Raw genomic sequence first — 69,167 nt, 5'->3', positions numbered from 1 at the left:
GGTGAGATCTCCCTGCACATGTACCACTTTGAGGGCTCCCTGTGCGCTTTCGCTGTCCCACACACCCTCTGACCCTATAAGACCATCACTTGTGCATCCCGTGTCCCCCAAACCCTCAGAGCAAAGGGCTTTAACACCCAGCTTTCCCCTGGGTTCCACCCTCCACCGGAGTTGGGTCTAAATTCCTTCTACTCTTACCAGCATTTGGTGGTCTAAAGAAAATTCAAAATCGTCCTTTCCTAGAATGTTCAGTGGTTTTGGCTGGAGGGTGGGTCTCCTGAGTCACCAGGAGCAACTCTCACTGGAATGAAACCTGGGTGACCTCCCTCTCACCTTGAACATCAACTGAAAGGCCATCACATTCAGATTCACATCTGGATGAGCCTCTGAATGTCTGGGGCGCTCTGTATATCCACCTGCAGGGTCGGGTTGGGGGAGGTGAGACAGGATGATTTCTCAGCCCTCACAGCACTCCCCACAGCCTGTGGAGCCCAAGTTCCCCTTCCAGGTCTGGCCACAGCTCTGTCACCCACAGCTTCCTGTTGGGGCATCATTGGCCCCACCCCACAGCTGGGCATTTCACTCCTTGACACAGGGACCTGGACCCTCTCTGCCCTGTGAGAAGCAGACATGCTGCCCCTACTGCTGCTGCCCCTGCTGTGGAGGGGTGAGAGGGCCTGGAAAGGTGGATGGGCATGTTGGGGAGAGCTTGGGGCCGATGCTGAGTGTCTGTGTCCCCCCAGGGTCCCTGCAGCAGCAGCAGCAGCAGCAGCAGCAGCAGGGCCACGGTATCCAGCAGCAGGAATCTGTGAGTGTGCAAGAGGGTGGATGCATCAACCTGCCCTGCTCCTTCCCCTCTGCTTGGACTCCGTTGTATCCCTTGGTGTATATCTATGTCTACCGGGACCAGCGTGGGCACCATACACAAAACCCTGAACTTGTGGCCACGAATGCACCAAAGCCACCAGTGAAGAGAGAGACCCAGGACCGATTCTCCCTCGTGGGTCCCAGGACCAACAACTGTTACCTGAGCATCAGAGACGCCAAGAAGAGTGATTCAGGAATCTACATTTTCCAAATGCAGAAACAAAATCCTCACCATAATGATTACAAAGAGAAGAAGCTGACTTTGCAGGTGACAGGTATGGCAGGGGCCCAGGAGAGGATCTGAGACATGGGACCCATCTTAGAACAGCATCAGGACCCTGGGACATTACTTAATCCAAGCCTTGGGCCCAGGGTGTTAGAAGAGACACAGGACCTGGGGTGAGCTCAGGCCCTGTGGCATGGGTCCCATTCTGGATCCTCATTGCAGCCCAAGGTCCCAGGCACCTCCTTCTCTCTTCCTCAGGCCTGACACAGAAACCTGACATCCGCATTCGGAGGCCTCTGGAGTCTGGCCGCCCCACACAGCTGACCTGCAGCCTGCCAGGGTCCTGTGAAAGGGGCAGTCCTCTCATCTTCTCATGGGTGGGGAGTGCTCTTGACTCTTTGAATACCCGTAACCTTCGCTCCTCGGTGCTCACCTTTACCCCAAAACCCTGGGACCACAGCAAGAAAGTCACCTGTCGAGTAACACTTGTAGGAGTGACCACAGAGAAAACCATTCAGCTCAATGTCTCCTGTGAGTGTTGGAGGGACGGCTGGTGTCCTGGGGGCAGGGGGACTGTCGAGATTGATCATTTGCGTGTTTGTATATTTGGTGTTGTGTGTACAGTGGACTGAGCTAAGAGGAGGAAACTCATTTACGCATCTGAGTGTAGAAGGGGAGTGGGCCAGAACACAGCTATGCCTCCATCCTAGTTCTCACTGTCACTCCTTGGGTTGGGGTGACTCCCATCCACTCCTCCTCTCTGAAGCAGGGACATATCTCTCTGTTCCAGATGCCCCACAGAACCTCACCATAGACGTGTCCTTCAGAAATGTCACAGGTAGGAAAGAACCTCCACCTCTGGGGCTGGGAACTGCCCCTGGAACTGTCATGGAGCTGAGGGGGAATCACAGTGTGAATGGGATCAGATATGGGAGAGGCAAGGAGGAAAACCACCACCCTCCCTCTCTTGCCTCTTGTGGGTGGATGCTGCCCATGTCCACTATCTCTCTCTGTGTGTCTGTGTGTGTCTCTCTGTCTGTCTCTTTCTCTCTCTCTATCTGCATTTATCTCTACTAGCCCTCAAGATTCTGCAAAACACCTCATTCCTTCCCATCCTGAAGGGTGAGTCTCTACGGCTGCTCTGTGTGGCTGACAGCAACCCTCCTGCACAGCTGAGCTGGTTCCAAGGGTCCCCAGCCCTGAACACAGCCCCCATCTCCAGCACCGCAATCCTGGAGGTACCTCGTGTGGGGACTGGGGAAGAAGGACCGTTCACCTGCCAAGCTCGGCACCCTCTGGGCTCCCGAAGTATCTCTCTCAGTCTCTCCGTGGTCTGTGAGTGTGGGGAAGCCTGGGGGCAGGTCACGGATTTGGAGGGCAGAGGCACCAGTGACCCTTTCCCTCACTCCCCACAGACACCCCATGGCTGCTGGGACCTTCCTGCTCCTTGGAGAACCAGAGTCTGAACTGCAGCTGCTCCTCTCGAGCCCAGCCGGCCCCCCTGCTGCGCTGGCGGCTGGGGGAAGAGCTGTTGGAGAGGAACTCCAGCACCTCCTCCTACAGGATCACCTCCAGCTCCTCAGGGCCCTGGGCCAACAGCTCCCTGAGCCTCCGGGTGAGGCTCAGCACTGGCCTCAGACTCAGCTGCGAGGCGGAGAATGTCTACGGAGCCCAGAGTGCCAGTGTCCTCCTGATGCCAGGTCAGGGGCCTGCTAGGGGCGGAGGCTGAGGGACAAAGGAAGGGATCAAAGAGAGGATGGAGCTGGGAAAGAGGCTGTGGCTGCCAAGGGCATTATTTGCTAGGACAGGACCCTCCATTACCTGTCCAAATGGAGCCTATAGCTGGTTCTGCAAAGACGTGGGAAGAAAATAAGACAGTGAGTGCCGTGAGAGGGTGGGCTTATGCCCCTCTTCTCTGCAGGACAGGCAGAATGCATGTGCAGAGTGGTTCCTGCGGCTCTTGGTGGTGCTGGTGCCATGGCGCTCCTGTCGCTATGCTTGTGTCTCATCTCCTTTTGCATGTAAGTCTGTGTCCTGGGGAGGTACAGGGAGCTGTGTCATGGAGAGTACAGAGAGAGGGCCCGGAGTCCCAGAAATGTGCAGCTAAGTACATCCAGAGGGGTCTTTTCTGGGGTTGGATGGGGCCGCAGCTTTATTGAGATAAAATTCTTGATTAATCTATTTATTTTTTAAAAGATTTTAATTATTTTTAGACAGAGGGAAGGGAGTGAGAGAGAGAGAGAAACATCCATGTGTGGTTGCCTCTCATGCGCCCCCTACTGGGGACCTGGCCAGGAACCCAGGCATGTGCTCTGGGAATCCCATGTTTCACAGGCTAGCACTCAATCCACTGAGGCACACAAGCCAGGGCAAATTTTTATATATTTATAAGAATATAAATATATTTGTATACAACTCAATGGCTTTTACTTCAGTCACGGAATTGTGTACCCATCACTGTAATCAATTTTAACTCTTTTCCATTAGCACAAAATGAAAAAGAAAATCCCTTATTTGTCATTTTGCCACTTATCCTCACCTGAGCCCCAGGCAGACACTAATCCATTTCCTGTTTCTCTTGAATTGCCCATTCTGGACATTTCATATAAGTGGAATCATACAATACATGATCTTTTCTGACTCTTTTTTCACATAGAATGGTATCTTCAAGGTTCATATGTCATTTTTTTATTCCTCCTTGTTCCAAATAATAGCCCAAGGTAGGGACTATGCACTTTTTATTTTCTCTTCCTTCGCTGATGGACAGTTGGTTGTTTTTACTTTGGGGCTCTCAGGAATAACGCTGTTATGATTACTTGTATAGAAATTTCTCCCTCTGTAGGGACCTATCATGATGTATGTTTAGTCTCGGCCAAACACCTGGTCATCCAGGGGATAGAGTACTCACTTGCATGTCAGAAGTATCTTAAAGTCTGCTTCTGGAGTCTGAATGCCTCAGTTGTCTTACAGGGAGTGGGAGCAGCCTTCCCACTTGTGCCTGAGACGTTCTGGCTGCTGACTTCTTTCTTTAGAGTGAAAGCCCACAGGAAACAAACAGCCAGGGGACAAAAGGTCACAAATGATGAAGACCATGTCATGGGTACAGTCACCTGGGTGAGTGTTATGAGTATCTTCTCATGCAGTATAGGGGGAGGCTCTGGACATGTCCATTCAATGAGTGTGGGCTGAGTCACTCAGCATTTCCCCAAACACGCTCCTCTGTGGTCAGCTGGACAGAAAGCTGGGAGTTGACTTCCCCTTCATCACCCAGAGTCCAGGGCTAGCTTCTTGTCCCAGCTCTGCTGTCCACTGAGCCCACCTCACCTCTCTGCTTGGTACAACCTGCCAGAACTGTCTCTCTGAAACTATTACTTTCTACCCATTCTGAGCATGTTACTTAACCTCTCCTCATCTCAGTTTCCCCATCTATAAATGGAAAGAGTAAGACTATCATTTATACTTGGTTTCTGTGAGGATGAAATATGATTAGTAAGCCCTTGATATGTTCTAATCAACTGTAGTATTGCAAAATTTTTAATGAATGACAAATAGTTGAGTTCATGTGGAGTGTGTAAATTAAAAAAAAAACTGTTCCATTAGCTCAACTTCCCCTTGAGACCATGTCTGATTTATTCTTCTCCAATTCTCTTCTTTCCCCTTCACTCAGGGTTCCCAGCAAAATCCCTGGCCAGATGGGCCCCCAGACCAAGCATTGCCCATGGGGGATGCTTCTCCATCAGGAGAGGAGGGGGATACCCAGTACGCCAACCTCAGGTTTCACAGGAGGAAGCCATGCGAAGCTCAGGACAAGGAGGCGACCAGCACATGCGTGTACTCAGAGATCAAGAAGACCAGCGAATGATGTCTTGCTTATAGCTTAGTCCTGGCCAGAGACACCACAGCCTCTCTGGGGGAATGGAGCTGGGGTACTAATTGGTGAAGCGTGATGACACCTTGTGAAATATTAACATTAACCACTGTAAGAGCATCTGCAGGCAGAGCAGAAAGAAGAAAGGTGACGGAATTGGAGAGAGACTTGGGCTCAAGTGCAGAGCTCCACACTTCCATGGCATTGTCCTCAAGTGATTCCCTTACTTGTTCTGTTCCTGTTTTCCATTCTGTACAGCAGAGATCACGCATCCTACTCAAAGGTGGCTGTGAGCATTAAAGAGATCACAACCCACAGAGGTCCTGGGCTTTCCTGTCTCTCTTTTTTGAACAGAAAGGTCCTAGTGGTAAATTCTTCTGAAAGCAGGGGTGACCAGCTGTAGAAAACAGGGCGGCAACTTGTTGGTGTCATTTTCCACCCAGAGCTCTTCAAAGCCTCCTCAGGGAAAGACACTGGACTCGGATGGTGTTCCGTTGTGATGTGGTATCTTGTAGTTTCTTTGGGGTCATCTCACCTCCCTCTCACCTGTCCATTCCCCAGCACCTCCTGACCGCCAGTCCCTTCCCCATCCCAGTTACGGCCCCACAAGCATCTTTCCAACAGCCTGTTGACTGTAAACAGGAGCTGACCAGGTATTTCATCACCAAAAAGGATTTTTTCAGAGACAAAGAAAGGGCTGCGATGCAGCTGGTGCGGCCACAGTGAGCCACGAGCACACCCTGGGCAGGGAAGCAGCGGGCATGAAGCCCTTTTCACATCGCGGAAGCAGAAGTTCAGGGGAGGGGCTGTTGGGACCATAGAGCTCTGCTGTGACCATAGAGTGTTTCCAGTAGGGCTGCCAGCACCACGTACAGTGTGACATTGTTGCCCACAGACCTCTTGATTCCTGGTGGGGTTTGTCCTCCGTGGTATGTGAAGGTTATGTGAATGTGGTCTCTCCCTCTCTCAAAATATCTTCTTTTACTGTACTCACCCTGGTTCCTCTGCTGTTGTAAGATGTCACGATACCTATGTGATGACATGCAGGGAGGTGAATGACACAGGCATTGTGATGGGACAAGAGGTCCCTATGAGGGTGACTTGAACAGAAGCACCCAGATACTAGGACAGACCATCTGATAACCTAATTGGATACAAAGTGACTCACACGTGGGTAGTGTATAGAGCATGGAGATGCTGGACAAAGGGATGGTTCATGTTTGCAGGACAGGTGGAGGCCATAAAGGATCCATCATCCTATGCAGAAAATCACAAAATTTAAAACATGAATGGTTTATTTCTGGAATCTTCCATTTAGTATTTTTGGGCCATGTTTGAACACGGATACAGAAACCATGGAAAGCACAACTGTGGATAATGGGAGACGGCTGTAATACACCTGTTTTTTCAAAGTTCCCTAGTGGTTGCTGCTGAAGTGTGTCTTATAATAAGAACCACAAGGGCTGGTCCAGCCACAACACTGGCTGCAGTGGAGGAAATGCCTGTGGGGTGTCCCCAGGTAGAATGGGCCCAGGTGAGTGCCCCAGTGACACAAAACAAGCACATAAATGTAGGTGACTTACTTCCTGAATTTTGGAAAGTAGACCCGAAGAAAGAAGGGGACAATTACAGTTTGGAACTAGGAGGGCTTCTGTTCCTCACATCAGCTAGACGAACCCCAATTTCTGTGCAGTAAGAAGTTGAATTGTGACTCTTGTTTTGGTAATAACTGGTTAAATCATTCTGCTCAGGACTTGTGCTGAAAGTAACAAAATTCATTGGGAAAAAAATTAAATAGAAGAAATAAAATTTCTCAGTGTAAAAGTATAGAATGGTTAAAAGAAAATGAAAATTGGAACTTATTAGACTAGCATTTGGGGGAATGCTTGAATCCAGAAAATGAGACAGAATATCTCAGCCAAGATACCGAAGCTCTCAATGGCATTTACCCACAATGATCATGGTTCTGTGGCCTTCATGGCCTGGAAATGAAAGTCAGGATTCAGGCCCTGCCCAAGGTGGGGAGTTTCAAAGGAGACCATTCCCACATTGAGTAAGTATCAGGATAAGGGTGAGTCAAAGAAAACCAAAGATGAGGAGAAAGTCTGAACAGCATCCACAGGGAAAAAAACAAACAGATTACATTCAAAAGAGGAGCATTTTTAAATTGAAATATCAGGAGCAACCATGGAAATCATAAGAAAGCAAATACTATTTTTAAATATCACTGTATAGACTATGCTCAGTAGAGATGATTCAAAAATGAGGAAGTAAGGCAGACCCTGTGGATCAAATACATGGGGAAAATCATGGCCAGTAGGGTTAAAATATAGTTTTGAAATTCCTGACAATAATAACAGCTAAGTCCAATGTGGTCTGGTGGGTAAATAGACTTCACATTTTCTCATATTTACATATTATCTAGGAGGTGAGAGAGCTTTTCATTTACTAAAACTTTGGTAAATTAATTATTCATGCGGTAAGTTTTATGGAAATGACTATACAAATAGAGTCATAATGTATAATGAAATAGAATGCTTAAAAACTTAATAAATCAAAGGAGAAAAGATTAAAAAGATAAAGTAATGTGGCATTGTTGGCACATATGTAAAATAAATATAATATAGGAAACTTATGTTGAATACAATCAGATAAAAGCTTCAGTTAAAACCAGAGGGTCAGCTTGGATTAATAGTATGCACTTTATAATATACGCTTTTACATTACGAGGATAGAAAATGTCAAAATTCAAAGAAAACAAGATCATATACTGTACTAACATAATGAAAAGAAAGCTGGAGGAGTCTTATTTAGGTCATACAGAAACCACGTCACTACATCATCACATTTATGCGAAGTTCTATAGCAACTATCTTGTTGAAGAACGATCTTGTTTAGTAGGTATGCAGGTGTTACGATTACAGGGAAAGGCAGAAAAATAGAGGACCCCAAGTGTCAATATGGTGGTAACCAGTGGGGGGGCTTGGAGAGAAAGGGAACCAAAGAGAAATTCTGAGGCTCCTGGAGAGACTTCCTGTTTTTTCCTTGACTTAAGATATGATCCCATAGAGTAACTTATATGTTTACACACTATAAACTATGTTAATAAGGTATCATATTATATATGTATAATATTTATAAACATAATGTTATATTATTAAAACACAATATAATAAAATACTGTAGGTTATTATTAATTATAATAATCACTTATATATGATTATATTTATAAGACATTTATACAATGTAAACTATAATTAATATATAAGGTTTACAAAATGTAAACTCTAAATATATTTTTCCCAAGCAATACATATAAAATATTTCAAGCCGGGAAATATCTTAGGTTGCAATGGTCGCCTTTTCCAAAAAAGTTTGAAGGAAGAATAAAATTAAAGAGCATGATGGCAAATCAGAGGGATGAGAGGAAAAGCACAGACATGAACCCAGCCCACGGCCACGCCTTCTCCTGACTTCGCCTTCTCAAGAAGGACCCCGCCTTTCTGAAGCGCCTCCAGCCTAGGTGCCCTGCTTACCTGAGGCTCAGGCCCCTGTACCTGTGCTCTGGTGTTGCAGGCAGAGCTCACCCAGGTGTGCTCCAGGACCACGGACAGCACCAGCACTTCTGGGAGGAGCTCCCGGGTCTGGCTTGGAGGACGCTGCGCCCCCTGGAGGCAGAGGCTTGACCTGCCTCATGTGGAGGTAAGACTGGGGAATGAGGCTGATTGCATTGTGTCCAACAGGACAGAGGTTCACCCAAACTCCTCCTCAGTCTCCCCTTGGACACCCTCACATCCTAGGGAAGAGGAGCCTTTGCTTCAGAGACACAGTGCATTTCTCAGAGGCCACTGGGTTCTTTGCCCCTCAGGGCTGATTCCAGAAAACCTACGTCAGACCCTTGTTCTTCCTTCTTTTCCTCACAACAGTGGGTTGATATTTTCTTTAACCCCTTCCTTGTACTGTCACGGAGCTCTGCACAAGAGGAAACATGATCTGTCAGTCTTTTCTGTGCCTGGCAGTATCCAGTCTCAATTCAGCTCAAATGAAGAAATGAAGAATCAAAAGTCTGGTTGAGATGTTGTATTTGGAGCTGTTAGGTCACTGAAATAATTTCTAAGTTTCAATTCATTCTACATGAAGGGAATATATTCAGATTGTGAAAAGACTTCTGTGGCCTGAGTGGACCACAGCCGGGAGAATGTTGTCATGAAGGGCAGAGCAAGCCAGGCAAGGTCAGGAGAAAATGGAGGTGGGGTAAGGAGAGTGAGGTTCACTATTTCCATAAAGATGGGAGGCCTTTCCTGTCTGGAGGAACTGTAGAGAAGGTACAAGGTGAGAGTGCAGGGTCCTGGGAACCCTGACAATGAGCTCACAGCTGCACACAAGTCTAGTGGCTTTCTAACCACACACTGTGAGAAGAAGTCCACCAGCAGCACCCTCACCTCTGGGGCTGGAGTCAGGGCTGCCCCTCTAAGTTCGAGCCTCTGAGCATGAGGGCCCCTTGTCATGAGTATGAGTTCAGACACCCCTTCTTGAGGCTTCTTGTGTGACCTGTCATGGGGTGAGGACCAAGACAGAGAGAGGATTTGGTTTCAGGTAGGTCCTAGCCCCCAGACCCTCCTGCTCTTAGAGATGTTCTGAGAATTCTGAGAGAGCAGAGAGAGACCACTCTTGGTCCGTTCTCAGTGGTATGGGGATGAACACTTGGGAGAGGTGACATAAGTGGTGAGTGGGATGCAAAGGGGCCATCGTGACAGGCTGTCACCAAAACTAGGTGAGAAGAGCTCCGCCTTCCCTACCCTTCTTGTCACTGGGAAGAAGGAAAGCTTCTTTCACAGGACAGGTTTGGTATATGACCCTCCAGAAAGAGCTGTAGATAGAAATCTACTGCTTCCCAGAGAGCAGGGACTGACCCTGTGACCTCAGGGGTCCTGGACATGACCCTCCAAGGTCACATGGTGCCACTGCCCCTACACGTGGGGTAAGAGGGCTATGGGACACCATCCTTCCTCTTTATTGGGGAACAACTTAGAGAAGCACTCAGGGGAGAAGCTGCAAGTGTGAGGATTGGGGACAAGGTGAGGACAAAGTGCCTGTGTATCCTCGTGCTCCAAGCTTCTCTCACCCTGAAACCTATGAGTTTACTGTAGAATGGTCTACACCTTCTGGTTTAAAGAAGAAGCCAACATATACCATGATCCTCCTGTGCTGAAACAGACCAGGTCAAGAGCTGCAGGAGGTGACCAATGACTTTGGGCAGACTCCACCTCCTTGGGAACCTCCATCTGTGACTGTTCCCTGAGAGACAGAGGTGTCAGGATGGGGAGGGAAGGACATGACTCCTTCAGGAGAAGACTGCTTAGGAGATCCTGTCACAAAGAGGAAACACCCTCTGTGGATGGGACACGTAGCGTCGGACCCTCAGCCAGAGGGCAGAGTTAACATGAAGGACCCTCCTGGTGTCATACGTTTCTGAGCTGTGTCTCTGTCTCCTCCCTCCTGACTCAGATACCAGACATCCACGTCTTGGGGACCTTGGGGTCTGGGCACAGGGGTCTGGTGAGAGACCATGACATTCAACCTTTACTGCCAACATTTGACCCTGAGTCCAACACACATGTCGTGATTCAGAAAGTCCCATGCATCCTTGCACCTTCTGCACCCAGGTCCCCCAGGTGGACTCAGCTCTTGTTTATGCTGCTGCTTCTGGGAAAGAGCCATCTTCGGTTTTTGTATCATGATTTCCATGCTATTGACAATGGCATCTTGCATAACATTGTTTTTTATTTATTACTGTGAGAGAGGAATGCACTTGAGTTTTGAAATTTGATTTTGTCTTTAGTAACCTTGCTAACCCTCTTATTAATCCCTGAAATGTATCTGTATATACTTGTAGATTTTTCTATAGATGCAATCTTTTATGAAAAAGGACAGCTTGTTTTCTTTTCAATTTTTATAGCTTTTGCTGACTGTTGTAGCTTTTATAGGCTAGGACCCAGTGCTCCTGAATTAGCTTTAATGTTTGCTGAAGACACTGCCTATCTCACAGGGAAAATCATTTTTATTCCCAGTTGTCTGTGAGTTCTATCATGAAGGTACTTGAAATGGCAAATGATCATTGTTTTATCTCTTGAGACTTAGTCAGTGACGGGGGATCAGGATCACAGAGTTTACACCGATGCTGGAGCACATAGGGAGCCGAGTGGAACTCTGCCTGGAAGGCTTGGGCCTTCTCATCTAACCCAAGCACCCAGCCTCAATTTTTTTAGTACATATATGTGTGTTACAGAGATATAATTGACATATGACGTTACTTCAGTCTGAAGTCCTACTTAATGATCCGATACATGTATCTATTGTGATGTGCTCAGCACAATGTGTCTTGTTAAATATCCATCACCACATAGAGTTACATACTTTTTTGTTTTGATGGAACTTTAAATTTAAAAAAAAATATTAGCAATAGGTTCTCTTAGCAATTCTTTTTTTTCAAAGATTTTATTTATTTATTTTTAGAAGAGTGGGAGGGGGAATGATAGAGAAGTAGAGAAACATCACTGTGTGAGAGAAACATTGTTGGGTTGCCTCTCAGCTCACAACCGAGGCACGTGCTCTGACTGGGAATTGAACTGGCGATCCTTTGGTTCACAGGCTGATACTCAATTCACTGAACTAGCCTGGACCTTTAGTAGTTCTTAAATATACAACATGGTATTATTAACTACATTATTATATTTAATGGTATTAATACCCACTGTTACTAACTGCAGTCACCATGCTGTATGTTACTTCCTCATGACTTAATTGTCTAATAACTTCAGGTTTGCACCTTTGACTACACTCGACCCTTTGGCCCACCCCCCACCCTCTGCCTCTGGCCACCAGCAATCTCTTGTCTCTACCGATCAGCTTGATTTTTTAAAAAGTTTTCACATTTAAATGAAATTGTATGGGCTTTTCTCTGCCCAATTTACTTCATTTAGTCTAATGCCCTCATGGTCCATCTATGTGTCACAAGTGGCTGGATTTCCTTCTATTTTATGGCACAAACACGTTCCACTGTGTATATAGCACATTGTCTTCATCCTTTCATTTATCAACAGACACTGAGGTTGCTTCCAGATCTTGGCTCTTGTTGCCATGAACACAGGGGTGCATACTTTTTCTCGAGTTACTGTTTTAACTTCCTCCAAATAAATACCCAGAAATGGAATTGCTGAATGTTATGGCAGCTCTATATTTAATTTTGAAGAACTGACATAGTGATTTCCATAGCAGCTGCCCCAACTTACACTTCCATGAACAGTGCAAGGGTATCCCTTTCTGTACTAACTTGCCATCACTCAGTCCTTGAGACTTGCTAGACTGCTCAGAGACATGAATTATGGGGGATACAACCATGGAAATCCTACCTCCTTTAGTCCTTTACTTGCACAAGACAGTGTTCTTTGCAATACGTGAGGAGTCTGGGGTGGGGGTGTGTAGACCTGGTTCACCTGTTCCCCGAAGCAGGGAGAGCCCCAGGTTTTGTGGAGCCTGATATTATACTAATGATGAGATCACTCCTTCAAAAAAATATTAAAGGAACATGCAGCACCTATGAATTTTTCCAAAAAGAGAAAACACATCACATCAAGCAAGAAAAGCAAAAATTGCCCTGGCTGGTATGGGTCACTGGACTGAGCGCTGGCCCGCACATTAAAGGGTCACGGGTCCAATTGACAGGCAGGGCACTTGCCTGGGATGGGGGCCAGGTCCCCAGTAGGGGGCGCCCACACAGTGATATTTCTCTCCCTCTCTTTCTTCCTCACTTTCCCTTTCTCTAAAAATAAATAAATAAAATATTTTAAAAAAAGAAAAACTAAAATGCTGAAAACCAAAATATAAGACAATTCAGACAGTTACAGACTATTTTCCTTAGTGTACAGCGTTCCTGTCTGACATGCCTGCATGGCACACATTCCCCACATTTTCGACTGGTCCTGTTTGATCACCTCTTTATGGGAGAATAATTCTGTCTTACAGAAATAAACATAAATATTATATTAGTAATCATTATTAATTATTATTATTATATCATATTCATATAGTATAGCCAATAGAAAGAGAATTAGTACTTCCTCTGGCACAGAGAATTGACCTTTCACTTTCCAGTATAGTTTAGAAACTTTCATTGATCACACGACTTCTTACAAAGAAACTCTGAATTGGTTTACTTCATGGTCGTGTTTGGGAAAATGTTCATCAAGTTTCTTTCATTCATAAAAGAGCAGCAGGATTGCAGGTTATTTCCACACATCCCTGGAGCCTTTGTGGGGCTGTGAAAGGGGACGGAGCTTCCTGAGTTTAGTGTGGCAGGTTTGCTGCTGTGCTGAGGACCAGCATTTGGGTCCCCTGGAATGGAGTGAGATCTCCCATCACACACCCCATTTTGAGGGTGTCTGTACATTGTTGTTGTCCTCCAGGTCCCCAGACCTCAGAAGGCCATCACTTGTGCATCCCACGTCCCCAAAGAGGCCTCAGAGCAAAGGGCTTTAATGCTCAGCTTTCCCCTGGGTTCCACCCTCCACTGGACTTCAGTCTAAATTCCTTCTGCTCTTACCAGCACTTGTGTGGTCTAAAGAAAATTTAAAATTATCCTTTTTCAGAATGCTTAGTGGTTTCAGCTGGAGGATGGGTACCCCAAGTCACCAGGAGCAACTCTCACCTTGATGGCCCCTGGGTGACCTCCCTCAAGTTAGGTGATCAGCTTCACATCTGGACAAGCCTCTCAAACTCTGGGGACCTTGGTTTACCCACTTGGAGGATCTGGCAGAGGGCTGAGGCTGTGACAGGGCGATTTCTCAGGCCCCTCCCCACCCCCACGGCATGTGGAGCCCAAGCTCCCTTTCAGGCCTGGCCACAGCTCTGTCACCCAAGTCTTCCTGTTGGGGCATCCTCTGCCCCACCCCACAGCTCAGCATTTCCCTCCCTGGCACAGGGACTGGGACCTGCTCTGCCCTGTGAGAAGCAGACATGGTGCTCCTGCTGCTGCTGCCCCTGCTGTGGGGGGGTGAGTGTGCCTGGGAAGGGTAGTTGGCCCAGTGGGAGAGCGGCTGGGGCTGCCGCTGAGCCTCTGTATCCCCCCAGGGTCCCTGCAGGAGCAGCCAGGCTATGAGCTCCAAGTGCAGGAATCGGTGACAGTGCAGGAGGGTCTGTGCGTGCATGTGCCCTGTTCCTTCTCTTACCCGTGGAGTTCGTGGTCTTCTGGCAAACTCCACATCTACTGGTACCGGCATCGAGACATCACCAACAGGGATGTTCCTGTGGCCACAAACAACCCAAATAAAAAACCAAATGGAGAGACCCAGCGCCGATTCCTCCTCACAGACCCCAGGACCAACAACTGTTCCCTGAGCATCAGAGACGCCAGGAACACTGACGCAGGAAACTACTTCTTCCGAGTGGAGAGAGGATATAATGTGAAATATACTTATCAAGATAAGAGGTTGACTTTGGAGGTGACAGGTATGGTAGGGGCCCAGGAGAGGACACTGAGACGTGGGACCCCATCTTAGAACAGGAACAGTACACTGGGACACTCCCTGATCCAGGCCATGGGCCCAGGGTGGTCAGAGGAGGCACAGAAACCAGGGTGAGCTCAGGTCCTGAGTCAGGTGTCCTTCTCAGGTTCATCTTCTAGGTTCCCAACGCCTGGGACCCAAGCACCTCCTTCTCTCCTCCTCAGACCTGACACAGAAACCTGACATCCTCATTCAGGAGCCTCTGGAGTCTGGCCGCTCCACACAGCTGACCTGCAGCCTGCCAGGGTCCTGTGAAGAGGGAAGTCCTCTCACCTTCTCCTGGGCAGGAACTGCTGTTGACTCTCTGAACCCCCACAACCTCCGCTCCTCTGTGCTCACCTTCACCCCGAGGCCCCAGGACCATGGCACCAACCTCACCTGTCAGGTGAAACGCCAGGGATCAAGGGTGACTACAGAGAGAACCATCTTGCTTAATGTTTTCTGTGAGTGTGGGAGGAATGTCTGGTTTCCTGAGGGCAGTGGGACTGGTGTGTGCACGTTTGTGTGTGTGCAGGAGGCTGGGCTACCTGAGAACACTTGTGTGTGGATCGGAGTGCAGGTGGGGAGTGAGCCAGAAGGAGGGCAATGCCACCTTCCCAGTTCTCACCACCCTGCTTCCTGCTGCTCCTCCCTTGTGGAGCGGGGCCATATCATTTTGTTGCAGATGCCCCACAGAACCTCACCATCGATGGGTCCTACAGAAGTGTCACAGGTAGGAAAGAACCTCCTTCTCTGGGGCTGGGACCTGCTCCTGGGGCCACCATGGAGCTGAGGGGGAGTCACAGTGTGAATGGGACCAGATATGGGAGAGGCAAAGAGGAAAATCACCACCCTCCCTCCCTCACCTCTGTGGGTGAGTGCCTGCCCTGTATTCTCATTCTCTCTCTCTCTCTCTCTCTCTCTCTCTCTCTCTCTCTCTCTCTCTCTCTCTGTCTCTGTCTCTCTCTGCGTGTGTGTGTGTGTGTGTCTCCACTTGTGTCCCCAAAGCCCTCAAGATTCTGCAAAACACCTCTTTGCTTCCCATCCTGGAGGGTGAGGCTCTGCGGCTGCTCTGTGTGGCTGACAGCAACCCCCCTGCACAGCTGAGCTGGTTCCGGGGGTCCTCAGCCATGAATGCCACCCCCATCTCCAGCACCGCGATCCTGGAGCTGCCTCGTGTGGGGACTGGGGAAGAAACAGAGTTCATCTGCCAGGCTCAGCACCCCCTGGGCTCCCAAAATATCTCTCTCAGCCTCTCAGTGGTCTGTGAGTGTGGGGATGTCTGTAGGCAGGACACCTGGGTTTTGGGAGGATGGAGGGACCACTAACACTTCTCCTCGCTCCCCACAGACCCCCCACAGCTGCTGGGACCCTCCTGCTCCTGGGAGGATGAGGGTCTGCACTGCAGCTGCTCCTCTCGAGCCCAGCCGGCCCCCTCGCTGCGCTGGCGGCTGGGGGAGGAGCTACTGGAGGGGAACCCCAGCAACGTCACTGCTTTGTCCAGCTCTGAGGGGCCCTGGGCCAACAGCTCCCTGAGCTTCCGCAGGGGGCTCAGCGCAGGCCTCAGACTAAGCTGCGAAGCGGAGAATGTCCACGGGGCGCAGAGCGCAGGTGTCCTGCTGCTGCCAGGTCAGGGGCCTGCTGGGAGTGGAGGCTGAGGGAGAAAGGAAGGGGTCAAAGGAAGGATGAAACTGGGGAGAGCGGCTGTGGTCTGGAGTGGCGTGTTTTGCTAGGACATACCCTCAAGTCTAGTGACTGAACTGAACCTCCAGCTGGTCCTTCAAGGAGGTGGGAAGACAAGACACTGGGTCCTGCGAGTGGGTGGGCTCACGCCCCTCTTCTCTGCAGGGCAGTCAGCATCCGCTTCCAGAGTGAGTCCTGCGGCTCTTGGAGGTGCTGGTGCCATGGTCCTACTGTCCCTGTGCTTGTGTCTCATCTCCTTTTGTGTGTAAGTCCGTGTCCCGGGGAGGTACAGGGAGCAGAGTCGTGGGGAGTACAGAGAGAGGGCCCTGAATCCCAGAAAGGCAGAGCTGAGTCCCTACAGGGGGGCCTTTTTGGAGGCGAGATGGGGTAGCAGCTTTATTGAGATAAAATTCCCATATATTTAAAGGGTGCAACTCAACACCATTTAGTTCAGTCACAGAGTTGTGCACCCATCACCACAATGAATTTCAAAACCTTCCCTTTAGCTCCAAATGAAAAAACAACCCACATCCCTTATTTGTTATTTTGCCACCATCCTCCCCTCAGCCCCAGGCAGCCAGCAATCTAATTCTTCTTTCTCTAGATTTGCCCATTCTCAACATTTCCTATAATTAAAGTCATACAATACATGGTCCTTTGTGACTGATTTTTTCACGTACTATGATATTTTTAAGGCTCACATGTTAATCCTTTATCCTTTTTTATTTCCAAACAATATTCCATCGTATGGATGGGACACATTTTTATTTGTCTCTTCATTCGCTGAAGCACAGTTGGGTAGTTTCTACTTTGGGGCTCTCAGGAATAACACTGTTATGGGTGCTCGTGTAACTGTTTCTCTCCGTGTAGGGGCCTATAGTGATGTAAGTTTAGTCTCGGCTAAACACCTGGTCATCTGGGGGACGGAGCATTCACATATCAGGAGGGTCTCTGAGTCTGTTTCCGGGGTCTGGGTGCCTCAGTTGTCTTCTCAGGAAGTGGAGGCAGCCTGCCCACCTGTGCCTGAGTCATTGTGGCTCCTGACTTCTTCCCTTAGAGTGAAAGCCCACAGGAAGCAAACAGCCAGGAGACGGCAGGTCACGAATGATGAAGACCCTGTCATGGGCACAGTCCCCTGGGTGAGTGATGTAGGTGTCTTCTCATGAGGTATAGGGGGAGGGGCTGGGCATGTCCATTCAATGAGCCCAGGCTGAGCTGCTCAGCATTTCCCCAAACCCGCTCCTCTATGGTCAGCTGGACAGACAGCTGGGAGTTGACTTCCCCTTCATCTACTAGAGCCCATGGTTAGTCTTGTGCCCCAGCCCTGCTGACCACTGAGCCCACTTTGCCTCCCTGCTGGGTACAGGTTGCCAGAACCTCCCTCCCCCGCAAACTATTATTTTCCACCCATTCATGGCTTGTTACTTCACTTCTCTTGACCTCAGTTTCCCTATCTGTAAATGGAAATAATAAGAGTATCATTCACATTTGGTTTCTGTGAGGATGAAATGTGATCATTAAGCCCTTGATATGGTCTAATCATTTGTAGTACTACAATATTTTATTTATTTCATTTATTTACTTTTATAGAGAGGGGAAGGAAGGTAGAAAGAGAGGGAGAGAAACATCAATGTGAGAAAGATTCAGTTGCCTCTCATATGCCCCCAACTGGGGGACTCGGCCCGCAGCCCAGGCATGTGCCTGGACTGGGAATCAAACCGGCAACCTCTCAGTTCACAAGCTGGTGCTCAGTCCACTGAGCCACACCAACCAGGGCAGTATTACAATATTTTAAATGAATGAGCAAATAATCGAGTTCATAAGAACTGAGTATGGAATAAGAGGATTAATGAAAAACTGTTCCATCAGCCCATCTTTCCATTAGGACCATGTCTGTCTTATTTTTTCTCCAACTTCCTTGTGTCCCCTTCACTCAGGGTTCTTCACAGCAAAAGTCCCAGCCAGACAGGTCCCCAGACCAAGCATCACACACCAGGGATATTCCTCCATCAGGGGAACAGCAGGAGCTCCACTACGCCAACCTCAGGTTTCACGGGTTGAAGCCACGGGAGCCCCAGGACCAAGAGGCCACCAGCACCTCCGAGTACTCAGAGATCAAGATGACAAGCGAATGAGGACTCGCTCAGAGCTTGGTCCTGGCTGGAGGCATCACAGCCTCTCTGGGGGGAAAAGGTCAGGGGACTAGTTGGTGAAGCGTGAGGAGACCTTGTGCAACATTAACATTAACTACTGTAAGAGCATCTGCAGGCAGAGCAGAAAGAAGAAAGGTGATGGGATTGGAGAGACTTGGGCTCAAGGGAAGACCTCAGCATTTCCTACGGCATTGTCTTCAAGCGATTCACTTCCTTTTTCTGTTCCTGTTTTCCATTCTGTACAGCAGAGATCACGCATCCTACTCAAAGGTGGCCGTGAGCATTAAAGAAATTAACACATGGAAATCAACCAACATAGGCCTTTAATGCTCAGCTCTCCTGTTGGGTTCCACCCACCACTGGAGTTGGGTCTGAACTTCTTAAGACCACTTGGGTGGCCTAAAGAAAATTTAAAATTATCCTTTTCCAGAGTGTTCACTGGTTTCCATTGGAGCATGGGTCTCCCCAAGTCACCAGGACCAGTTCTGACTGTGGTGGTGCCCTGGGTGACCTTCCTCTTGACTTAAACATCATCCGCAAGGTGATCACTTTAGATTCAAATCTGGATGAACCTCTCAACCTCTGGGAGCCTTGGTATATCCACCTGCCATGTTGGGGTGAGGTGAGACAGGATGATTTCTCAGTCCTCACAGCACCCCCACAGCCTGTGAAGCTCAAGTTCCCCTTCCAGGCCTGGCCACAGCTCTGTCACCCAGGGTTTCCTGTGGGGGGTGGGGGGTGAGTGAGCCAAAGGGATGGTGGACGTCGTGTGGGGGAGGGGTGTGGGCTGCAGCTGAGCCTCTGTGTCCCCCCAGGGTCCCTGCAGGAGCAGCCAGGAATCGGTGAGGGTGCAGGAGGGTCTCTGCATCCACGTGCCCTACTCCTTCTTCTACCCGTGGAGTTCGTGGTCTTCCTCTGGTGAACTCCACGCCTTACTGGCTCTGGTGTGGGGTTAGTCCATGCCTGAAACTCCTACACCTGGGCCACGTGGACCATGTCCGTGCCGTTTTCCTCTTGGTGTTCAGTCATTGTCCTTTCACCTGGCATGCTTGTAAATTTTTTATTGAATAGTGGGCATTTTGTGTGAAAAATTGTGGAGATTTTGAGGCTGTGGTTGAAAAATTTTCCCTCTGGATTCTAGAACAGTCTAGAATAGCACTGCAGAATGCAATTGTCTGTGATAGAAATGTTCTGAATCTGTGCTGTTCACCTGGCCAAATGTGGCTATGAAGCACTTGAAATGTCTTTAATATGACTGAGGAATGAAGCTTTAAATTTAATTTTAACCAATTTAAATGTAAATAGGATCCTATGGCTAGGGCTACCCCACTTTTGATTCCTGGAAAGCAGATAAGAGTATATCAATCCAGTGTCAGATTGAATTTGAACATGGGTTCTGGTCTTCTTGTGAATAGGCCTACTTGCCCATGTCCCTTACTCTAATTAGTAATTCTATTTGGGTCCTAAGTGAGGTATTTATGGGGTCTCTCCTTCTTAGGAGACCCTGAACATCTAGTTTTGTTTACCCGGTTCCATGACACTGCCCAGGGGTTATCTGAGCACATTGTTAGGCTCACCTCAATGCTCTTCCCTGCCCCCCAGGATTTTAGCCCCTCAAGCTGCAATGCCTTGGGAGCCCCAGAAGCCATTTCTGTCTCCATCCCCATGATGCTGCTGAAAACTCAGCTCAGGTTTCCAGACTCTTAGTGTGAGCATTCTGACCACTTCCTTAGTCTTCTGGCCCCTCCTGCAAGTTAAACTTCCCTTTTTTTCTGGCATCATGGTTGTTCTTTTGTTCTTTGGTGTCTTCAGATAGATTCTGTTCTCCCTCTCTCTCTCTCTTTCTCTGTGTGTGTGTGTGTTTGTGTGTGTGTGTGTGTGACTGCCCCCCATTTGGTTTCACTGTAAGGCCTGTTGACATGAGATGTTGCACCATGGCTAGAAACCTCCTGGCTTCATTTTGGTCTCTAACCCAAGTCACCTCCTCAAAGAAGCCCTGACCTCCCCAAGTAAAATAGCTCCCTCCACAGCCTTTCCCCTCATGTTCCTTCATTTTCTAAGTATAGCACACATCATCAGACCTCACGGTATGTATTCACTTCTCTCAGTCTCTTCCCACAAGACTGTAAGCTCCATGAGTGAGACATTCTGTCCTTTTCATCAACCTGTGTATACAGTAGGAGCTCCATAAATGTTGGGAGAATGTTGCTGTGTTACCTGGTGGGGAGGTAGATTTGGTCTCTGCACTGAAAGCCCAGTCCAGTTGGGAAAAATGAGACCCAGAAACTGTGGGTGGGCACACAGGACCAGGGGATGGGGTCTGGGTTGGGTGGAAGAATCAGGGAGTCTTTCAGGAGGAACCTGGAGGATTTGAGCGGGAAGATGGAAAAGGGAGGGCATTCTTGACTCAGGACCAGCCTAGGAAAGCTTAGAGGTGGGGCTGAAAACACCACATCTCCCCAGGGGTCCGGCAGGAAGCTTCTGGGCCTTTACACCTAGGTAGACCAGCAAGGTGGCAACCCTGAAACCCAGAGCCCCCGGTGTCCAAACTTTAATGTGAACAACCAAGCCGGCACCATTTATGGAGCGCTTTATCAAATCCTCGCAACAGCGTTTTGATTCCACTTTCAGAGGGGGAAACTGAAGACCAGAGAAGTTAAATTGCTGCCCCAGGCTCACCCAGCTCCGCCTCCAGAAGCTGAGGTCTGGGGAGCCCACCCAGCTGCTCCTCATCCGTCTTAGGGACACCAGGAGGGATTCAGGTGTGATGGGGTGGGAGGCAAGATCCCCAGGCAGACCCTGGTGTGAGCCCCCAGTTTGGTCCCTATCCATCCAGGTGACCTCAGGCCATTGGCTGGTGCTCAGGCTACAGCCAATGAGACGGTGTGAATGAAATGAGAGGACGGCACCTGCAGCGCGGGCGCAGGGCTCAGGGAAGCTCCAGGATTACAGTGAACGATGTGTGCCCATCAGCTCAGGTGGCTGTGCTTACCCCGCTACAGCCAAACGGGAAACGTCTGTGCACAGTAGGTGCTCAGGAAGGGCTAGGGCTGGCTGAGAACCTGGCGGAGGTACGAGGTAAGCAGTCCCCCAATTCCCACTCACTCAGGAGAGGGAAGTTGTTCAGCCTACCTCCTCCCTCAGACCCAGGAGCTCAGGCCCCAGCTTCTGCAGGGTCACAGGTAACTGGTTCTGTCCCCTCCGGACTTCACGGGGAAGCCTTGGGCAAAGGTAACTGGGGTTTATTCACAGTGTCATTTACAGGCTCCCTGAGCTCCCAGGTGGGATCCCAACAGAAAACTGTGGTCCCTAGAAGGAGGGAACGGCCTCGGAGGCTGGGGTTTGGACCTGCTCCCGATGCGCCCCAGGCGGCCCCACCTCGTCCCGCCCCCGGCGGCCATTGCCGATGGCCAGGCGGGGCCGGCCGCGGTCCAGGCCGTCCAGAAGGGCGCAGGCCTGGCAGAGCGCGCGGCTGGCCAGCGCCCCGCAGCGGGAGCAGGTGCCGGCGGGCGGGGGCCGTGCCGCAGGGGCCAGCGCCAGGCGCTCCGCCGAGTGCACGAGGTCCAGCACCGCTGAGGGTCGCACGGCCTCCAGCAGCTTGAGCAGGTCGCGCGCGTGGGCGCGGAAGGCCTCGGGCGCGTAGACGCACTCCTCGGAGAAGTAGTCCAGGCGGCGGAAGTGCGCGTACAGCACCACCTCCTTCTGCGAGGCCAGCTGCAGCGGGCGGCAGCGCGGCAGGGCGCCCCCCTCGCCCGGGGAGCCCAGGCCCCCGCCCCGGGCCAGCCGGCCCACGTCGCCCCGCAGGAAGTTCATGAGCACGGTCTCTGCCATGTCATCGGCGTTGTGGCCTGGGGGAGAGAAGGGGAGCAGGTCAGGAGTGGGGCGCGGGGTGGGGGAGCTGCTGGTCAGGGGGACACCGTGGGGCAGCCAGAACCCAGAGAGACGGGAGGGGCATGGCGAATGGCACAGAGTGGGTGACCCCGCTATGGGGACACGCTCCTCCCCCCAGAAAAACTCCTGGAGCAGCCAGGCCTCCGAAAGAGACTGGCGGGTAGGGGCAGGGGTGCAGGCCATGGAGGCCCCCCGGGACCGTGGGGCAGTCGGTGGAGGGAGGTGGACACAGCGCGAAACAGGAGGGGACACACACAGGCTCCCACGGAGCAGTCGGGGTGCCCTCACTGCCACCCACCCACTGGGCCAGGCAGGCCCTGTGCTAGATGCCCTTTCACGGAGGGAGTAAAAGTGCTTTACGCTACAAATATCACGTCAGTCTCCGTTAACAGTGTGCTTCAGAATGCACAGGAGGAGTCGAAACGGCACTTAATGGAGACTCTCAACAGCGCTGTCGACACAGGTGCCTCTGGGAAGGCAGGTGGCGGCAAAGTGACTACACAACAGTGGTCACAAAATTTAAGCCAACTCTCTGTTTCCTCTGCATCTTCTCATCTTATATCCGAGTCTCTGTAGTAAAACACTGGTCTTCTCGGGGCTTCTCAATGGGCCCCACATCCTCTCCTCAGGGCCTTTGCATAAGCCGTTTCCTTTGCTCAGAACCATCTCTCCCGACCTCTGTCCATCCCTCCCTAGTTTCCCACGCAGCCTTCAGGTGCCAGCGCACTCAGGAAACGCTTCCTTAATCCCCACCTTTCTCCTCCCACTAGGTCCTCCTGTCCCAGAAGCACAAAGTGTCACTTTCTCTGTTAGCACTTAGGCTACTGTTAGTGTGTGAGAATCGGGCAGGAGCAGGGACTGTGGTGTGTGTAAGAGCAAAGGTTTGCATCACGGTCACTGCTTTTCAGCCTCCGGGCTACGTGCTGCACACACCTAATTCTCAGCACGTCCAGGACCGAGATGGTATTAATGCCCCTGTTTAACCAAAGCGGAAACCGAGGCTTGCACCTTTGCTCTGGGCCACACGGCTTGTATCTGGCACACAGCAAATGGTCAACGTTCATTTGCTGAAGTACTGACTGGGAGAGAATAAGAGAGTTACCAGAGAGATGATGCCGAGAGAGGAAAGGAGTTAAAAAGACACCGTTGCGTTTCAGACGACAGATGGGAGACACCCCTGCACCCCCCTCGTTTTGTGAGGGGAACCTAAAGAATGCCATTCAACAACGCAGAGAACCGCAGCCCTAAGACAACTGTGCGTGTGTCCCAAGGCGATGACAGTGATGCAAAATCTTGCCACCCCTGCCCTACACCATCCCAGGGACGCGCAGGTACCACATGAGATCCACTATACTGAACTACACTGAGATCCACCACTTACGACACACCCAGGGTCGCTTTTTCACTTTTTGGGCATGAGCCTCAGCCTCCTTTCTGCGCCCACCCTTGCCTGAGTGCGCACCCGATCCTCCCACAAAGTCCCTCCTATCCCAGCACGTGAGTTCACCTGTCACGACGTGCGTGGCTCCCACGCGGCGCGCCCCTTCCTCCAGCGCCCGGCGCCGCAGCACCCCGCAGAAGGTGCAGCAGGAGCGGCTGCGGCCAGAGCCGGCCGTGCTGCGGGCCACGGCGTCCATCGTCCAGCCCCCGAAGAGGTCGGCGTAGGCCACGACGGTGAGCGGCAGCTCCCAGCGCGCCGCCTGGCGCCGCACCGCCGCCAGCGCCGCGTCCCGGTAGCCACCGATGCCCTCGTCCACGGCCACCAGTTGCAGCGAGATGCCCAGGCGGGGCGCCAGCTCGCGCAGCACGTGCGCCAGCACCGTGGAGTCCTTGCCTCCCGAGGCGCCCACGGCCACCACAGCGCCGCGAGGGAGCAGGCGGCCCGCGACCACCGTGTGCAGCACCTCGGCCTCGAAGGCCGCGCAGAAGCAGGTGCTGCACAGCGCTTGGCCAGAGCGCGGGCGGCGCAGGGCTGCGCGGGCCTTGTGGCAGGAGGCGCACGGCGGGGCGGGCATCGCGGGGGTCCGGCCTGGGTGGGAGGGGTCAGCTTTTCCTGGACTGGGAGAGAAGGGAAGCCGGTCACAGGTCGATTCAGAATTGTGGGCACATTGTCTCTGGGGAGGTTGCGTGGATAATGCCCAGAGTAAACCCATTGCCTGGAACATTTTCCCTCAGCACGTGCGGGCCAGGCACCTTCACATCTCAGCTTAAGCTTCCATTCATTCCACAAATACCAACTCAGTGGATCCTGGGCACTGGGGACACAGTAGTGAACAAACGGGAACGGTTGCAGGCAAAAAGTCCTAGTGAAGGAACCAACCCATGGGTGAGGAAGAAATAACCAAGATACATTCAAATATATGAGGAGTAAGACGAGGAAATTATCGCCTGAGATGAAGCCAGAAGAATAAGTCAGGCATTAGATCAGGATGGGAAGAATGGGCCTGACAGAGTTAAGGGCGAGTGGAAAGGGCGTGAGGGGAAGGGCCTGTCTGTATCAGGCTGGTTGGAAAATGTGGCTGAACAGAAGAGAGGCGGGGGCTTGGGGGCTGGACGGTTGTCAGGGTGAGAAGCTTGGACTTTTTCTTAAGGAGATAGGAATTACCGGATGGTTTTAAGCTGGGAAGTGACAGGATCTGATTTATATGTTGACAAGGTCCCTCAGGCTGCCTTGCGTGAGTAGACATGGAGAGCGGCAAGGGCGTACCAGTGAGGAGGCTCCTGCAGGGACCCGCTAGGTAACAAGGAGCCACCCGGAGCTGAGTGGAAGCAGTGCAAGTGGACAGACGTGGTCGGAGCCTGGATCTCTTCCAGAAATAGAGCAGATGGATTCACACAAGATGTGGTTGGGGGCGGGAAGTGGATGGGAGAAACAGAAAACTCGGGACAAGCCCAAGGTTTTGTTGTGAACAAATGGAAGGACAATGGGACCATTGTGAGGGGAAGAATGGGGAAACAGTATGAGAGGGGTGGGTTTAGGGCAGAGAATCTGGAATTTCATCTGCGCCTGGCAGAGTTGAGGCCCTTTGCTCTGGAAGTCTGGCCTGAATCCAGGGCTGAGTCTGGCGCCTCCCCTGGGCTCCAACGACAGCCTTGATCGCCCCCTTGGCCAGCTCTGACCACGGTTAGGTTGTAACCCGGACAGAGGAGAGTGCGTTCGCACCGCACCCGGCCGCTGAGTCCAAAGCCGGTCAGCAGGGACGCTGGCTGCTTAGGGCACTCCCACCTGAAGGGCCGCCGCGGGGTGTGGGGTGGGGAGGGCGGGGGAATCACGGAGAGGAGTGCCACGTCTGCAGGGATCCCTACGGGATATGTGGGAGAGAACTAATGAGACCATCGGCTCCTACACGGCAGCACGACAAAGGACCAGGATCGTTCCGCCCCAGAGCGGACACTCACCCGAGCTGAATCTGTGCTGGTAGAAGGTCCAGGCTCCCCGAAAACGCGGAAGTGGCTGAACAGACTACGACTCCCAGAAGGCTTCAGGTCTACCCGCCTACAACTCCCGGGTGCCCGTGCGGCAGGACGGCGTGCTGCGCTCACTTTTCTCGGACTGGCTCTCGAACTGGCGACCCTCCCAGTGACGGTGACTATCACAAAAGCTCCGCTCCGCGGCGCTCTCAAATGGATCCAGGCGTGTCTAGCTCATTTCCCGTCTGCGCTTGCGCAGGGGGTGGAGCGGTGTGTGTTGTGGGTACGCGCGTCTGCGTGCGGTGTCCTGTGCTGTGTATTTCAAAGCTGGAGTGGTGGTTTTTCAGAGTTCACGCTTTCTTGGGAGAATGATAGAGTTTGTGGTGCGGGTGGGGAGGCTTCGGGGCGGCGGAGAAAGGAGTGGGGCGGGAAGGGGAGAGGCGGCGCGTGCTCCGGCCAGGCTCCGAGGGGACACAGGGTGGGCCGTGGCGCGCGCGGCCTCTGCGTGGCAGTTGGGTGAGTGCCCAGAGGGGATGGTTTGCGGGTTGCGGTTCTCTACACGCTCCCCGGACCCAGGGTGTGGACCCAGTGGGCAGGCGTGGGTCCGTAACCAATGCGCGCGCCTTCTGCCTTGTGGAGTTAAAGGTGGACGTCGGGATGGAGGGCAGGTGAGACCCGTGAAATGGAGGGTTTTCCGGGGTACAGGCCCCAAAACTAAAATTCAGAGGACCTATCCGGGTCTGAGCCCTTAGCCTCCTTACAGCCCCCAAAGTGTCCCCTTTCCTGCGTGTTATTTTCTGAGTTTCTCTTGGGTCTACCCCTGTGAAGCCCTTGGTGGGGAGGATTGAGAGCAAAGGGCATCTGTTGTAAGGGTTGAATCCTGGTTATCAGACTCATTCATTAGTTAATCGTTTCCTAGGGCTTCCTTTGTGCCAGGCCCCTTCTTGTGACACACAGGTGTATCAGGCCTGGTTAGGGAGGTAGGGGTGACAAAGCTTGATGTAGAGGCACCTGAGTCAGGGGCTGCAGGAGCCCAGACGCTCCACGCTCTAGCCAGGACATGGGGGGCCGAAGGGGGGCAACAGCACTTAATGAGCAGTCTGCATGTGGCAGACACTGTGCGCTAGACATCCCACGCACCGCCTCAGGCTCCTCATCTGTGAAGTGGGGATGACGGTAACAGTACCTGCTCCTAGCGTGTTTGGGAAGATAAATGAGTTAACATGGAAAGTGTGTGTTAACCAATGACGAGCTTTCACTGTCTTCATCTCAGGTAATTCTCATAATCGGGGAAGGCTTCCTTTTCTGGGAGAGACCTAAGGTTTCTTGTAAAGCAAACAGTGAGGTGGGGGTTTTAAAACCTCAGGCAGTCTACACATAGTCTACGCCAGTTCTCAGTTGGTGACTTTTGTCACCCCCAGAGAACTTTTGGCAATGGCTGGGGACATTTTTGGTTGTCACAGCTAGGGGGCAAGGGAAGGGTGTGGCTGGTATGTGGTAGGTAGGGCCAGGGATGCCGCTAAACACCATGCACAGGAGGTCCTCCCACAACAGAGTTATTTAGCCAAAAACAATACCAGTGCCAAGGTTGGGGAACCCTGGCCTAAGTGGAATTCCGCTGTACCTTGGTCGTCTGTCCAAAAACTAGTGTACAGATTTGGGTGTTTCTGTGTCGACTTTAGTCTCCCGCTTTGAAAGTTTCCTTAATATGTAAGCACATGTCAACGTGACTCATATACTTTTGAGTGAGAAGTTAGTAAAAAAGGTTCACCTCACACTGGCTATCAGTGAAGAAAAGAGGATGTGAGAGTCAGCCTGCCCAGGTGACTAAGCCCACTTAGTTGTGTGACCTTGAGTAAGAGGCTTAACCTTTCTGTGCTTTCTGTTCAATGGGGGGCGATGATAACAGTTGTCGGAAGAACGAAATGAGTTAATGTATGTAAAGCATTAAGACTGGTGCCCCGCAGTCTGTAAGTGCTGTGAAGGGTGGGGTGGGGGCGGGTTGCAGTGGTTTGGTTTTTCATGTCAGTTATTTGGGGTAGCAGTGATTGGCAATGCTGAGAACTGGGCCAGTTTTCCCCACCAGCAGGCACAGTTTGGGCAGAGGTTTCTCATGGATGCTTTGCAAACACTTTACGTTTCATTTGTTGCAACACATTAGGTTAATATTCAAGGGGAAAGACTGTGTCAGTGTCAGGAAGACAGAGGACTGTCTGCAGCTTCTCGGTTACAGGGTAACCGTCAAGTTCCTCAGTCTGGTGTTTGCGACCTGGCCCCTGACGACTTTCCTAGATTCGTCTCACCACTGAACCTCTGGCAGGGCCCCCATTTGCCAGCGAAATAGCTTTTTCTGCCAGGTGTTTGCACATTCTGTCTCCTCTTCCTGAAGACTCTCCGCCCCACCCTCCCCTATCACACTGATTTCAATTTCTCAACCAGGTACCCACTTGGATGGACTTCCTCCAGGAAGCCTACAGGATCTCTCCTCCCCTGCACTGGATTAACGCCTGTGGGTTCCCACAGCCTCTGGTCCCTCACGTTGTCATAGGCCCTGTCACCTTGGGCTGTGGCTGTCTTTTTTTTTTTTTTGACATTAGATTCTCCAAAATCTTTTTTTTTTTTAAATATATTTATTGATTATGCTATTACAGTTGTCCCATTTCCCCCCCCCACTCCACTCCATCCTGCCCACCCCCCTCCCTCCCACATTCCCCCCCCATAGTTCATGTCCGTGGGTCATACTTATAAGTTCTTTGGCTTCTACATTTCCTACACTATTCTTACCCTCCCCCTGTCTATTTTCCACCTATCATCTATGCTACTTATTCTCTGTACCTTTACCCCCCTCTCCCCCTCCCACTCCCTTATTGACAACCCTCATGTTCTAGTTGTTTGCCTAGTTTGCTCTCGTTTTTGTTTTATGTGTGGTCATTAATAACTGTGAGTTTGCTGTCATTTTTACTGTTCCTATTTTTGATCTTTTTCTTAGGTAACTCCCTTTAACATTTCATATAATAAGGGCTTGGTGATGATGAGCCTCTTCAACTTGACCTTATCTGAGAAGCACTTTATCCTTCCTTCCATTCTAAATGATAGCTTTGCTGGATACAGTAATCTTGGACGTAGGTCCTTGCGTTTAATCTTGGGTAATGTAATTATGATGTGTCTTGTTGTGTTCCTCCTTGGGTCCAGCTTCTTTGGGACTCTCTGAGCTTCCTGGACTTCCTGGAAGTCTATTTCCTTTGCCAGATCGGGGAAGTTCTCCATTATTTGTTCAAATAAGTTTTCAATTTTTTGTTCTTCCTCTTCTCCTTCTGGCACCCCTATAATTCGAATGTTGGAACGTTTCAAGGTGTCCTGGAGGTTCCTAAGCCTCTCCTCATTTTTCCAAGTTCTTGTTTCTTCATTCTTTTCTGGTTGAATGTTTGTTTCTTCCTTCTGGTCCATACCATTGATTTGAGTCCCAGTTTCCTTCTCATCACTATTGGTTCCCTGTACATTTTCCTTTGTTTCTCTTAGCATAGGCTTCATTTTTTCATCTGTTTTTCGAATAGATTCAACCAAGTCTGTGAGCATATTGATAACCAGTGCTTTGAACTGTGCATCCGATAGGTTGGCTATCTCTTCGTCGCTTAATTGTATTTTTTCTGGAGCTTTGAAGTGTTCTGTCATTTGGGCCATTTTTTTTTTTTTTTTTTTGTCTTGGCGCGTCTGTTACTTTAAGGGGCGGAGCCTTAGGTGTTCACCGGGGCGGGGTAATGCTGGTCGCTGCGCTGTGATGCTGCACGTGGGGGAGGGGCCGAGAGGGAGCAGTGGCGCCCACTTCACTCTCCTCTGGATTTCAGTCTTTCACTCCGCCATCCACAATCAAACTGGGCCCCTCTGGTGCTGGTTCCCGAGTAAGTGGGCCTGTGCACACTCTAGGCCCCTGTGGGTCTCTCCAACAACCTCTCCTGTGAGGCTGGGAGTCTCTCCTGCCGCCCCAACCCCCAGGGGCGCTTTCAATCAGAGGTTTGAGGCTTTATTTCCCCGAGCTGGAGCCCTGGGTTGCGCAGCGGTCTGCTTCTCTGCCCGCCGTTCGTCCGGTTTATCTGTGGGCGAATGTGGTGCCGCAATGTGCTATCCGCCACTCTGCCTGCCCCACTCTCCGCCACTCTGAGTCCGGCCCTCTGGGTTTATCTGTGCAAATGTGGGACCGCAGGGTCTGCTAGTGCTCGGACTGCCTGCGCCATTTGTCCCACACTCCGCCAGTCTCAGTCCCGCCACAGCCACTCGAGTCCTCTCCACCCCAGTGCCGTCTCCGCCCCTCCTACCAGTCTGGATGAATGATTATTTTCTGTTTCCTTGGTGTTGGTCCCCCTTGCTGTTCGATTCTCTGCCAGTTCTGGTTGTGCGAGGAGGCGCAGTGTGTCTACCTACGCCGCCATCTTGGTTCTCGTGGCTGTCTTTGTTTCACTGTCTCTTTGGGTTGGGAATGCTTTGAGCGAGGGGTTTGGTAGGATCTGAATCTGGGACTCCAGCATCAGTGGGCACAAGGCCTGGCACAGAGCAGGCAAGCTATTCAAGGCCCTTCCTGAGCTGCTCCTAGCTTACATCACCTGTCTCCTGTTACCTGCACCCCACTGAATTCAAAGCTCAGGCAGGAAGCTGGCTGTGGGGTGTGGTGGTTGAGGACAGAGGCGCCCGATTCAGACCCTGGGACTTCCATCCTAGTTGTGTAACTGAACACATCACATTTCCTCACGTCTAAGACAGAAGTAAGAATAGTATAGCCCTCATAGGGTTAGAACAGTGGACCCCCAGAAGACTATTTTTCTTGTTGCTCCTCGGTCGAGAGGTACTGGCATCTGGTAGGTAGAAGCTGGGAATGTTATGAAACCTCTAACTCACAGGAAAGCCCCCTCAGCAATGAACGTACTTGTCCAAAATGTCAGTGCCGCGGTTGAATGCCTAGGCCTCTTGGGCCATAGTTAGTGCTCCGTAGATACTAGTTACCATTACTGCCGTTGCTTCAGCACACCAAGCGCTCGGTGCCTCCATCTCTCTGCCCAGGATGGCCTTCTCCCGCTTGACATGGGGGTTGAATACCTACTCATCCGTCAGGACCTTTCCAGAAACACCACCTCTTTGCAGAAGCCTTCCCTGGCCTCTCCCGAGACACCCTCAACCTGGCAGTGGGAAGAAGGCACACACAGGCCAGGCACACATTCAGGGGTTTTGCACCCACGTGACTGTGGGCAGGTGATTTCTGTCTGTGTCTCAGTATTCTTATCTATGAGATCAAGGAGTGGCTTTGAGGGTGAAATGGGCCAGTCCCCGGCAAATGTTTGATTAACGGCAGGACTTCCTTTTTATTAGTCAATGAAGCCTAAAAGCTTAGTGTTGGGTCACATTGGGGGAAATTCCTAAATATGTTTTTAATAAGATTAGCTATGGAAAGAATAGGAACTAGCAGAATTATCTATCACAGAGACTTAAGAAGAAAATGATGTGTATGTGCTATTTGGTCAGGCTCACATATACCAACTAAAGATTCAGAAAGTGGTGAAGTAAAAGGGTGGGAAGAGATCACTAGGAAAATAACCCCAAGAAACCTAAGTTTAGCTACATTAACCATAAAACGAAATAGATTTTGAGTTAAAAGGCACTATCAGAAATGACCAGGATGACAAGAAAAAAAAAAAAAAACACCTCTAAACTTGGATGTACCAAACAACATATCTCAAAAGGAATGAAAGTTAGCACGATGACTAGAAATTGACACATTCTAGTAGCGTTGTGACATTTGATTATATCTCAAGTGGGAAGATCTATAAAGCTATGGAAATTTTAACAAGACCACCAACAGGCTTGAACTAATGAACGGAAATGGAACCCTGTGCCCAGAGTGATTTGAGAATGTAGGTTTAGCCAGGAACACGTGGAATCTACAGATGCCCTAGGCATAGCTGTTCAGGATGGAGCCCACTGGGCACACGTGACTAAGGACCATTTGAACTGTGGCTAGTCTGAAGTGAGCTGTGCCGTGAATGCAAAATACATACCGGCTTAAAAGACTTTGTGTGGGAAAAGGATGCGAAATACCTTAACCACTTTTATCTCAATTACATGTTGAAATGGTAATTTTAAAAGATTTTATTTCTTTTTAGAGAGAGGGGAAGGGAATGAGAAAGGGAAAGAAATATCAATGTGTGGTCACTTCTCATACACCCTTCACCGGGGACCCAGAGAGTTACCTGATGGAAAAACTAGGTTTTATTGTTGAAGAAACAGATTTCTAACAGTTTATTTCAAAGAAGAGCCTTCTGGATGCTTTGGTTTCCAGACTTCCCCACTTGTCTATGGTGTGTTTTCTATGATGTGGGAGAGTGTGGGCCTTGGAGAGTTTGTGACTTAGGTCGGCCAAAGGCACCCTCTGCCTCAGCCTCTCCCTCTAACTGCTGATTCCCTCAGTCTGACTCAGAAAACAACTGGGCTGGGGAGCATGGGTTAGGACTCCAACAAGGAGAAAGAGGGACCAAGCAGTCCAGACTCCCTGGGGGAGACCCTCCTGGATGTCCCAGACCACACTGAGCTCCTGAGGGGTGTGCAAACACACTGTGGTGGCCAGACAGAGCCTTCTGTCTACAAATGGAAATACAACTTACTATTATTGTGTGGATTTTTTACTATTTTAAAAACAAATAGTCCCAATGTCACTTGGAAAATGTGAGTGCACACTCTACTAATTCAAATCATGTAACATGCATGGGAGCTCCTGCTAGTTTAAGACATCAGAATTTTTGTTTTGAAATCTTATATAACTTTGGAAAACAAAAAATATATACAGTTGATTTTATTATACTTGTTTCATCTTTCAACAGTAGTGAAATAACCTTTTTTATTTATTTTTTGAGGAGGTAACAGGAATATATCCTTATGCTTCCAAACCTAGTCACATGATTATGCACCAAATTCTTTTTAAAAAAAATCATTGTTCAGCCCTGGCTGGTGTGGCTCAATGGAGTGAGCGCTGGCCTGCAAACCAAAGGGTTGCTGGTTCGATTCCCAGTCAGGGCACATGCCTAGGTTGTGAGCCAGGCCCCCAGTTGGGGGCGCATGAGAGGCAACCACACAATGTTTCTTTCCCACTCTTTCTCCCTCACTCCCCTTCTGTCTGAAAATAAATAAATAAAATCTTTAAAAACAAAACCCAAAAACCATTGTTCATGCCCTGGCTACACGGCTCAGTTGGTTGGAGCACTGTCCTGTGCACTCAAGGGTTGTGGGTTTGATTCCCAGTCAGGACACATACCTAGGTTGTGGGTTCAGTCCCTGGTTGGGGTGCATATGGGAGACAACCAGTCGATGTTTCTCTCTCTCTCTCTCTCTCTCTCTCCCTGCCCCCTACCCCTTTCCTCTCTAAAAATCAGTGGAAACACATCTTCAGGTGAAGGTTAAAAAAATAAAAATCATTCTTCATAATTAAATTTTCACCATCAAGAGCCTGAAATATAGTGGCACTGTGTCTTAAATCATAATCCTTATGATTGCAATAGGAATTACAAAATGAGGAATAAGAACAAAATCTGTCAGAATGTGCAAAACTCTCAGGCTGTAATACGCCTCTGCTGTTTCCTGTGGAGTTGTGTTTCCTGTGGAGTCAGGGGTAAATCTTACTGGGCTGTCCAGGAGACAAACCACAGTTTCCATAGCAGCCTTTCCTGTCCCAGCACAAGGAGGAGGAAGTCTGACAATGCAAGCCTGGGTGTCCTTACACTGGCTGACGTGTAATCAGCCCTCACTCTGTTGGTGGCTCTGCAGAAACCACCAGATGCATCTGACTCCTGCGGCTGGCCAGTTGGGTGTGATTCAGGCGAACTCCACACCCGCACCATTCACAGCTGGGAAATGGAAATTATTACGAGCCCTGCTATTTTCAGCCCAGCAAACACATTCACAAATTGCCACCAGGATATTTCAAAGACTGGTCCCTGTCCCCAAACGACAGCACCAAATCCACCTGAAATGCTCATGACAAGTGTGTTCTATGTGCGAACAGGGTGCAGTTCCACCATATCTGTTGGGGGTCTAGTGCCTTCTCATTTTGCTTCAAGTGGGTGGTACTTGGATCTAGAAGTGCCTCTCACATGCCTGGGTATTGCTCTCTGAAGCAACTCTCTTCTGTAAGCTGCCTTTCTAGCTGAAAAGCTGGGAGAAGTTCTAACAGTAAGTTGTTCCTCCATATGTCTGTCCCAGAAAAGAGACTTTGCTATTGATATCGGATTCCTGTTTTCCTCAATGCTCCAAACTTTAAGGATTATCTATTCCCAATCACATTCTGTCCTCCCTACATTTGAGATTGGATCCAGAGCCTGCTTCTGCAGTGAGATAATTTTCTAGTTTCTCTAAAAATATACTCATTGATTTAGTGACAAGGACACCAGCCTGTAATGCAACTTTTTAGTGACTTTTAAAGGCATCAGTTCTTATTCTTCACCCTTGGATTCAAAAATGATTATTGGGACCAGTGTGGACCAGTGCAAATCCTGTTCACTTCTGTTCATGGGACCCATTTGCTTCCAGTGTAAAGGCGTCCTCCAATATGAGCCTGGAGAGCAGAGCTTCTGAATCCACCCCACTCCCTGCCATCTTTCCCTAACATCGCCAGTTTTTACTGTAAATGTAGCACCTTCTCTCCAAGGGCAAATTCAAAACAGGACTTGGCATGCATTAGCAGGAGGAGCCCATGATTCCCAGAAAAAGATCCCAGGATTCTTCAGCTACAGCCGCCAGAAAACCTTCAGGGTCCACGAATCAGTCCTTGTCTTTGATGGGTCTTTGGAAGAGCAGGAATCCAGAACTCTCCTTGGTCCTTCTTCAGGAGCAAGGCTGATAGTGCCTCAGGCCTCAAGGCCAAGTTTCTTTGGAGAGACAGAGACAGAGGCATTCTTCCCCTGCAGGTCACTCTTCACTTGTGGGGAACATCGCATTGCCTGTTGAGCAGTTTCAGCCTCAGCACTGTTGACATCCTTTGGTTTGGTGGGGTGTGGGTGGATCTGCTGTGTACACTGTAGTATAAGATATTCAATAGTATCCTTGGCCTCAACCCACCAGATGCCAGCAATGACCGCCCCCCCCCACACAGTTGTGACCATCAAAAATGTGTAGACATTGCCAGATGTCCTGGGGGTGGGGGTGGCATGGGGTAAAGTCTTCCCCCATTGAGAGCCACCGCCCTAGGGCAATCTTAACCACACGGGTCGGATCACATCACTCTTGGGGTCCTTCACTGTGACCCAGAAGACCGTTCTTGATCTAGCCCTATGACCACTATGACCTCTTTCCTTACCCCTCTTTCCAGGATCCCCTCCCTTCCCACCTCAGGGCCTTTCCACCTGCTGTGTTCCCTCTGCCAGAAACACTTCCCACAGTGGCCTCATCTTCCTCATCCTCTAGGCCTTGGTGTGAATGTTACCTCCCCAACTACCCTACCAGAAATGCTTCCTCCTGTCGCTTTATTCTACACCCCCTTTTTTCCTCTACTCTTTTTACCTATACGTTTTTATTACTATCTGAAATGATCTATTTTCTTGCCTGTCTTTTCCACTAGAAGGCAGGTTGCATGGGGGCAGAGAGGTTTGTTGATTTTGTTTCTGGCTGTTTCCTTGGTTCACACCATAATGCCTGGTACAGAGTGGATGTTTAGTAACCATAGATGAGTAAATAGGTGAGTGCTCAGCGTTTGTTATGGGTGATGACAGGGACCCATAGATGGGTCATACTCGAGGTCTACCCTCTCAGGACTCCCAGGCTGGTGAGGGAGAGCAACCTGGACACAGATCATTGCAGTTGTGGCCAGAGCTGTGACGGCAGGGGTACCGGGGCCGGGACCCCGTCAGAGTGTAGAAGAGAGTAAAGGACTTGGAGAAGATGAGAAGCACTTGTGATGGCTCTGGAAGGATAAGTAGAAGTTTGTCAGGTGAAGAACAGCATCTATCTGCACTCATTCATTTATTCACTCAATCAGTCATCTATTTCCTGGGGCCTCCTGTGCTGGGAAATGCTGGGGACCCAGAGATGAGTCAGTCCTGCACCCTGCTCTCCTCAAGCCCCTAGTCCGCTGGGGGAGGTTGACACGCACAGTCACAATCCAGGGTGATCAGAGTGGAGTGGAGGGAGGTACTGAGGCTGTGGAAGCACCTAGGGATAACTTGCTGCTTGTGGCATAGAAGGGAAGGGAACCCAGAATGAGCAGGAGCAGGGCTGGTCCCTTCCTTGCAAAAGCTGGAGATCTGAGAGAACCTGACCCATTCCTGGCATAATGCTGGGTTCACCTCACACCCTGACATAAGCACGTTGCATGTCCTAGCAGAGTGAGCCTCTCCCAGTGATGAGCCCCATTTCACAGACACGGAATCAAGCACCTCAGAGGCTGAGTTGCTCGCCCAAGGGAGCATCCAGTGTGACCAGAGTGTTGAACCAGGCCGACAAGATGAGACTGGAAATGTGCACAAGGTGAGTTCTTTGCACAGATGGTGTGGCCTTGAGTGGCCTCAGGAAGTGTCTTACTCTGGTCTCCGCTCTGTGGAGTGTGCAAAGTCAGTCAGGGGAGGATGGGTGCAGGAGACGGGGACTGAGACCCGTGGTGCAGAAGTGAGGAGTTTACAAAATTGGAGGCATGACCTTCTGTTTCCTAGAATAGAACAGCAGAGGGGGCTCCTGTTATTACCTCTGGGGTTACAGCTGCTGTGTATAGGGGCATTCCTCTACCAAAACCACCACTGCCATGGCTTCATCTCCTTCTTGTGATTCCTCATACAAGACAAGCCAGAGGTGGGAGAAGAGCTGTCCTTTGTGGTCCAGGTCTCCCCCCAACCAGGAATCCCTCACCAAGACATGTACTCCAACATTAGCCAGATCTGCCCTGTGGACACCAGTAAGGAGGACCTGCCCAACTGCCCCATCATCTCACCCTACATCAGTAGGCTGGTGGGGCTTCCTATACCTCTAACCCCACTTTGGCAGGAATTGCTGAGGAGGAGGGAGCACCTGGAGGCAGAAGGCAGTGGGCCTGGTGGCTGAGGGTGATGGAGAGAGAGCTGGTTTTCTATTGCTGCATCCTAATGAAATCACCCCAAAAGTTAGTGTCTTCCAACAATCATTAACTCTCAAAGTTTATGTGAGTCAGGAGTGTTGGAAGGGCTCAGCAGGGCAGTTGTGGTCCACGTTTTTTCATGCAATTTCAGTGAAATGTAGCTAGCACTTCAACAGCAGGGGGCAATGTGGCAGGAGCTAGGTGGGCATCTGACTCTTCATGTGATGTCAGGGTCTGTCTGTGATTTCTCTGCAATAGTCTAGGTTAGGCTTCCTCACAGCCTGGTGCCTAGAGATTACGCAGTGGCTGATGGCTTCAAAAGCCAGTATTTGCATAAACAAGGCAGAAGCCATATGGTCTTTTATGATATACCCTCAAAAGCCACATAACGTCACTTCTGCCATACTCCACTCATTAAACAGTCATAAAAGCACACCCAGTTTAAAGCGGTGGGGACAGAGACACATCTGTCAATAGGACTAATGTCAAAGTCACATTATAAGAAGGGCATGTTGGATAGAAGACATTGTTGTGGTCATCTTTGGAAGAAATGTGGTCCACCACAGGTAGAGAGGAGACACAGCTGGGGGTGAGCAGGTGGATGGTGATACCCTCAGTGACAGGAAACTGAGAAGGATGATGTTCTGAGATGTAGGGAGGGTGGGTAACCTGAGAACCATTCAGGAGGAGACATGTGGGAGGCTGGTTGGGGCTGGAGCTCAAGAGGCAGATTTAGGACCATAGGGGACCATGGGAAGAAAAGCAGTAGGAGGTGATGAGCTTTCTGAGGGGGGAAGAGAGATACATGGGAGCTGGGGGTGAGAGGAGGGAAGAATTGGAGGAGGAGATCTTGAGGAGGTGGAGGGAAAACCAGGAGGGCAGGGCATTTGTGAGCCAACAGAGGAAGCTCAGAGCCTTTTGTGCTGGTGTATTAGTTTCCAGAGCTTCCATAACTAAATACCACAAACTGGGTGGCTTAAAACAACAGAAAGTTACTCTCTCGCAGTTCTGGAGGCCAAAAGTCCAAAATCAAGGCGTTGCCAGGCTTGGTTCCTCCCAGAAGTTCTGAGGAAGAAACCATCCTACGCCAGTCTCTTAGCCTCTGGGGATTACTGGCAATCCTCAGCATCCTCGGCTTACAGGCACGTCACTCTAACTTACGGCTCCATGGCGGCCTTCTCTCTGGGCGTCACAGGGCCTTCTTATAGGGACACCAGTCATTGGATTTAGGGCCCACCCTAATCCAGTATGAATTCATTTTAACCAATTATATCTGTGAAGACCCCATTTCTGAATAAGGTCACATTCTGAAGTTCTGGGTAGACAGGAATTGGGGGGTAGGGAATGATTCAACCCAGTACAACTGGGTTGTGGGGTTTCTGGGGTAGGTTCCTGATTATCTTTGGCCTCTCCCTCTCTTAAGTGTCCCCTTGAAGGTGATGATTCCAGAGAACCTGACAATGGAGCAGGTGGTGGGAAAGAACCCACTGGAGGAGCTGGAAGGCCAATACCAGCCACCTGGCTGCTGGACACAGAACCACACAGCAGTAGTGGTGCCCTACTATGGGCAAGCCCAACACCAGCAGCACCTGTTCTCCCACTTGCACCCTTTCCTGCAGTGCCAGCAACTGCACTATGCCATCTATGTGGCGAACCACGTGTGGTAGGAAGGAGGAGGGACAAGGGCAAGAGGACAGAGGGCTCTGAGCATGGCCTTGGACAGTCAGAGATGAAGTTGTCACTCGCAGCTGAGTTTCTGGGCCAGAGAGTATCTGGGGAGCTGGATTTATGAGTCAAGATCTTGAATTGAGGGAAATCAGAGTCAAGGGCTGTAGGTTTGGTCTTCACTGGCTGAGTTTGGGATCAGTTTGAATGGCTGTCTGAGAAAAAGGCTCAGTTTCACTGAATCTGGGCCTCTTTGAGACCAGGGCTGGCCAGATTGGGCAGTAAAGCTAAGGGGTAAATTAAAGGTGGTTTGAATCAGTTAGATGCTTGTTTGAATCCTGGCCTTGTTCATTCTACGGGTTTCAGGTGCACAATTCCACAACACATCATCTGTATACTGTATTGTGTGTTCACCACCCCAAGTCAAGTCTTCTTCCATCACCATTTATCCCCACATACCCTCCTCTGGGTGATGAGAAAAATTAATCGACATGATGGATAGCATCCAACAGGTGGCAGCACGATGGCGCCAACTCACTGGGTATAGACTGCTCTCCAAGGAGATGCAGCCCCTCTGTGCCAACTTCACCGTGGATACCGTACCAGCCCCAGGAGCCCCGGTGCCAAACTGAGGGATATCTGGGGGCTGGAACGGAATCCCTCCAACGCTGCAGGGAAGCCCTCCCACTCGTCCCAGGTGGTTTCTTATTAAAGGAGTTTATTTAACTCATTTCTCTGTGCATCCCTAATCCTCACCCTTTCATTGCCATTCATTCATTCAGGGCCCCACTCAGATTCAACAAGCACTGGTTTTCTCCACCCAGTTGCAAGTACTTAAGACCCATCCACCCACTTACTTCTCATGCAAATTCATGGGGTAGGCACTATTATAAACTTCCTCTTGAAAACCAGGACAGATGAATTAAATGACTTGCCCAGCTGATGTAGAATCAAACACAGGAGCCTGTCTCCTGGACATGTCCACTTAAAGATTATGCTATTCTGCTTTTTGTGGTAAGAAAAAAAAAGTGGGGGGAAATGAATAAAAATTTACATCATGTCCACATGATAGAAAACTGCCACATCCAGTTCCAGTACGGTCAACCATGTTGTCTGACAAAGTCCAGACATGGGGGATATGTCTTCAAGGAAGCATAGGAAACCCTCCTGGAAATGATCACCACTCTTAGAATTGACCAGCAGCTGACACAAACAGGATATAATCAGACCAATGCGTCTCTGGTCAACAAGTCCCTGAATGTCTAAAAGTCGTTAGAGTAACAGCCCCTCCTTTACCTTGAATAAGAATATATATTAATTAGACAGCCATAGAAATAAGAAAAGCTGGTTAGCTATTAGGTATACAGAAACAGTTACTATGAAGCTAAAGTTTATAGTACACAGAGAAACATTTTAGACAGAAAAGATAGATTGCTAAGTTAGATATCACAAAAGCCTTATTGCCTCTGCTCAATCTACCGTATACTTTTGCCCTATGAACAATTTCTGAAAATGTCTAATCATCTGATTTATAACTCTCCTAGTTAAAATAATCTTTGTTCACTATAACTGAATCTATGGAAACTTTGGTCAAAACAGTCCTTGTTTAATATACTTAAATCCATGGAAACTTTCTTACTTTTCCTGGTTACCTTTGTATTGATTTTTCTGCTTAACTGATCATGCTATACACTTGCAAATGTTGATGTATGCCAAAAAAGAAAATATAAAAATCCACTTGTACTTGCAATAAACGAATCAGTGCTTCACCTGCCTCTGAGCTGTGTAGTTGCCTGATCTCCACGCGCCGACACCTCGTAGCACCTTCGGGACCCCTTGGACTCTGCTGCGGCTGAGCCGCGGCAGAAAACCATGTAGCATTGAACAGCTGTACTGTATGAAAAGAACAAGATGCCGCACACATGTATGCTATGATTTGATATTTATAAGACAGAGGAGTTGCTATTCAACACATAGGTATGAACATAGTAATGAGTGTATGTGGATAACAAATGTTGGCAAGCTTCTTCTGTAAAGGGCCAGAAAGCAGATATGTTTGGCTTGTAGGTAACAAGGTATTTGCTACGATTACTCAACTCTGCCACTGGAGCACAAAAGCAGCCACAGACAATAAACAAATGAATATTAATGTGTTCCAATAAAACCTTATTTTAAAAAAAAAATGTGTCTGATCGGTTTTAGCTGTTGGCCAGTTTGCTGACTCCTGATGTATATGATTAGTAGCCCATATAAAAATATGAAAGAGCCCATAACCAGTCCTTACACTGGTTATCTACGAGAGGCTCATCACAGATGGTGGAGGTGGAAAGAGAGGGTAGAGCTGAGCTAATCATGAACAAAGAGAGAAACTACACTACAAAGACCAGTATACATTATACAGTCACATTTATGCATTTACCAAAAATGTAAGTTCATGTGTCTACATAAATAATTATTGATTGTGCAACTTCAGGATATAAATATCAATAGGAAATAAGTTTAATGAACAATTACATTATTTAAAAAATATATAATCCATACCTCCTATTATGCAGTGGATTCTGTAGCAGATGCTATAGAACCAAGGGTGTGTGTGTGTGTGTGTGTGCGTGCATGCGCACACACATTGACATGACTGTAAAAATATACATACATATATAAATGTACAGATACCACATATACATACATCCATAATACAGTCCAATCATCATTCAGTTTGCTAGCACTTTAAAAAATACTAGTATTTTTTATACTCACATTAAACAGGGTTATCACTAATATGATTGCCCACAAACTAGCCTATAAGTAATCTGGTAACAATCTTTTATCCCTTTCTATAGAAATATTTTTCTCCATACATTAGCCATGATTTCTTCCCCAGATGAACTTTATAATCCTTAACAAAGGTAGTACAAATATGGACATTTTCACTCATTCTTAAAAGTTCTGAGTAATTCCCTCACATAACATGTGTAACTTTGTGACATGCACTGCATTTCCTAGAGCTTTTCTGAAGCATAAATTCTATAATGTACAACTAAATCTGACTCATGAAATGTTTTTTCGTTGAGAGATTTGGAGAGTGTGTTCATTCATGTATATACAAATTTGTACTAGGTATTGATTTCCAGGTGAAGTCTTTCACAGAATTAACTGCTTTTGTAAGATTTGTCTCTGGTATGAGCTGTTTGGTGTTTATTAAAATTTGACCTATTGTTGAAGGCCTTCCCACATTTAGTACACACATAGGGTCTCTCTCCTGTGTGAATTCGCTGATGCACTTTGAGTTGTGGTTTCTTACTGAAAGATTTCCCACAGTCAACAGCATTCATACGGTTTCTCTCCAATATGAATTCTCTGATGGGTCACTAATTCTGACTTCTGGATGAAGGCATTCCCACATGTGTAACAGGCAAAAGTTCTCTCTCTAGTGTGAGTCATCTGATGTTTATGGAAATTTGACTTCCCATTGAAAGCCTTCCCACATTCAGTGCACACATAGGGTTTCTCTCCAGTGTGAATTCGCTGATGCTCTTTGAATTGTGACTTGGAAGTGAAGGCTTTCCCACAGTCACTACATTTGTAAGGCTTCTTTCCAGTGTGGATTCTCTGATGCATGCTGAGTATTGACTTCTGGTTGAAGGCTTTTCCACATTCACTGCATACATGGTGTCTTTCTCCAGTATGAATTTTCTGGTGTATATTAAGGTGTGACTTTTGGGTGAAAGTTTTTCCACAGTCACTATATTCATAAGGCTTCTCCCCAGTATGAATTCGATGATGTATATCGAGTTGTGACTTGGAAATGAAGGATTTCCCACAGTTGTGGCACTGATAAGGTTTCTCTCCTGTGTGACTCCTTTGGTGCACAGTTAGGTGCGCCTTCTGGATGAAGGTCTGCCCACATTTGATGCATACATACGACTTCTCCCCTGAGTGGATTCTCTGGTGCAAGCTGAGCGTTGACTTCTGGGTGAAAGCTTTCCCACATTCGCTGCACACATACTGTCGCTCGCCAGTGTGAATTTTCTGATGGATAATGAGGGTTGAATTCTGAGAGAAGCCTTTCCCATATTCACTGCACTTGTAGAGTTTTTCTCTCATGTGAGTTCGCTGATGTCTGAAGAGAGATAGTGTCTGGAAAAAGGCTTTTCCACATTCATGGCATTTATGGGGCTTCTTTCTAGTATGAGTTTTCTGGTGTGTAATCAACTCTGACCTCTGAACGAAGACTTTGCCACATTCCTTACATATATAAGGTATGTTACCTGTGTGATCTGTCAGATAGCTACCAAATTTTGGTTGTGAGGCAAAGGCTTTTCCACATTTGCTGCATTCCTGGAGGTTTTCTACACTATGGAATCTCTGTTGCTTGAGAAGGTGTGACTTCTGGGTGAAGTCCCTCCCACATTCAGTACATTTATCTGGTTTCTCTGGAGTATGAATTTGAGGTTGTGTGAGTGACTGTTTGTGGCTGAGGACTTTTGGATGTTGATTACCTTTGCAGAAGTTCTCTCCTGTGTGAATATTCTTGTAGCTAGCATGGGAAGGGCTGTGGGTGAATAGCTGACTAGATCCCACAATCTCATCAAGGTGTTTTGTGGTACTGCTTTGATTTTGACTACTTAATTCTAGGTTAGGTGTCAAACTTTTTGCAAATGAATGTTTATGATGTCTTTTTTGTGAAGGAACAAGATGGGGCCTCACATGAATGATTTTCCCAGGGTCCTTATATTTGCAATCTTTCTCTGTATTCAGTTTTTTCACGTTGAGGAAAACTCTCTGAGGTGAAGGTTTATTTTGATTTGGCTGATCTCGCTCTGTATGGCCAGCATCTTTCCACAGTTCTGCTAAAATGGAACACCAAGAACCATCTCTTGTGACCTTGCCTACCATGTCATGAAATGAAGCTGTCCCAGAAATGTCCTGTTGTGGGGTATGAAGACCACACTTCACTTCTAGAAGGAGAAAAAGACATGATGAATAGTTAGAATGAGCACAGGGAAAGAGCTGAGTCCTATATAACAACGGTGGTGGTCATGGCGATGAAAGGAAACAGTCTCAGAGCCCTTATATGTCAAGCACTTACCTATAAAGCACTTTGCATTTGCCAGGCAATGTTCTATGTGACACACACATAAACTCATTTAATCCTCCCAACAACCTATGAGGTAACTACACTCATTACCCCATGTTATAGATAAAGAAAAGGAGGCACCGGATGAGTGAGTAACTTCCCGAAACCACTTTACTCACCAATGGGGAAAATTAGACTTGAACAAAGGCAACCTGGCTCCACTTATGTAGGCAGGTTAGATGCCCAGACCTGGTGGGATGACTACAGGATGAAAGATATAACAGACAAGAGTGTTTGTTACAGGGCAACGTCTATGAATAGCCAAGGCCTGAAGCAGGAGGCTCAGGGTATAGGTCTTTGTGAAACTGAATAAAGGCAACCTTGTTTAAAATGGTGTCTCCAGGCCAAAAGGAGGCCTCTCACATATTATCACTGGAGGTTTATCACACACGCCAGCAGAGAGAACTGCACCTTGCATTCCCAACAAGCTTTAAGATCTAAATTGTCACTAATCTCCCAGCTCCCTTTTGTTAAAAAAAAAAATATATATATATATATATATAAGTGCTGTGTCCTTAAAATTGCCTCCCAATGTCCCTGTACCTCTAAGATGACATCATTTTTTCCTGACCTTCAAAAGCAGTCATTCTCTATGCCCCCTATTTTGATACTTATTGTTTGAGTAGTCTTCCATTAAATAGACATGATTAATGCCAAAAAGGCTAATGATTTTAACACCTCATGCTATTATCCACTGTATTCAATTAGAATTTCTGATCCTTTGAATTTACTTCAGCAGGTATTTAAATTATCTTTCTAAAGTAGAGCAAAATATTCTTTTCTGCCCATCTTTAGAAATTTAATAATTTTTACACCCTGAGTGGTTTCTTCATGCTTAACACTGACATAATGAAAATTAAGTAGAGTACAAAATAATACAAAGATCATATATAAAAAGGACCATCTAATAGACAATATATATCGCCTGTATATATTATATATGATGTCTACATAGAGAACATATGAACACAATGAAGTATAGGGTGAGTAATGAAATTATTCAGGTACATTTTTAAATTGGAAATATGTGGCCATGATGATAATGCCACTGAAATAACTACATTTTTCCATAACTGTATTTTGTACTAAAATATTGTTGATGAAAAAGTAACAAAATACCAATATTTGTGGTAATAAAATATGTCAACAGCAACTTGACATATTTTATGTCAACACATAAATGTCGGGAATCCACAAAGCCCCTTAGGAACAGAATAACCCAAGCATGAGAAAATAGAGAGCTGCTTTATGATGATACCACTGGGATTAGGAGAAAGGATCAGCTAAACTATAAGTGCAAAAAGAAAAAATGGTAGGATTTCTAAAAGAAATCAGAAGACTGTGCTGGAAGAGCTAAGAAAGACAGAAGAATTTGACAAAGATATATATATAAGATGAGAAGAATTTGAGATTGGCGTGATGATTTCAATTTCTGATCTCCAAAAAATAAAGTGAGTTATCCCATGGGAACTGTCCACCATGTAGCTAAACAGGGCAACAGAGCACAGTTTAGGCACGAGGACTGGAGGGGTTAATACAGGGATCATCAGAAAACTATGAGGCCTAATGATCAGAATAGAAGGGCCCTTTAAGGCAATTCCTATTCGAAAGGATGACCAGAGGGAAGCATAGAGCCCCAAGCTGGAGACACCACAACTAGAGGAAAAAGAAGAAAGAAGATCCAGCACAGAAAAGAAAAATCAATAAATTCAGGGGGCAAATAAAAAGAAAGTCTTGAGAGAATCCCATGGGCACAAAGGGATAAAATAATACAACAAAAGCAATATACACATGGAAAACCTAGTCAGGTAACAGATATGATGAGATCCTCTGACTATTTAGTTATAAGAAAAATGAAATCAAGACGTGAAATAGCCCTTTTACCCATCACATGGGCCATAAATAAGAAACGTGGTAAATGCTAAGTGTTGGCAAGCAAGGTATGTGAATTGGAATTCTTGGGCACAGCACAGGGGAGTATAGATTGTGCAGCCCATCTGAAGAGCAGTACGGTTTATTAGTCAGACTGAGTGTACATATATCCTAATCCGGCGATCTCACTCCAGAGTGTTCACCTAAGAAATTCTTATGCCAGCCCCTGCAGGACATTTACAAGATAATTAGCCATAGGAACTGGGAGTTAGGAAGCAACCTAAGTGTCCCCCACTGTGGAAATGGATGCATGCAGTAGGTTGAATACTGGCCCACAAAGATATCCACATCTGCCAGGCACTCACCTTGGTGCCCCTGATGTGGGAGTTCAGCCTCACCTATCCATAGCTCCTTGTCTTTCTCCATCCTGAAAATGGCCTCTGGGTTGGGAATGTGATATCCTGTTAATAAGAAAGTATATTGGATTTGGATGTGGTCTTGGGCCATTCAATGAAGCCTTGCCCGCACTCAGCAGAAAAGTCAACATCTTTTACTGAGAACAAACTTAAGGTGCCCCAAAGGAATGAACAATTTAGGACAAAACCAAAGACAAACCAATTACATCCTACAGATGCCCCACTGCACTCCACAAGGAAGGAAATCTCAAGGAGGCCCACCCAAGATTCCCAGAGTGTGTGCTCACCCACAAAGAAGAGGTGGCTGTAGATCTCCAGCATCACGTCCAGGTACAGGCATCTCTGGGAAGTGTTGAGTTGCTGCCACTCCGCCTTACTGAAGTCCACAGTCACGTCTTCAAGTGACACTGATCCCTATAACAACATATCCCAGCTCCATATGAATTAGTCATCATTGGTGAATGGGAAAGATACATGTAGAGACAAGTTCTTAATGTTTTTGTAAATAGTGTTAATGTTTCTTTTAATGTCTTCTATTATAAAATGTTATTGTCAGGTCGAGATGATTTTTAAAACACTAATGACATAATCTTCTCACAATACATTAGTTCACAATGATAAAAAGCCATGCATTTATCATAACTTTTTAAAACAGAATATCTCTGTAATATTAGTATAAACCTATCACAGGACAATGAAGCACTGATTATTATGGCTACTCAGTATTATTTTAAAACACTAAGTGTCATAAAATATACAGAAAAACTTAGAATTTCAGGAAATCTTTAGTATGCCCAAGTATCCTGCTTTCTCATTCCTAAGTATTAGTATCTATGGACCATTTTAAAAACACTGTTCTCTGGCATTTTTATTCATCCCTTAAAATGGGAAAAACCACATGGTCCTTACAGGCAGTTCCTGCTTTAGGATATATGACTCTGAAAACTATGAAAACAGAGGGGAAACGAGCCAACCCAACAGAGTAGGTAAGTAGGAGTCAGGTGGGAACCAACCGAGAATATGCAAAGGCCCAGTGGTAGAGGAAGGATCTTAGCTGTAGTGAGCAGGAAGGAGTTAGCATATTCTTTCTTGTGCTAGGGCTTCCCACCCAGACCAGGGGCTAAGTTTTCTTCTTTCTTTGGCCTAGGGCTGACCCTCTTTTCTAACACAGTTCCTTCACTGTCCAGTTCAGTTTCTTCTGTAACACAGATGGCCTGTGAATATGAGCTCACATCAGCTTCCTGTGGCCCACTCTCAGCAGGAGGATCCAGACTGTCTCACTCACAGGGAATCCAGATGTGGCTCCTTCCTGTGTCTGCCGAGAAGTTCTAGACAACTGTCCCTGGAGCTGCCCCTGCTTACCTCACAAAATTCATCCTGCTCCTCTGGACCCAGGACCTGGGGCCTTAGGGGCAAATTCACATCAGCAGCCATGTCCTCTCTGGCCTTCAACTCTTGGTCTCTCTTGCAGACAACTCCACTTTTCCCAGGAGCCTGAAGCTGCATGGGCATCTAGAGGCCCTAGTCAGAGCTGCTGGGGAAGAGTCAGGCTGAGCCGTGAAGGGGGATCCTATAGTCCCAAAGATGTGGCCTGACCAGGGGCTCTGAAGAGACACCAAGAAGCCCTGGAAAGGCAATGACCACATAGTTGCTCATCTAACGTTTGTTCCACACAAACATTTCTGAGGGCCCTTAAGTGAAGGTCACTCTGCCGGACACTGTGTGTGCAATAAGCTAAGTTCAGAAAGCTACAACTCTAGTTATTAATCACTGAAAAATGAAGAAAAGACCATAAGTTTAGACTAAACTTAACAAAGGTTTAATTGCAGCTCTGCCACCCTATTAGTGGTGAGAATATGAAGTTATTACTTTAGTTGTGATTTTCAAAATGAGTTGGAAGGTTTTTATCACAGGCATTGAAAAACTTAACATGACATGAGACTTATAACCCCTGCCTGGCATGTGGTAAACACTGAATAAAAATCAGCAAGTTTTAAGTCAAGTACCTGATGCTGTTACATAATTAAGGGCACTCAGTCTGCAAAGGGAATCAATCCTGTGTCTGCCTCATTCTAGACTGCACACAGCTGCCACTATCCAGTGTGGTCCCCTACATGGGCAGCTTCCAAGAACACCATTTCTAGTTCCTGTTGCCTTCAGAGAGCTGAGACTTAGTCAGCCATGTCTGGTCTGTCTAATCCAAGCTTCTGGACATTTCAGTGCTCATCTACAACACCCCAGATAGCCCAGCCTTTTCTGACAAAAATTTAAATTCACTGTACTCAACCTCACCTTGACCTAAAAAAGCCATAGACACATACCAGGCCTCCAATCCCTTACCATTTCTGGCCTGTCCACCTGAAATGCCCCCAACCCACCATACCCCAATGCAGTCTTGGCCAGGTCTGACCTTCAGAAATCCCCAATGAATGGACCACAGGGCTGCCACGTCTGGAAGTGCCTCCCAGCCACTGACAAGGCCAGGTTCCTGAAGCCATTACTACCTTGATGCCAATAAATGTGTCTCAGACAGTGTGATTTCCACAGAATCCCAAATAATCCCCGCCATGGGGTTCCAAATAACACACCCCAAGAGGAAGCCATCGCTGATCTGCTCAGCCACCAATCACCGACCCTCACCATGTCCACAAGCACCCAAGGAGAGACCAACACTGAGATGCTATGCATCCCTGAAGGACCCCAACACACACTGCTGTTCAGAACACAATGCAGCCGACTGGTTCCCATATGCTACCCTTAGCACCTCACTTCACTTATTTCACAGGTCCCCGATCACCGCCCCCCACCCAAGTGTGTCACAGTGTGTCCCTCAGAGTCCTCCAGTCCCCGAAGCTCCTGCTCCCAATCAATCACTGCCTCCTTCCGTGCCCCAGGCAGCGGATCGCTTCCCCAAATGCCCCCAGTACCAACTATTGTACTAAGGTTCTTAAGGCGCACCTCAAACTTGCTCAAATGAGCAAGTTTCATGGGCCAACAATATAAAATCTGATATTAAAGCACACTTGGAGTTTACGTTACAAAAAATGCTCATAGACCTACGAAAAAGACGCAAAGCGTGAAAATTAATGAGTCTACCAACTTCAATTCGAACCCACCCCCTCACTTACCTCACAGATCCCATCACTAGAACTCCATCACTCACCCCACAGATTCTCCCATCACTTAGTCCCCAGCCCCCTTCACCGAATCCCCACATCACTCACACCAAGTTGATTTCACCTCACTAACCTCACAGAATCCCCACTGCTAGTATTCCAGATCACCTGAGTGTCTCGCTTGAGACAGTCGGTTAGAAGCTGTTGATCACGTCAGCTGAATGGATGTTCAGAGCCACTTCCTGGTTGGGTGAATTGTGCGCACACTCAATAGAACCTTTGAAGCCAATAGTGCCAATAGTTATCATGGCATCTTACGTTGTATTTCTATCCCACAGTTCATTTTATTCCAGGGACTGAGAGAAGAGCGACATGGCACTGCCCATGAGGATTATGACGCTGGAAGCTGCCATTTTCAAAGAACTTCCATTCCGTACAGCCAGGTTTTGCATTTGCAATCTCAAGGGTAAAGTCTTGGGGTGGTCTCACGTTGGCAGGAGACCTATTCAATACCCGTGGATGTATATTTCTAGGAGAAACTGGCATTATATATTCTAAAAAATACTTTTTCTGTGTATTTTCACACTGATTTATAGCCCCATTCTCAGAGTCCAGATATCCTGCCCCTTCTTCCCTCCCACAACTCTGCACAGAGAAACTAATGCAGACATGTTGGGAGCCCAAAGGGTGTTGAGCTTGGCAGAACTCCCCTCCATCGCCAGATGCCACTGAGGGCAGCTCCAGGACCTAAGATCTGGGCTTAGCTCTTGAAGGTCCAGCTCAGCCTAGAGAGGGGGCTGCTGTCAATCGCACAGACCAAGCACTGGGATTAGCCCTTCTTCAGTGCCCTGCAGGTGAGAGAACTAAACGGTAGAGACAAAGAAAAAGGGAGGCAAAGATACTGGAGTTGACTGCTTGGGTTTGAAGCCAGATGTTTGGGCAAGTTTGGGCAAGTTAGTTCTCTCTATAATGCAATTTCCTGTTTCACAAGGTTGTGAGGATTGGATAATTAAATAAATGATCACGTGCAAAATGTTTACAACAGTACTGTTACATAATAAGAATGAGTTTGTCACATGAGAAAAAATACTTATTTCATCCATTCAACAAATATTTATTAGGTTTCTATGATGTGCTCAAGAAAAAATCGCTTAAGGTCAATGTTTGCAAAAGTGTTTGAGGATTTCAGCATTCCCCCCGCCCCAAAAACCATTAGTAAATCCTATGATGTTCAGTGTGTTCTCTTTTGAGTCATCATGTCACCATTCCTGTTGCTTTTATTACAGCAGTGGGTCTAACTCTTCCGGATCCTCCCAAATTCATGGTTTTGGCACATCTTCCAAACATCATTTTTAATCATTGACCTCATGAAATCTTGCATCTCTTGAGAAATTTGCCACTTTACCTGTTACTCCTTTACATTGTATTTACATTGTAGTGTAGGAGGTTTGCAACATTGGACAGAGACTGACTGAGGTAGATATTTGTGATATTGGAATTTATCATAAAAAATATCATGCAAAATATTTTAGCCTTCATCCCCGGTTCTGGCAGAGCTCCCCAAACCCTTGGAATTTCCTAAGTGATGAAAGTGATAAATGTGTCTTTTGTTATGATGAAGTGACTTTGGGAAAACACCTAAGAATGGAGGCTGGTTGCCAGGGGAACCAACTAAGTGATTAGAGGGTAGGAACTTTCTGTCCCACACCACCCCTCTCCTTGCCAATGGCCAATGATTTAATCAACCATGTCTATGTAATGAAGTCTCTATAAAAACTCAAAAGGACAGGGTTTGGACAGCTTCCAGGTTGGTGAACATGTGGAGATTTAGGAAGGTGGTGCACTTGATGGGAAGGAAAGGGCACAGAAGCCCTTTCTCCACACCTTGCTCAGTGCATCTCTTCCATTCATCTGTTTCTGAATTTTATCACATTGTCTGGCTCAGGAAGCTCATATAATCAGAAGGGAACTCGTGGCTTCATGGAACCTCAAGTCAGGTGGCTTTCAGTGAAGAAACTCAGCAGGCCAAGCACTTATTGGGTGGAAGAAAGGAGGCAGAATGAGAAGGGGAGATGTCATGGTCTCAAAGGATGAAGTCTCAGGAGGTGGCAGGCTGGGTCATGTGTGAAAAGGCTGGATCTTCAGGACCTGCTGCAAGAGGTTCCTAAGATCCGAGAAAGAAGAGGTCTGAGAGGGAGGCAGAGGAGGGGCTTGAGGTAGTGAGAGCAACAGATGGCAAGGCTATCTCTGGGAGACGAAAACCACACTACAAAGGTAGAGCTTGTGGGGAATCCCAAGGAGGGTCTGTGAGGCAGGCTCCTCCTTGAACCTGTGGGTGAAAAGGGGCCACATACTAAACCTGGCAAGCTCAGGGGAGGCCTGCATGGTGGCCTTACAAGCTCATAGGTCTAAAGTAACCGCATAGGATGGTTTAAAAGTAAAACTTCTTATCTAAAAGTGAGTCATGGTGGGTAGTCATGTCCTATGCTGATTTCTGCTTTGGCATGGGTCAATCTTTACCTTAAGTGAGCTTGTCTATTGTCTTTTTGCATCTACAATAACACACCTTTGAAATGCAAGACCCCTTTTTCCAGACCCCTCAGAGCACAATCTCCCACCAGAGCAAGAGTCCACGAACCCCTCATTGTTATCCTGTTGCCCAAATACCAACTCTATGTGCTGCAAATGTTAATTGTTAACTATCCTATACCCAACAATGTAAAGGAAGTGTTTATCTCTTTTTTTAAGATTATTTATTTATTTATTTTTAGAGAGAAGGGAGGGGTGGGAGAAAGAGAGGGAGAGAAACATCAATGTGAGGTTGCCTCTCATGTGCCCCCTACTGGGGACCTGGCCTGCAACCCAGGCATGTGCCCAGACTGGCAATCAAACTGGTGACCCTTTGGTTTGCAGGCCGGCACTCAGTCCACTGAGCCACACCAGCCAGGTGTCTCTTAATTTTACTCTTAATCCAATCTTGGAGGTTTCCCTGCTTTGCTTTCTCCCACCTCCCTAGTCTACCACTAATGGATTTCATGTAACCCACTTTATACCTCCTCCTTTAATTGTAATGCATAAAACAAATTGCAAAACTGCCATTCTCTGGAGCTGTTCCGCAATCCATTGAGCTATTGCTTCCCAGAAATTGTTGTCAGTTTGGCTCAAATAAACAAAAAAAAAATTCTTCCATGACACTCCAAACTCTGATCTATTAAGTATTGGCCTTTGTTCTGAAGCATTGTACACAGGAAAAAGAGGAGGTTGGGAGCTATATGGCCAGGGCTTCACAAGGCTCCATACATGCCTCAGACCTGGGCTGAGGATGGGAATGGCATGGGAGGATTTGGAACCAGGTGAATCCCCTGCATGGAGCAAGAATTACCCAAATTCCTGGCTCGCCTGAGGGAAGGTAGAGAAGGGTTTCCAGGGGCAAAGGTGGTGGGGTCTGAGTGAGGGGAAGTGAAAGGAACAGAGCCCACTTCTGAAGTATCCTTAGGGTGAATTAGGCTTAACCGTCACTCCCCCCTGCAGTGGTTTGGGGGATTCCTGTTGGAGAGAAGGATTTGAGGCAAAGGGTTAAAAATAGATGCCAGATGTCTGCCACAAAGCACTGATCAGACCATGTGAAGGGGTCCTGAATAGGCCCTCCAGTCTCAGAGATGTCACCCCTGTTCTACCACTGTCCTTGCAATAGGAAGTTGAGTGGGCCGGGGCACAGAAGGGTGGGGGGAAGCTTCAGCTGAATGTCAGAGCTAAATATGGGGTGCTCCACAGTGTCCCTAGAGAAGCATGTGAGGTATGAGCTGCAGATGCCAGGGTCAGTCACCGTGCAGGAGGGCTTGCATGTCCTGGTGCCCTGTACCTTCTCCAACTACCCCCCGGATGATGGAATCACTTGGACCCACCTTCCATCTTCTGGTCCCTGGAAGGGGCCAACATACATCAGGACCCTCAAATAAACAAACCAGGTTGAAAGCTGCAAGAGAAGACCCTGGGAAGCTTCCATTTCCTCAGGGACTCCCAGACTAATAACTGCTCCCTGAACATCAGAGTTGCCAGCCAGAAAGATGGTGGGGTATACTTATTTCTGTTGGAGAAAGTGATGCTGGGGGATACTCAGGGAGGCCAAGGGAGGCTTCAGCTGAATACTGGAATCTAGGTTATTGTCATGGCCCAAGAAGGGATTTGAGAGTGTGACAGAAGGATTTAGCAAAGCACAGTAAATTTATTAAAGTGATACCACTCACTCAAGAAGTTAGAGGGGATAACCTCAGAGAACAAGATGCCCCAATGGGGTCTGGGTGGAAGGTTTTTATTAAACATGAGCAAGGGGGGTGAATAGGGTGGTGCCTGGCTTCTGACACTAGTAGCATGAGTGCTAACGTGGCTCGTCCTTGTCCCACCTCTCCAGGTAGCAATTTCTTTCTCTTTCTCTTTTCTTTTCTTTTCTTTCTTCTTTTCTCTTTTCTTTTCTTTTTTCTTTCTTTCCTTCATTCATTCCCTTCCATTCCCTCCCTCCCTTCCTTCCTTCCTTCCTTTTTCTTTCTTTCTTTCCTTCTTCTTCCTCTGCCTATTCCTCCTCCTCCACCTCCTCCTCCCCCTTCTTCTTTTTGGTCCCCTCAATTACAGGAAATTGCAGAGGAGGGAGCGAGGGAACAGGTGGTCAGTAAAAGTCACATCTCCAATTTTCCAGCCAAGATGGAAAAGGGGAGGAGTAGAGCTGGGAGGCCTTTGTTCCCTTTTCTAACTTTCCTGCTGCAAGGGGGCCTGTTGTGAAGTTCAGTTTCAAGTATAAGACTCTCTTTCTGAATGTGACAGTTGGGCTGGGCCCCTACTCAGAGCTCAGGAATAGGGATCAGAGTGAGAATAGATGTGCCCAGGAGCCTGAGGCTCAGAGGGGTGGTATCTTTGGGGCTGGTGCAGAGGCCACTTCCAGAGTCACACCCTGGAATCCCCTCTCCGTGTCTTGGGTTTCTTTCTCTATCCTTCCCAGCCCTCATCCAGACACCTGACATTCACCTCTCAGCACCTCTGGAGTCTGGCCATCCTGGGACTAATTTGCTCTGTGCCAGCACCCTGTGACTGGAGGGAGTCCCTCACCTTCTTCTGAATATGGAACACACGTATCTGCCTGGGTCCTGGGATGGCTCACTCATCAGAGATCACCGTCGTCCTGTAGACAGGCATGAGCAGAGTAGGAAATACAGGCCAGGCGCAGAGGGTCACCAGGGTGGAGAGCCACAAGCCCTTGCATGACCACTCCCTTAACTATTAACCCCAGAAAACTTCCAGGCTTCAGATGCATTTTAGCTTCAGGCCCAGAAAAGCAGCAGCAGCATGGCTGACTTCAGGACCAGTGCATTCACTGAGATCCTTTCCTGAGGCCTCCAGAAAAGTCTTCAGGACGGAAAACCCAGCACGGCTCTCTCTGTGAAGCACCCCTGTGCCTTTCCCCACCCTCTTGTTTCCTCAGGGTTCTCAGTCTCTCCCTGAGCACACCCCACACTTTCCCCTTTTCCCTTCTTCCTCCTCCAGGTGTGTTTCTTTGCCTTTCTTTCTCTTAAGCTCCAAGGGCCCCTGCTTTTGCACCTCTAACATGTCTCCTGAGCCCATTTCTTCTACAGCTCACTTCTTCCACCTCTGTGTCTCTCTAAATAAACTTTTTCTTAGAATTTGTGTCTTGGCCCTGAACTTTTCTCTTAGCCAGAACTCAAGAAGGGAGGTTGCTGAACTGAGGTTTTAACACCTGGTGCTGTTTTTGCAGCCAACCATGCCATAGCCCTGGCACCGTGACACACACATCACCTGCCAGGTGCCTTACTGAGGTCTCCTGTGACCACAGAAATAACCATTTAACTCAGTGTCTTCTGTGAGTCTGGGCCATGGCTTGTGGGTCATTGTGGGTAGTGGCAAAGAGTCGGGGCCTGGGGTAGTTGGAGATGAGTCCCGGATTTTGGACAACAGAAGGGGACCAAAAGGTTACTAAAACTGAAACTAACCTCAAAACTGCAGAAGGGCATGTTGTCTTCTGAATTCAGATGCTTCGCAGAACCTGACCATGGGTGTCTTCTGTGAAAACAATACAGGAAGGAGAAAACCACTCTGCAGGGCTCTGATAGAGGGGCGAGGTGTCTGTTGCACCTCAGAACAGAATCCAAGTCTTGGGGTTTGCATGGTAGGAGGGCTGAGATCAGAAATGCAAAGTATAGGTACCAGAATGCTCCCTCCCTCCTCTGTCTACTGTTATCAGTCCCAATTCTCACCACCATGACAAAGTCCTTCTTCTTGTGAAATCTTATGAGGACTTTCCATCCTCACTTCTCTGAACCACTGGAGGGAACTTTTGTTTTGGTAGCTGACTTAAACTTCTCAGCTCCCTCCCCGAGAGCCAAAACGCAAGCATCGGATATTGCCTCCTTATCCTGTCTCTTCACCCAGCCTCCTTAGTTTTCAATACTTTCAATATAATTATTTCCCCCAGGCAGTTTATTTGTATAGTCTCATATATTTAAAGGGTTTAAAAGAGCATGTAGTAGAAAGTACCTCTCCCACCTCTGCTCCCCACCCCAGATTCCTAGTTTTCCTCGCGTGAGTCATCCATTCTAAACTGTATCTGATGTGTTCATCCAGAGATGCTTGTGCATATGTAAGGACACTTATATATCTATCTCTAGGCGGAGATATAAATATAGATTTTATGTGAGCACTTTTGTGTATGTATGAGCATTCTTTTAGACACTAAGCATCCTACACACATGGATCTGTATCTCATTTTTATTTTTTAATGATATTATTTATTTTTAGAGAGAGGGGAAGGGAGGGAGAAAGAAAGGGAGATAAACAACAATGTGCGGTTGCCTCTGGAGCGCCCCCTGCTGGGAACTTGGCCTGCAACCCAGGCATGTGCCCCAACTGGGAATCGAACCAGTGACCCCTTGCTTTGCAGTCCAGCTCTCAATCTACTGAGCCACACCAGCCAGGGCTGTATCTCATTTTTAAATTAACAATTATTCTTGGGGATCCTTTCATGTTAGTAGATAAAGAACTTCATCCTTGTTTTTTTTTTTTTTTACAACTGCAAAGCATTCCACTGCATATGTATTACAATGCCTTTAAACTAAGGCATACTGATTAGGAAAAACAACAACAACAAAACTTTGGTCACTTATACATGATACTACAATGAATAATATTGTACTTCTATTTTATATCTATATGAATTTGAATTCCTCAATGAAAGGGCACGTGCATTTCTAATTTTGATAGACATGGCCAACGGCTCTCCAAGAGGTTGAACCAGTTTGCATCCCCACTTCCCTGCAGTGTTAGCTTCTCTGCTTCACTCCAACCTCAACAGCAGAGGGCGTTAGCAATCACTTTGATCGTTGCATTCTTACTGATGAAAACTGTACCTCGCTGTAGTTTAAACTTGCATTCCTCTTGTTAAGTATGATGGTGAGCATTTTAGAATAGATTTCATAGTCCCTAGTATTTTCCATTCTATTCTGTTCTGCCACTCTATGAAATGACTGTTCATATCATTTTTCATCGTGATTTGCTTATACAGTAGTTTTTTTTTTTTTAAGGATTTGAATAAATTCTTGTGATGTTGGGAAATAGAATCATCATCTGTAATATAATTATGACTTTCTTTGCCTAGTTTATTATTTTCTTCTAACTTAGTTTGGCTTGGGTTTGCCTCCAGATTTTATGTAGTTGAGTTTATAAGTCTTGAATTCTAACTCTTTTCTGAAACTCAGGTCCCTATCCTGCTTCAGTACCAAGGACAGGGCCAGCTCCCATTTGGGGGGCTCATCAAGCACCAGACTGTGTCTTGGCAAAAAAAAAAAAGCGCCCACCCCCGTGGTAAAAATCCAATAGGAGAATTGGGAGAGGTTTGGGGACGGAGGATAAACCAGGATAGGCTCCTTCTCAGACGCCTTGCTGATGTAGAGGGGCGAGTGGGGACTCCAGCCCCCAGCTGAGAGGATTCTTGGTTTTGCAGGAAATAATTCAAGATGCGAGCCAGCATAGAGTTTTAAAGAGGAAGTCAGTTTTTTGATCAGAGAGAATAAGCAAAAAAGCCACCTAGAAACAGAGTGGTGGACTCTCCTCGCGAAAGTAAGAAGAGAAACATCAACCATCTCACAAGCAACAGGCAGCTTGTGTCTGTTCGTAGTTTCTATGGAAAATTGCTGGTATGGGGAACTAGAGAGTGGGGGGGAAGTTGGGATTAACTTTGACGTTTACAAGGCATCTTTTGTGGTCTGTTTTCCCTTTATGGTATGGGTAAGTGCTAAGGCATGGGTGAGTAGCTATTAATCCATCTCTGCAGGAATTTTCTTGTTCCAGAGGCCCCATGGAGGCAGCTGAGTTCCATCTCAGGCAGCACGAGGCAGGCCCCTGACTTAACTTTCTTTAATTTTAGTGAATTTATATAGTTCTCATACCCCTCTCCTCTATTATTGCCACCCTAGGAGATAGGGTCCTATATTCAGCTAGAGACGGACTACACCCATACCCTTGGTTTCTTGCTGCTCAGGGAAGACTCCACCCCCAATCTCTTCAGAAATCCCTCCTTGTCTGGGGTAAATCCCCTCCTCCTGTACTTCTCATAGACAGGAAGGGCGTCTCTCTCCGACATGCTGATTCTCTCTCTCTCTCCCTCTCCCTCCCTCCCTCTCTCTCTCTCTCTCCTCCTCTTCCTCTTCTTCTCCCTCACCCATCCCCCTCTTTTCCTCTCCTCTTCTCTTTCTCTTGCTCCTTCTCTGGCTGGTGCCTACATAGAGCTCTGGAAGACAGAGAACAGAAGCATGCGGTCCCTTACTGTCTGTTACTGCCTATAGCTCTGTGCCAAATCCTGAAAGATTATTAAAAATGCGCCTCATTGCCTGAAGGATAATGAAGAAAAGAACTATCAGGAGGTGGATGGAGGCCTTGTCTTGGAGGTGATGGAAGACAAGCACTGTGGAGGCATACGGGGAACCTTGCTTAGACTGGGAAAGCTCACAGGTGTAACCTGAGAAATGTGTGGCTACAGGAACGATGTAACTAGGAGAGGGAAGACAGGCAGTCAGTCACCCATGGTGGGGAGGAATTGTGGAGGCTGGAGAGACTGTGGAGAAGACGAGTAGGGGTATTTTGTACTTGTATGTGCTGGGCTCACAGGAACTGTGAGGAGGGACGAAATCCAGTCATCTGTGATCTTCCCCTGAACCCAAACCGCCCACCCAAGACTGGCACTGTCATAAGGAATCCGCACTCAGTCCTAGGCCCTAGGGAGATGGATTCAAGAGTTCACCCAATGCTTCCTGGGGCCGTCCAGGGTGCTCCAGCCTTGGGGTGGGTCCTAGACAGAGGATTTGGTCCCAGGAGTCTCAAAATCTCACTCCTCTGTACCTGTGAGTGGTTCCAAGAAAGCATCTGGAGAAAATAGACCCTTAAACTCCACACCTCCCTAGAGGGAAGTGGGCATTGGTCTTCAAGAGATGAAGAGCAGGGCTTCAGGGTTCAGAAGGAGGGAAGTGTCCATCTGCTGTGGTCCAGGGGGAGATGAGCTCAGCTTTCACTTCCCCCGCAGTGGCCTGAGAGAGAGGGGTATTCCTGTTGAAGGGAGAACTTTGGGGCAGAGACCACACTTTCCATCCAAAAAGAAGACCCCCCATACCAGCCTGCAGTTGCCCCCACCTTCAGGCTCATCTGATGGCGCCAAGGGAATCTAGACTATTCTTTGCAGCCCAGAGATGTGGATGCTGCTATGGCCACAGCTGTGAGGGTAACAGGTGTGCGGAAGAAGTTTCCAGGCGAGGCTGCTCTCAGAGACTCTGTTGATCAGGGTGGCCCCAGAGGATGGTGCAGGTGTGTGAGTGTGTGACCTTCAGTAAGTGAGAGCAAAGGGGGGCCAGCCTGTGCCTCCAGTCCCATTCTCCAGTCCAACCCACGGCTTTTCTGGGCTAACATTAGCCCACTTGAAATCCACCTTCGGATCCCAGATGGTGGCCAGCAGACACCATCATCATTCCCCTCTGGTCTGGTCACAGGCACTATCAGAACTGGGAACAGAGAACCTGAGGCCAATTTCAACCTCAGTGGGGCCCTACGGGCCCACGGTTGCTCTCTGAGATTCAGGGGAGTGGGAATACTTCATGACAGAGAGGGATTATGTGACGTACGTCTCTCAATATAGGGTGCTGCCTCTGGATGTGAGACATAGGCAAGGGTCCCCAGGAAAGAACCCCAGGGGCCAACTCTGTTGTCTTCCTACAACTTTCTTCCCAGCCCAACCCTGCACGTTTACTGTGCTGTTGGTGACAACACCTCCATCTCCCGTCCCTGGGCTCTGAGAGTCACTTGAGATGCCTACCTGCCCCACTCACCACACCTCCCTTCAAATTTCACTTCCTCAAAGGGCCTCCCATCTCAAATATCTCCTCCATCACTGTGCAGGTGTGTTCTCCCCTCCCCAAATGATCACAACCCACAACCATCTCCTTTCTGGTGCCCGGGCTGCCTGTTTCTCCCTTCCAGCTCTTCCCTACACTGGCCTCAGAGGGACCATGCTGATACCTATACGACCCTGCCCCTTTCTTGTTTAACAACCTTCCCTGGCTCCCCATTGCCTTCCAATTAAGCTCTAGCCCTTCTGTGTGTCTGTCTTCTCTCACTGCTTGAACCAGTGGAAGATCAGGACTGACTCAAATCTTTCTTGTAAGTTTGCAAATGAATGAATGAATGAATGAATGAAATGAGTGAAGGTGTGTGGTGTTTCTGTTGCCTATTCTGGACCTTTCTCTGCTGCTGGCACCTATATAAGCTACTCTGAGACTCATCCCTCGCAGGCCACTTCCAAGAGGGCCCCAAGGCCATGACTGTCAGGGACCTGGCCAGGTAGGACCTGCTTCTCTGGTGCAGATGAGTATGCCTGACCCCAGGACTTGGGGGCTCTCCTCCTCCCTTGCTGCTGTAGTTGGGCAAGTCTCTCACCTCCTCTGAGCCTAAGGGTTCATTTGCCACATGCAGAAATGGGGCTGGAAGAAGTTCCCTCTTCTGAGCTTGTGACTTTTTATTCTCACCACAGGCTTCCGGTCTAAGCTTTTTCTGCCCTCCCTTATCTGCATCTTTCCATTCTCTCTCAGATGGGCTGCAGAAGGTGGACCGCCTCTGGGCGTGAGGAAGGGATGTTGCTGAGGCTGCTGCTGCTCATGCTTTGGGGAGGTGAGTGGGCTGAGGGGGAGAGGGAACCCCATGCAGGAGGAGATCCCAAAGCTCCAGGTTGAGTTTCTCTCTCTCTCTCTCTCTCTCTCTCTCTCTCTCTCTCTCTCTCCAGGGCCCCTGGCTCAGGGTTCAAGCTCCTGGCTAAAACTACACAACTTTGTAACAGTGCAAGAGAGCCTGTGTGTCGAGGTGCCGTGCCAATTTTCCCACTCCTGGACCATCTCTAGAACCCATCACATGTTTTGGTTTAAAAAGGAAGTGAATATGAACCAGGATCTTCTAGTGGCCACAAATAAACCCGAACAGAAGGTGCTGGAGAGGACCCAGGGCCGGTTCTTCCTCCCCATGGACCCCCTGTCCAACAACTGCTCCCTGAGCATCAGAGATGTCAACACAAGGGACAGTGGGCTATACTTCTTTCGAATAGAAAATTACTTCCAGAGTGCGCACTCCTATAAAGATAAGATGCTCTTTCTGAAAGTGACGGGTATGATGGTGGCCCAAGGAGAAACTGCAGGGTGTGGGGTACCAGAAATAGAGAAATGAAGGGCCCTGGGGGTAGGGTGGGGACAGTCATAACAAGACCCTGGGGCAGGCTGACAATACACCAAAGGTCCCTAACCTTCACTCTTCACTACAGCCCTGACTCACACACCTGACATCCTCATCTGGGGGACCCTGGAGTCTGGCCACCCCATGAACTTGACCTGCTCTGTGCCCTGGGCCTGTGAGCAGGGCACGCCCCCCCTTTTCTCCTGGACGTCAGCTGCTCACACCTCCCTGGGCCCCAGGACCCACCTGTCCTCCGTGCTCACCCTCACCCCACAGCCCCAGGACCACGGCACCAACCTCACCTGTCAGGTGCGGTTCCCTGCAACGGGTGTGACTGTGAAGAGAACCATCCAGCTCAATGTCACCTGTGAGTGCTGGGCCAGAGGTTTGAAACTGGGGTCCTGGTCATCCAACAGGAAGGGAACCCCCTCACCTGTTTCCATGGCTTCTGGGGGGTGGGGAAGGGCCCAGTGCCTACCCATCTGTCACCATGGATGTTGAGGCTACCACGTTCTTCTGTCCCAGATGCTCCACAGAACATGGCCATCCACATCACGCAAGGAAACAGCACAGGTAGGAAAGGACCTCTTCTCCCCAGGGCTAGGATGGACTCAGGGTCTAGGTCAGTCCCAGAGCTCCAAGAGGAATATATAGGGGAAACCACCTATTGAGGTCAGATGAAAAGTACCTGCCTTGCCACATCAGCTCCTGAAAGACCATCTTTTGCTTGCCCACAGCTTTCTGTGGCCAAATGCAAAGGAAGCTCACACCCCTCTGGCTTCTGCCTTCTCTCTGATGTTTTACACCCTCCCGCTTCTGTCTTCTCTTCTTTGGCCCATAACTGCATTTATTTGTCATCCATGTGCCGGACAGCCTGGAGACCTGAGGGAAATCCTTTGGGCCCCTCCAGAAGTTGCCAGGCCAGGACGCTGCCAGGCCCTCCTCAGAGCCTAGTGTGGAGGAGAGGGGTTCCAGCTTTGCCCATCCCATCTCTCTCTCTCTCTCTCTCTCTCTCTCTCGCTCTCTCCACTTCTCCCCCCAAAGCCCTCAAGATTCTGCAAACCACATCCCTTTCCACCCTGGAGGGCAAGGCTCTGAGGCTGCTCTGTGTGGCTGACAGCAACCCCCCTGCACAGCTGAGCTGGTTCTGGGGGTCCCCAGCCCTGAATGCCACCCCCATCTCCAGCACCGCGATCCTGGAGCTGCCTCGTGTGGGGACTGGGGAAGAAGGAGAGTTCACCTGCAGAGCTTGGCATCCACTGGGCTCCCAAAATCTCTCTCTCAGCCTCTCCGTGGTCTGTGAGTGTGGGGAAGCTTGGGGGCAGGGCTCCCGGGTCCTGGGCAGGCAGAGGCGCTGCTGACCCATCTCCTTGCCTCCACAGATGCCCCATGGTTGCTGGGACCCTCCTGCTCCTGGGAGGAGGAGGAACTGAACTGCAGCTGCTCCTCCCGAGCCCAGCCAGCGCCTTCGCTGTGCTGGCGGCTGGGGGAAGAGCTGCTGGAGGAGGACCCCAGCAATGCCTCCTACATGGTCACCTCCTACTTCGAGGGGCCCTGGGCCAACAGCTCCCTGAGCCTCCGAGTGGGGCTTGGCTCTGGCCTCAGGCTCAGCTGCGAAGCAGAGAATGTCCACGGGGCCCAGAGCGCCAGTGTCCTGCTGCTGCCAGGTCAGGGGCCTGCTGCGGGCGAGGCTTAGGAATAAAGGAAGGGATCAAAGGGAGGAGAGGGGCTGCGACCAGGAAGCGGGTGATTTACTAGGACTGGACCCTCCGCCTCTTGCCTGAACAGAACCTACAACAGGTTCTGCAAGGAGGTGGGAAGACAAGACACAATCCTGTGAGTGGGTGGGCCTATGCTGAGCAGGTCCCTGGAGGGACTGCCCTGAGCCAGTCCCAGCCCTCAGCACCTGGGGTTCTGGAGCTGCCTCAGATACAAATGGATCATGAAGGTGAATTCATTTGCCATATTCAGGACCTGCTAGGCTCCCTCCCTGTCTCACTGAGCCTCTCTGTGCACTGAGTGGAGGGATGGGGGACACTTGGGGACCCAACAGCTGGGTTATGGTGTTGGCAGCAGCAAGAACCACACCAGGTGTTAACACCAGTGGGGTCAGACTGGACCTGGGTTCAGTAACCTCAGTCCTTGAGTTCTGGCTAAGAAAGATTTCAGAGCCAAGACTCAAACTATAAAAGTTTATTTAGAAAGTCACGGAAGTACAAGAAGTGAGCCATAGAAGAAATGGGCCAAGGACACAAGTTACAGATGCAAAAGAAGGGCCCTTGGAGCTTAGGAGAGAGAAGAATAAAGGTAACTGCTTGAGGGGGGAAGGTGCAGGTGTGCTCCCAGGAGGGAGAGCAGGTTGGGTCCTTTGGCCCTTAATGTAAGGGCCAAATGTAATTTCAACTCCTTAACAGTTAAGGAGTAGTTACATTTATACAGTCCTAAAGTTATTTCAGCCCTTGGAAGGCAACCGCGAGGCTGATGTGGCCCCCAGTGAAAATGAGTTTGACACCCCTGTCTTAAGGGTATTTATATGGGTACCTGGGGTTGGGGAAGGATCCCAATAGAATATTCCTCAACTTTCCAGGTGTGTCCTTTCAAGGTGCTGGTCTCTACTGATTGGTCAGCACCAGGGCAGGGGAAGCAGCTGATCCTGACCTCAGCCCTGGTACTGCGTGTCTGTTTTTGCTGCTTTTCTGGGGCCTGGAGCTGAAAGACATTTGAGGCCTAACTATCTGATGTGGGTCAGAACCTCATCATCCTGGGAGCTCAATGCTTAAGGGTTATTCTCTGCCCCCCCCCCTTGTTCCTTCCTCCTTTACTGGGGTCTAACCCGTGTGACTAGCAATATGCCAGGGGAGGACAGATTCAGGGGAGGGTCCAAACTGCACGAGGAGCCATGCGAGGCTCGAGGGGAGGAAAGGTTTCCCTAGGGGCGAGGTCCTTGTTTTCCCAGTTTTGCCGGTTGCTAGGCACCGCCCTGGTGACCTGGTGTACCTGGCCGCCGTCCTTGCTATGCCCATGGCTGTCTAACCGCCTACCACTTTGGGAGAGCCCTACCCCTCGCTCCCCACACCCCTGCCCCACAGCTGCCGGGACCCTCTTGCTTCTGGGAGCATGAGAGTCTCTGCGGCAGCTGCTTCTCCGGAGCCCAGCCAATCCCCTCGCTGCGCAGGCGGCTGGGGGAGGGGGCTGCTGGAGGGGAACCCAGCAACGCCTCCTACACTGTCACTTCCAGCTCCAGAGGGCCCAGGGCCAACAGCTCCCTGAGCCTCCGCGGGGGCTCAGCGCCAGCCTCAGACTTAGCTGCGAGGTGGAGAATGTCCAGGGGGCCCAGAGCGCCACTGTTCTGCTGCTGCCAGGGGTCTGTTGGGGGGAGGGGTTGATGCCTGGGGGAATAGGAGGCTGTGTAACAAAATACCTCTAACCAAAAGGCTTAAACAGGGAAGCTTATTGTCTCACAGTTCTGGAGGCTGGAAGTCCAAGGTCAAGGTGTCAGCAGGGTTGATTCCTTCTGAGACTCTGGGTGTGTTGCCAGTCTCCCCTAGCTTCTGGGGGTTGGCTGGCAATCTTTGGCGTTCCTTGGCTTGTACAAGCATCATTTCTATCTCTGTTCACATGGTGTTCTCCCTGTGTGTGTCTGGGTGCAAATTCGCATTTTTATGAAGACACCATGCATATTGGATTAAAGGCCCACCCTAGTGATCTCATTGTAATTATTACCTCTGCAAACACCCTATCTCCAAGTAAGGTTATGTTCTGAGGTATGGGGCGATGATGGGGCGGAGGGGGGCGTTCTAGAGGGTTAGGATTGCAACATAGGAATATTGGGGGTACACAATTCAAGACATAACACCCCCAGAGAGATGGAGCTTGGAGAAGAGGCATTTCAAGGCTTGGGCGGAAGTGACTGGGGGTGTAAGATCCTGAGTCCTGAGGTCAGGGAAAGGGAGCATGGAGGGGAAGGGCCTGACGGAGTCCTGAATGAGGAGTGGCCTAATGGACCACAGAGACAGAAGTGGCCGGTGTGGAGGATGCTGTGGACTGGGGTTGGCGTTTACACGAAACTCAAATTATCTGCAGGTAAACCAGAGCCCAGGGACTGTGGGTCCGTGGGAGTGGTCGGGGGAGTTGGCATCATGGCCCTGGCCCTGCTCTCCTTCTGCCTTTGTCTCATCTTCAGGTGAGAGTGAGGCCCAGGGACAGAGGGAGGGGTCTGGGGTGGGAAGGGCTTAAGGTCTCGAAATCTCAGAAAACCTGAGCTGGAGGACCCTAGATTGGTAGGAAAGCCAGGAGCCATGGAAGGGAGGTTGAGTGCTGGCATGAATCAGCCCATAATCAACTGGGCCAAGTATGGGGTCTTTTCCCAACTACTTCTGGTCCAGTCCTTGGGTTAGGGAAGCCCCTACAGACAGGGCCCACCTCCACCCACCTCACTGCATGCTCTCCATAGGGAGTAGGGGTGGTCTGTTTACCCCATGCCCCAAATAACCAGGCTGAAAATCCCGGGGTTGTTTCCCCAGAGTGAAGACCTGCAGGGAAAAAGCAGCCCAGCACCTGCAGAGAAAGGACAATGATGTGAACCCAGTTGTGGGCTCAGGCTTCGGGGTGAGTGACAGGGCGTAGCTCCCATTCAGCATTGTTCCTTTCAGATGCTGCCCTGTGGAGGGGCTTTTAGACATTTCAATGTTAGATGTCCAGCATTTTCAGGAATTCCACAAGTGGTTAGTTTAAATCACTGATTCCGCTGCTTTAATGCTGCTGCTTCTGGTAGAATCTGCACATGGTCCAATTGGTTTGTTGGGGGTATTCAAGCCTCATTTGTCAGATTAAGTTCTACCCTGGAATGTTTGTTTTGTCTACATGCAACAAAATGCAAATATCTCAGATATACAATTTCAATCTGGGGGTTTTTTTTAAGATTTTATTTATTTTTAGTTTTAGACAGAGGGGAAGGGAAGGAGAAAGTGAGGAAGAGATACATCAATGTGTGGTTGCCTCTCAAGCGCCCCCCTTTACTGGGAACAGCCTACAACCCAGGCATGTGCCCTAACTGGGACTCAAACTGGCGACCCTTTGGTTCACAGGCTGGCACTCAGTCCACTGAGCCACACCAGCCAGGGTGTTTTTTTTCTTTTTAAATTAAGTTTATTGGGATAACATTGGTTAATAACATTATATACATTTCAGGTCTACAACTTTATAATACAATATCCAAATGCTTCATTGTGTTCTCGCCACCCAAAGTCTAATCTCTTTCATCACCATGTATTTGACCCCCTTTCCCCTCGTCCTCCTTCCCTGAAGTCCCTTTCACCCTCTGGTAACCATCATTCTGTTGACTGTGAGTTCGTTTTGCTTGCTGCTTTGTTTTATAACTACGTATGAGTGAAATCATACGGTTTTTGTCACTTTCCTTCTAACTTATTTCACTGAACATGATACTATCCATGTTGTCTCAAATGGCAATATTTCATTTGTTTTAAACAATAGCTTCTGTTTAAGGGTGACTAGTTCATGCTTCTGGAGCCTGAGGGTGTTGTTGGGCTGGGAGTTGATGTGGGCGAGGGGGTCTGGTTGCTGCAAGACCTGGTCTCTACTCCATCTTCTAGGATATGCTACCCTTGCCCCTGCTTTACATTTTAAGGTATCTTCCATCCCAAATTTAGAACTTGAAACATATGTGTTTTCTATTTGTTTAGTAACTGCCTCTCCTAGAAAATCATAACCTACCCGAACGAAAGAAGACACTGTTGTTAAAAAGACTGGTAGTGAGTCCTGGTTCAGTGGTGCATTTACATAGATGTGTGTCTAATTTCTCTTCGTCTTAGTTTTCCTTTTTTATAAGGTGAATACGATCATAGCTTCCTCTCCCAGCATTTCTTAAAAGAATATAATGTGATCAAAACAAACACTGTCTAAGGACTGGCCAATCTCAATTATTAAACATTTTAAAATAAATGGACAGGTAAATGATAAAAGTTCCACCTGTCCCAACCCCATCCTGGCCCTTGGCTGCTTTCTCCCAGACACCTTTGAGCAGCTTTGAATCCTTTCTCTTTTTTCCACTCAGGTGCATCAGTGTCCATTCTTGAGAGACAGCCCTTCAGCTCACCCAGCCCCTGATGGTGCCAGTCCCAACGCAAAAGAGGAACAGGGGCTCCACTATGCCTTCCTCAGATTTCACAATCTGAAGCTTCAGGAACAGGAAGGCGCCAACACCGTGTACTCGGAGATCAAGACACACAAGTGAGGAACTGCTTCTCACAGTTCTGGAGGCTGGAAGTCTTCGAGCAGTGTGTCAGCAGGCTTGGTGTCTTCTGAGGCTTCTCCCCTTGGCTTGTAGATGGTTGTGTTCTCTTTGTGTCTTCATATGGTCCTCCCTCTGTGGTCCAAATCTCCTCTCCCGATAAGGACACCACACATGGTGGATTAAGGCCCAACCTAATGACCTCAGCTTGAACTGAAGTATCTCTTTAAAGACCTTATCTCTGCCCTGGCTGGTAGCTCATTTGGTTAGAGCATCATCCCGATATGCCAAGGTTCACTTTCACGCTCCAGTCAAAGCTTAAACAGAGCAGCCAATGAATGCATAAGTCAGCGGAACAACAAAACAGTGTTTCTCTCTCTTGCTCTCCCTCCCCACTTCCTCTCTCTCTCAAAAAAGCCAATAGAAGAGAAAGTGGCAAGTATGTGAGCTAAAAGAAACAAATACTATGGTAAAAAATAATGATGATGTGTAAAGGGGTCAAACATAAAATATAATATTGCAATGCCACACTATTATAATTCAGGAAAGTGTAAACAGAATTTTGATCTGATGAAGTCTTTGTGTTATTCAGGAGAAAACAAAATGTCGTGATAGGCTTTAGATTTTGCTATTTTGCTGTTGCAAACTCAAGGAAATTTTCTAAAAGAATTGACTCCAGGTTTATCATCTCCAAACTAGAGGAAATACAAGAGGTTCTGGAAATATTTTTCAATCAAACCAGAGAGAGCAAGAGATGAGAGATTAAGAGGGGGAAAAGAGAATAGAACATATAGAGTACAAATATAAGATTATGTATTTAGACCCAAGTACATTTTTTAAATCACATTAAGCACAAATGGACTTCATGTTCTCCATAAAATGCAAATATAGTCAGACTAGGGGAAAATGTGTTGTTTACAAGAGATCTATGTAAAGCCTGGATTAGTGTTTGATTGACTTTTGCTGAGGATTGCTGACCATCACAGGTGTATTAATATCAGAAAATGTATACTTTATAATAAAGAGTATTAATGAAAATAAATGGGACCACTTCATAATGAAAGATTCAATCTACTAGGAACGGATAACATTTGAAATGTGCATGCATATGGCAACATAAGGGAAAAACTGGAAAAGTTTTTAGAAAACTAAACTAATCCACATTCCTAAAGTGAATTTGAATATATATTACAATAATTTATCAAACACAGAGACAAGAAAATCACTCAGGAAATGTTATTACGCTGCATGTAAACAGCATTGTTAAGGACTTGACCTACAGCCATAGATAGAAAAGTTGTCTCAAAATGATGGCAGAATAGCATTCTGTTTGAGCACACCCACACACAAAACATCCCAAAGTACTTTTTCGTGTATTGGACCATAGAGAGTAAAATTTCAACATATGGAAGTGGATTGAAATCACGCAGAATATATTCTCTGGTTCCAAGTTGATTCAGCTAGAAATCAATAACAAAAGCACTGTTATATTTATGTTGTGTTTGATTACACAATATATTATATGAGGGAGACTTGAAAAAAACAGAATTTATTTGTTAAAAAATGCATATTTATTTTTATATGTTGAAACTCCAGTCACCTTAAAAATACTCTCCATTTGATGCTATACGCCTATTGAGATGCTTTTTCCACTCAAAACAGTTTTTGAACTTGTCAATCTTGATACCTTTTACTGCTTCTGCCATTTTTTGTTCCACCTCTTTCTGCATCGGCAAAACATTTCCCTTTCAGGGCTTTTTTCATCTGGGGAAACAAAAAAATGTCACTCAGGGCAAGATTGGGTGAATTAGGAGGGTGGAGCACACGGGTCATGCCGCTTTTGATCAAAAACTGCTGAACACTCGGCGTGGTGTGGGCAGGTGCGCTCGTAAGGCTCCCATTATGAAATGGGCAAATGTCTTAAAAAAAAAAATCACTGAAGCTGAATACAGCCTCTCACAATAGTACTAGCTGGTACACACACACAGATGGGTTCTGGAACACCACCTAGGGGGGAACTCGGGTATTACAAGGGGCCCGCTCTCCAGAAGATAGTGCTGGGATTTTTGAGGGGGTGTCAGCTCTTGTACTCATAAATATATAGTATATTACATATTATGTAGTATAAATATAACTATCACTGTGCATGTAAATATTAGTGGAAATTTATAAATAAGTCAAGCATAAAATATGCAAATTTAAAATTATTTAAAATTAAGTAATAATA

At 48.3% G+C, this 69,167-nt stretch overlaps 5 protein-coding genes and 1 long non-coding RNA gene across 10 annotated transcripts; 4 read left to right on the top strand and 2 right to left on the bottom strand.

Annotated features, from left to right (window-relative positions):
- Positions 1–579: 579 nt before the first annotated feature.
- Positions 580–5,270, top strand: LOC112310120 (sialic acid-binding Ig-like lectin 5). 4 transcript variants are annotated; one of them, XR_006656309.2, is made up of 9 exons: positions 580–667; positions 744–1,142; positions 1,352–1,624; positions 1,884–1,931; positions 2,171–2,428; positions 2,509–2,793; positions 3,015–3,114; positions 4,064–4,207; positions 4,761–4,817. XR_006656309.2 is itself a non-coding variant. In XM_045200264.2 (9 exons), the coding sequence occupies exons 1-9, from the start codon at positions 631–633 to the stop codon at positions 4,953–4,955; spliced, it is 1,734 nt and encodes a 577-aa protein (XP_045056199.2). In that variant the 5' UTR covers positions 580–630; the 3' UTR covers positions 4,956–5,270. The 4 variants fall into 4 exon arrangements, 3 of the variants coding, with proteins under 3 accessions (XP_045056199.2, XP_024422126.3, XP_045056200.2); XM_045200264.2 differs by having other exon boundaries at positions 3,020–3,114; positions 4,761–5,270; XM_024566358.3 differs by having other exon boundaries at positions 4,126–4,207; positions 4,761–5,270.
- An 8,625-nt stretch (positions 5,271–13,895) lies between these two features.
- LOC112310228 (sialic acid-binding Ig-like lectin 5) lies at positions 13,896–18,507 on the top strand. The gene is made up of 9 exons (XM_053914969.2): positions 13,896–14,013; positions 14,091–14,468; positions 14,689–14,967; positions 15,189–15,236; positions 15,512–15,769; positions 15,854–16,132; positions 16,352–16,451; positions 17,244–17,325; positions 18,124–18,507. The coding sequence occupies exons 1-9, from the start codon at positions 13,977–13,979 to the stop codon at positions 18,319–18,321; spliced, it is 1,659 nt and encodes a 552-aa protein (XP_053770944.1). The 5' UTR covers positions 13,896–13,976; the 3' UTR covers positions 18,322–18,507.
- Positions 18,508–18,644: 137 nt separating this feature from the next.
- On the bottom strand, positions 18,645–25,765 carry LOC128779633 (cytoplasmic tRNA 2-thiolation protein 1). The gene is made up of 3 exons (XM_053915029.2): positions 25,630–25,765; positions 23,738–24,288; positions 18,645–22,187 (listed from the first exon to the last, which is right to left on the bottom strand). The coding sequence occupies exons 2-3, from the start codon at positions 24,243–24,245 to the stop codon at positions 21,649–21,651; spliced, it is 1,047 nt and encodes a 348-aa protein (XP_053771004.1). The 5' UTR covers positions 24,246–24,288; positions 25,630–25,765; the 3' UTR covers positions 18,645–21,648.
- On the top strand, positions 25,741–40,181 carry LOC128779646 (uncharacterized). The gene is made up of 3 exons (XR_008425725.1): positions 25,741–25,816; positions 35,996–36,138; positions 38,142–40,181. It is a non-coding gene; the product is annotated as an uncharacterized lncRNA (long non-coding RNA).
- A 123-nt stretch (positions 40,182–40,304) lies between these two features.
- On the bottom strand, positions 40,305–47,509 carry ZNF175 (zinc finger protein 175). Its single transcript, XM_024566471.4, is given in 5 exon segments — positions 40,305–41,703; positions 41,705–43,341; positions 45,758–45,853; positions 46,096–46,222; positions 47,171–47,509. Coding segments are annotated over 5 exon segments (2,181 nt in total). The 5' UTR covers positions 47,321–47,509; the 3' UTR covers positions 40,305–41,532.
- Positions 47,510–60,067: 12,558 nt separating this feature from the next.
- LOC112310118 (sialic acid-binding Ig-like lectin 5) lies at positions 60,068–67,977 on the top strand. Of its 2 annotated transcripts, XM_045200275.3 has the most exons (9): positions 60,068–60,138; positions 60,251–60,625; positions 60,779–61,057; positions 61,216–61,263; positions 61,735–61,989; positions 62,073–62,357; positions 64,774–64,873; positions 65,214–65,298; positions 66,764–67,977. In XM_045200275.3, exons 1-9 carry the CDS (start codon positions 60,102–60,104, stop codon positions 66,941–66,943), a joined length of 1,644 nt encoding a protein of 547 aa, XP_045056210.2. In that variant the 5' UTR covers positions 60,068–60,101; the 3' UTR covers positions 66,944–67,977. The 2 variants fall into 2 exon arrangements, with proteins under 2 accessions (XP_045056210.2, XP_045056211.2); XM_045200276.3 differs by lacking the exons at positions 64,774–64,873; positions 65,214–65,298 and having other exon boundaries at positions 66,764–66,938.
- Positions 67,978–69,167: the final 1,190 nt, after the last annotated feature.

The sequence above is a fragment of the Desmodus rotundus genome, chromosome 12, assembly GCF_022682495.2.
Source record: "Desmodus rotundus isolate HL8 chromosome 12, HLdesRot8A.1, whole genome shotgun sequence".
Lineage (NCBI taxonomy): Eukaryota > Metazoa > Chordata > Mammalia > Chiroptera > Phyllostomidae > Desmodus > Desmodus rotundus.
This window is presented reverse-complemented; position numbering and strand designations above follow the sequence as displayed.

Coding starts and splice junctions, on each gene's coding strand:
- LOC112310120 (XM_045200264.2), top strand. CDS start 631: ATGCTGCCCCTACTGCTGCTGCCCCTGCTGTGGAGGG. Junction 668..743: donor GCTGCCCCTGCTGTGGAGGG/GTGAGAGGGCCT, acceptor GTGTCCCCCCAG/GGTCCCTGCAGCAGCAGCAG. Junction 1,625..1,883: donor CATTCAGCTCAATGTCTCCT/GTGAGTGTTGGA, acceptor TCTCTGTTCCAG/ATGCCCCACAGAACCTCACC.
- LOC112310228 (XM_053914969.2), top strand. CDS start 13,977: ATGGTGCTCCTGCTGCTGCTGCCCCTGCTGTGGGGGG. Junction 16,133..16,351: donor AGGTGTCCTGCTGCTGCCAG/GTCAGGGGCCTG, acceptor TCTTCTCTGCAG/GGCAGTCAGCATCCGCTTCC. Junction 16,452..17,243: donor TGTCTCATCTCCTTTTGTGT/GTAAGTCCGTGT, acceptor TTCTTCCCTTAG/AGTGAAAGCCCACAGGAAGC.
- LOC128779633 (XM_053915029.2), bottom strand. CDS start 24,245: ATGCCCGCCCCGCCGTGCGCCTCCTGCCACAAGGCCCGCGCAGCCCTG. Junction 22,188..23,737: donor AGCCACGCACGTCGTGACAG/GTGAACTCACGT, acceptor TCTCTCCCCCAG/GCCACAACGCCGATGACATG.
- LOC112310118 (XM_045200275.3), top strand. CDS start 60,102: ATGTTGCTGAGGCTGCTGCTGCTCATGCTTTGGGGAG. Junction 60,139..60,250: donor GCTGCTCATGCTTTGGGGAG/GTGAGTGGGCTG, acceptor CTCTCTCTCCAG/GGCCCCTGGCTCAGGGTTCA. Junction 60,626..60,778: donor GCTCTTTCTGAAAGTGACGG/GTATGATGGTGG, acceptor TCTTCACTACAG/CCCTGACTCACACACCTGAC.